This window comes from Apodemus sylvaticus, chromosome 19, assembly GCF_947179515.1.
Source record: "Apodemus sylvaticus chromosome 19, mApoSyl1.1, whole genome shotgun sequence".
In the NCBI taxonomy this organism is placed as follows: Eukaryota; Metazoa; Chordata; class Mammalia; order Rodentia; family Muridae; genus Apodemus; species Apodemus sylvaticus.
This window is the reverse complement of record NC_067490.1, coordinates 60,404,276-60,476,364: the sequence shown is the minus strand read 5'-3', so window position 1 is coordinate 60,476,364 and position 72,089 is coordinate 60,404,276. Positions and strand designations below refer to the sequence as shown.

General features: G+C 37.4%; 4 protein-coding genes and 2 pseudogenes across 4 annotated transcripts; 5 read left to right on the top strand and 1 right to left on the bottom strand.

Moving 5' to 3' along the window:
- The first annotated feature begins 20,204 nt into the window (after positions 1-20,204).
- Positions 20,205-20,944, top strand: LOC127669331 (frataxin, mitochondrial-like; annotated as a pseudogene).
- An 11,005-nt stretch (positions 20,945-31,949) lies between these two features.
- LOC127669330 (olfactory receptor 2G3-like) lies at positions 31,950-32,918 on the top strand. The gene has a single exon (XM_052163149.1). It carries the CDS (start codon positions 31,950-31,952, stop codon positions 32,916-32,918), a length of 969 nt encoding a protein of 322 aa, XP_052019109.1.
- A 3,483-nt stretch (positions 32,919-36,401) lies between these two features.
- Positions 36,402-37,042, bottom strand: LOC127669328 (high mobility group protein B1-like; annotated as a pseudogene).
- Positions 37,043-45,365: 8,323 nt separating this feature from the next.
- On the top strand, positions 45,366-46,313 carry LOC127669717 (olfactory receptor 2B2-like). The gene has a single exon (XM_052163902.1). It carries the CDS (start codon positions 45,366-45,368, stop codon positions 46,311-46,313), a length of 948 nt encoding a protein of 315 aa, XP_052019862.1.
- Positions 46,314-60,477: 14,164 nt separating this feature from the next.
- Positions 60,478-61,440, top strand: LOC127669119 (olfactory receptor 14J1-like). The gene has a single exon (XM_052162970.1). The coding sequence runs from the start codon at positions 60,478-60,480 to the stop codon at positions 61,438-61,440; it is 963 nt and encodes a 320-aa protein (XP_052018930.1).
- Positions 61,441-70,563: 9,123 nt separating this feature from the next.
- On the top strand, positions 70,564-71,523 carry LOC127669832 (olfactory receptor 14J1-like). Its single transcript, XM_052164049.1, has one exon. The coding sequence runs from the start codon at positions 70,576-70,578 to the stop codon at positions 71,521-71,523; it is 948 nt and encodes a 315-aa protein (XP_052020009.1). The 5' UTR covers positions 70,564-70,575.
- Positions 71,524-72,089: the final 566 nt, after the last annotated feature.

Genomic DNA, 72,089 nt, shown 5'->3' with positions numbered 1-72,089 from the left:
AGAATGAACTGTGAACTGCAATGTATGCAGAAAGTGGAATAATAAATGGTTTATAGGCTGTGATCCAACTAGTCTAACATGGCTTGCTACCAAGGGCAAATTGAAGAATTCAGTAGTTGTTCAAATCATGTGGCTGGATTCTCAGTTCATCTTCAGAATATACTAGAATTCCTATGAAGTAGGCTCTAATGCCAAGGGGAAAAGAAATTGCTACACAGAGGTAGAGAAAGATTCCATCTTCAATGACTTTTATATATCTAGGCTGACAAAAGAAGCCATGGTCTAGATTAAGGGTGGATCTCATCACCACAAAATATCCATTAAAGAAGAATTTTTTTCCACTTCAAAAGCTATAATTAAGAAAAATTCTCCACAGTACCCAAACTCTTTTGGTTTTAGTTAATTCCACATATAGTTAGTTTAATTAGTAAAAATAGCCATCATATCATCCAAGGCATTGGAAGTAAGGAAGAATTTTTTTCCTTATGGTAGGCAAGGAGAACATAGGAGTGATTTCCAAAGCAATGATTTCCTTCAAGAAAGGAAGCATTGGAATTTTACTGAGGGAATCTGAATATGTTCACATATAGGTTTGCTTGTTCCTATGCAAGCCTATACAAATCCTCTGTTGAATGTGGTCACAATGTAAAAGCAGAGCTATTTAAGGGCTTTCTTAGCTCAAAGTGTGCAGAAACATATGTAAAATATACAAATTATGGATAAAAATGTCTCTGGAATGTTCGACTTTTACTACATGGTCTTAGCTGAAAATCCTCTAAGTGACACAGAGAAAGTACATTGCTAAAGAGATATCGCTCCCGTTGATTATGATGTATGATCTAACAGTTGTATCAAGGCCATGGTTCTCACATGTAAAAAGAACAGACAACATAAATTCAGAAAACATCAAGGAAAAATCAGCTATCATTAACTCTGGACAATTTTCTTAGAGGAACATCTCTGCTGAGCTATTCTAACCTCACCATGACTCTCTCTGCTTTAGCCTCTGAGATGGCTGGCTCAAAGGAAGACCACAGCTGCAGCCATGAAGGACTTGAAAGAGTTCATCATAACTAGCTCTGACTGCTGTCTGTCTCTGGGCTGTGACATCACCATATACAATTCTATATTTTAAGCTTCCGTTTTATTTTTATGTACATACAGGTGTTTTCCTGCATGTGTCTGTGTGCAGCAACAACAGAGGCCAGAAGAATGCAGGAGATGCCTGGGAATGGAGTACCAACATTAGCTATAATGTGTTTTCTAGGATGGAACCTGGGTCCTCATTAACAGCACACAATTGTTCTTAAATGTTAAGCTATCTCTCTAGTCACTTTTCATTTAAAAATTGTTTCTAAACATTTTAATTGAAATATATTACATCAATTTCACATTTTCAGATCTCTCTCACTTTTCCCAAAATCTTTCCAGTCAATTTCTTTTTTTTTAATACATTTTTTCCTTTTTTTGTTGTTTTGTTTTGTTTTTCGAGACAGGGTTTTTCTGTATAGCCCTGGCTGTCCTGGAACTTACTCTGTAGACCAGGCTGGCCTTGAACTCAGAGATCCACCTGCATCTGCCTCCCAAGTGCTGGGATTAAAGGCATGTGCCACTACTACCTGGCTTCCTGTCAATTTCTTCATTGTCAAGTATGAGTGAATAAGTATCCTAAAACTATGAAGAAAACTTGCTGAGCACATTTCTGTTACTTGTGTGTATATGGTTTCAGGAATGACAAAGATGCTTTGGATAGCTAAAAGCAGAGCTCCTATTTGCCTGAGGCTAAATAATGCAGGAGATAATCCCCTCTTTAAGGATAATGCAGGCTAAATTTGCAGGCGATAATCACCTCTTTAAGGAACAACAGGTTGTTGGGAGTCATAAAAGTCCCTGTATCCACAGATCACTAAGAAGACCAAGAATGTCAAATAAACAAGGCCCTATTCTTCTTGAGAGAGATAAAATATCTGCATTCTATCCAAAAGTGTCTGGGTGGATTTTGTTGATGAACTGGTGATCCTTTTGCTGTCTGTGGAGGCAGACCTTTTTATATAGAGACAAATTCCAAAGAATGATTATCCCAGTTTCATTCTTCCCTAGACTGTTACCCTTCCTTAGGGGCTATGTCACTTGTTCGTTAGGACCTGTCCTTTGCATATATGAGAATTGTGATAACCTTCAGTAGAGGATTTGACTCAGCATTTATAGGAGTAAGAAAACCTATATGTGAATATACACAGACTCCCTCAGTAAAATCCCTGTGAGTCTTTTCTTAGAGGAAATCATTGGTTTGGAAGTGACTCATGATCTCATTGCTTGCTACAGGGAAGCTGTGCCAGCAAACAATAGTGTGCCACAGTGTTTGCCATCATTTCCTGCTTTTCTCCCAGGCTTGTCTCATGCCTGCCAAGTGTTCAGTAGCCGCAGTTTCCCTGAACCCAACATGAAGCCACGAAAAAAACAAAGAAAACAAAACAACAGTAACAAAGAAATGGACAAACCAAAAAACCCAGAAGCATAAAAAAACAAAAACAAACAAACAAACAAAAACCCACTACTTGTTTCCTAAGATCTCTCTTTAATTATATGCATTCTGAGCACCCTTTCACTTGTAGGACAGATTAATAACTCCACTAGAATTTGGTAATGGGCTATCCATGCTATCTACCTTAATTCCTAAATGAAGAAGGGGAATGCCTACGGAGTACTGTGAGGGGAGCTCAGGCAATCTTTGAAGTCAGGACCTGGTGAGCATAGTCTGAATGCCCATGAAAAGGAGGAGATGGCTGCTGAGCAGTGCAAGCCGGAGTGGTGGGTCCATCCAGGGCCGTGTAAGGAAGATAGATGTGTAAGTTATCGGAGGACAGGTAAAAGTGCTACTGAAATGCAAATTCCTAAAGATTCAAGAAAGGCCAGCCTCTTGACTGGTAGTCAGGAAACACTAAACTGTGGACCTCCAGTAAGCTTGACCACTATGGGTGGTGCTCATGTCACTCAATACACCCTGGCCAATCAAACCTTTAAGACAGACCTGCCACTCAAAGAGGAGGAAGGTTCTTCCGGGTGCCAGGTTGGTTTAGTTGTTGAGCCTCCTAGCGTGGTTTGGCATTCTGTGCTCTGATCCCGGCTGCTGGTTGCTATGAGGTGTATTCAGGCGAGCTCCAAAGTTTCAACATGGTGAGCACAGGGTCACTGTTAACAGTGTGGAAGAGCAGGGGGCTGAGCGATGAGAGCTGGTTTGGTGAGTCTTTTCCTGGTGTAGGGAGGAACAGTATGCCTTCAATAGGTTCCCTTGTGATTCTAACCACTCCTTGGACTCAGCACTAGCTCTGAATAACTGAATAAATTCACTGTGGGAGCTGCATCTGCATCTGCATAATGGCTTTTGTGTAGAAACACCCATCACAGGATGCCAAACTAGTTTCTTCATATTCAGCTCTTAGGAATTCGCATTAAGGTGTAAGCTCTGCTTGGAGTAAATTTTGTGAAAGTTGCATTTCATGTTTTAGGTAGCAATCCAGTACAAAACTCTGCTGTAAAAGAATAGAATTGGAGATGTAAAGGATTTACTCTAGTGCTTAGGAAATACTAAGTCACACCAAGTAGAATTTAGCTGAGGGAGGACTGCTTGTAAAACACACCACAGATAAATAGTATGATAACCAAGCCTGTTAGAGATTAGAATGCTAGGATACATCATGTTTGTTCACCAGGATTTTGCAAAAACATGGCTCCAAACCAATAAGAAAGGAAACAACCATGATTTATAGCCAGCTACTTGGTCCATTCCCATATCAGAGATCTCTAAAAAGCTGCTCAATGTGGCATTACAGGATCACAATTAGCATTATGGCCTGGTGTACCACAAATGTTCAGTTTTCTCTTAGAGAAAAGCATGGTTCTAGGGAGATCCACACTTCCCCCTTATAGGCCTCCTTTTTCCCTATATCCTCTCTGGGTCTGTGGATTATACTAGAATATCATGTATCTTATGGAGAGCTTTTTGGGACCCGCTTGCTTCTAGACACTTGGCGGGAATTTGAGGTCCGCAAGAACAAAAGAAGTAAACTCAAGGCTGGAATCTGGAAACAGGCCCAGATTAAGAACATTTACATTTGAGTTAATGCAAACCTCAGAGAGGGCTCCGCTGGGGCATGTGTGGCATTCCTTTTGTCTTAGTCCTGATGACTAGTCTGTAGAAAGGTGTTTTCCAAGATTTTGTATATTGCCTTACTTGTTCCTTCAAGAAAGTCGACTGGAAAAGGATACCTCTGGCACATTTAGTCTCTGCAGGACTAGATTCATCATGTCCCACTGTGTCCTGAAAATGCAGTCTAGGTAGGGGAACAGAATCCTCAGACAGGCAACAGGTTAGGAAACAAGCATGATGACCAAGCTGCACCTCTGCTGTGTATGCAGGGGAGCTCAGTGTAAAAGAACATAGTGCAGTGTTCTTTTGTTGGTGAGGCAGTCTCTGAGAGGCCACAAGGGTCCAGGATATTTGATTTTGCTGATGTTCCTGTGGAGACCCTCTGGGTCTCTCAATCCCTCCCTTAACTCTTCAGTAATACTCACTGAGCTCCATCCAATATTTGGCTGTCAGTCTGCATCTGTTTCAGTCAGCTGCTTGATAGAGCCTTGCATGGGACAATCATGTTAGCCTCTTGTCTGCAAGCATAATAGAGTATTATTAATAGCATCAGGGTTTGGTGCTTGTCCATAGGATAAGACTCACGTTGGGCCAGTTATTGCTTGGCTATTCCCTCATTTTCTGTCCCAGCATTTCTTTTTTTTTTTTTTCTCCCCCTGCTTTTTCAAGACAGGGTTTTCTCTGTGTAGCCCTGGCTGTCCTGAAACACACTCTGTAGACCAGGCTAACCTCAAATTCAGAAATCTGCCTGCCTCTGCCTCCCAAGTGCTGGGATTAAAGGCATATGCCACCATTGCCCGGCTCTTTTAAATATCCATGCTTAAGTGAATACATACCCTACATGTTCTTTTGCATCTCAGTTACCTCGTTCAGAATATTTTCTATTTCTATTTAGTTGATGGTAATATTCACAATATATTTTTTTTTTTTTGTATTTGGATTTTTCGAGACAGGGTTTCTCTGTATGGCCCTGGCTGTCCTGGAACTCACTCTGTGGACCAGGCTGGCCTCGAACTCAGAAATCCACCTGCCTCTGCTTCCCAGAGTGTTGGGATTACAGATGTGCGCCACCACCACCCAGCTTGTCCTTATTTTTATTTTTTTTTAAATTTTTTTTGGTTTTTTGCTTTTTTTGAGACAGGGTTTCTCTGTATAGCCCTGGCTGTCCTGGAACTCGCTCTGTAGACCAGGCTGGCCTCGAACTCAGAAATCTGCCTGCCTCTGCCTCCCAGAGTGCTGGGATTACAGGTGTGCGCCACCACTGCCCGGCTCTGTCCTTATTTTTAATAGCTAAATAAATTGAGTAAATGAGCCACATTTTCTGTATATATTCTTTGGTTGAGAGGCATCTGGATTGTTTCCATTTTCTGCCTATTATGTACAAAGCTGCTATGAACATATTGGAGCACATGTCCTTGTGGTAGGGTGGAAAACGTTATAAGTAAATGACCATGAGTAGTATAGCTGGGTCTTCGGGAAGAACTATTACCAATTTTCTTAGACTCTACTAGATAGATTTGCAGTTATTATACCGGTTTGCTCTCCCACCAGTAATGGAGAATCATTCCCCTTTCTCCACATCCTCACCCGTATGTGCTGTGACTTGAATTTTTTAACTTACCCATTTTGATGGTGGAATCTCAAGGGTTGTTTTGATTTGTATTTCTTTGATGACTAGGGTACTTGAACATTTTTTTTTACATGGTTCTTAAGCATTAGAGATTACTCTGTTGAGATTTGTTTGTTTAGCTTTATACCCTATTTTCTAATTGGCTTATTTGGGTAACTGGTGTTTAACTTCATGAGTTCTTTGTATATTTTGGATATGAGCCCTCTGTAGAATGTGGGGGTGTAGAAGATCTTTTCCCAGTCTGTGGCCTGCTGTTTTGACATATTGACAGTGTCCTTTGCCTTACAGAAGCTCTTCAATTTCATGAGTTCCCATTTATCAGCTGTTGATCTTAGTACTGTATCTATTGGTTTTTCTGTTTAGGAAGCTGTGGCCTAATTGATAAGTTATATCTTCACGAGTAAAATTATCTAATTTCAACTACATTAGATTATATTAAAGGAAGCTGCTCTCAGATAAGTTCACTGGTCCAAAGGACCAAATCCAGCAAGTCACCATGGGAAGGAAGAGAGATGAGAGAGGAAGAGGAAATACATGTGAAGAGAGAGAGAAGAGAATAGGAGAGTGGGAAACCAAAATGTCTAGACTATGTAGGGAAGAGCCTCTGGGGGTAAGAGCAGCCCAGCCCTGTGTTAGAATGTTCAGTTTAGTGAATAGGTTTTCCCTTGTTGGGACTGGGGCATGCTGGATAACCTGGAGGTTAGGTCTGCTTTGGTATGCAAAATATACACCTCAAAATATACACCTCATTCCCTTGCTCCAGGCTCTGAAATCAAACATCAAAGCATCTAATGCTATTTCTCTCTTTATATTCTATTAGATTTAGTGTATCTGGATATATGTTGAAATCTTTGATACACTTGAAATTGAGTTTTGTGTGCAGTGATAAATATGTGTCTATTTGCATTATTCTAAATGTAGAACTATAGTTAGACCAGAAACATTTGTTGAAAATGTTTTCTTTTTTTTCCCATTGTATGATTTTGCCTTTTTTTTTTGTGAAAAATCAAGTGTCCATAGTTGTGTGGGTTTATTTCAGGGTCTTTAATTCAATTCCATTGATCAACCTGATTGTTTCTATACCCATACCATGGAGTTTTTATTACTATTGTTCTATAGTACAGATTGAAATCAGGGATGGTGATACCTCTCAAAGTTCTGTTATTATACAGGACTGTTTTTAGGTATCCTAAAACAGTAGTTTGTTTTGTTTTGTTTTGTTTTGTTTTTCCATATTGAAGGTAAGACTTGTTCTTTCAAGGTCTGAAAAGAATTGTGTTGGAATTCTGATGCAATTGCATTGAATGTGTAGATTGATTTGATAAGATGCCACAGACCAACCTCAGTTATTTTGGGGTTCTTGAGAATGAGAGGATTGGATAGATGTAAAACCACAGTCTCAGGCAATGAAGGGAACTCATTGCTGTTCTGAAACTGCTCTTGGAGACAGCTTGTGGTCTCTATCTCTCTCAGGCTTTTCTTCTCTCTGAGTTCACTTCTTTGTGAGTACATGGTCAATTTAGGATAAGATTCATGAGGTACTGAAAAGAAATATTCTTTTGCATTTGGGCAAAATATTCTGTAGATATCTGTTAGGTCAGTTTGATTACATCCTTCCTTCCTTCATTTCTTTCTTTCTTTCTTTTGTTTTTTGTTTTGGTTTTATTTTTGGATTTGGTTTTTTCGAGACAGGGTTTCTCTGTATAGCCCTAGCTATCCTGGAACTCATTCTGTAGACCAGACTGGCCTTGAAAATCCACCTGCCTCTGCCTCCCAGAGTGCTGGGATTACAGGCATGCACCACCACCACCTGGTTTGTTTCTGTCTTAATGACCTGTCCTTGGTGCAAGTGGGGTGTTGATGTCTCCCACAATTTGTATATGGGGTTCAATGTGATATTTAAGCTTCAAAAATGTTTCTCTTACAAATGTATCTGCTTTTGTCTTTGGAGCATAGATGTTTAGAATTAAGATGCCATTTTGGTAGATTTTCCTCTGATGCTTATGAAGTATCCTTCCCATCTCTTTTGATTACTTTTGGTTGAAAGTCTATTTGATTAGAAGTTCGAATGGCTATGCCAGCTTGTTTCTTGAGTCTGTTTGCTTGGAAAACCCTTTTGAGCCCTTTATTCTGAGGTCCTCTATATCGTTGTTGCTGAAGTGTGTTTCTTGCATGCCGCAGAATGATGGACCCTGTTTTCACATTCATTCTGTTAACCTGTGTCCTTTTATTGTTGAATAGAGTCCATTGATGTTTAAACGTATTAGTGAGCAATGATTTTTAGTTCATGATATATATATATATATATATATATATATATATATATATATATTTTTTTTTTTTTTTTTTAATTTGGTTTTTTCAAGACAGGGTTTCTCTGTATAGCACTGGATGTCCTGGAACTCACTCTGTAGACCATGCTGGCCTCGTACTCAGAAATCTGCCAGCCTCAGCCTCCCAGAGTGCTGGGATTACAGGCGTGCGCCACCACTGCCCAGCTTAGTTCATGATATTTTGTTGTTGGAGGTGGTGGGTTTTTTTTGTCTGGTTGGTTGGTTGGTTGCTGTTTTGTTTTGTTCTGTTTTTTTGAGTGTGTATATTTGTATAAGATCTTTTCTTATAGTTTTGTTGTGTAATTAATTTCTTTTTTAAAAAAGATTTATTTATTTTTATTTATATTAGTACACTGCAGCTGTCTTCAGACACACACTAGAAGAGTGCATCAAATCCCATTACAGATGGTCATGAGCCACCGTGTGGTTGCTGGGAATTGAACTCAGGATCTCTGCAAAAGCAGTTAGTGTTCTTAAACACTGAGCCATCTCTGCAGCCCCCTAATTATTAATTTTTGTGGGATGCAAGAATGGATCAATATCTAAAAATCCATCAATATAATCCAATATATAGTGAAACTTAAAAAAAAATCACATGAGAATCTCATTAAATGCTGAAAATTTTTTTTGACGGAATCCAACACCCCTTCATGTTAAAAGTGTGAGAGAGATCAGGGATACAAGACACATACACAAAAATAAGAGATCAGGAATACAAGACACATACACAAATATAATCAAAATTATATACAGCAAGCCAGCAGACAAAATCAAGTAAATGGAGAGAAAGTTAAAGCAAATTCACTAAAATCAACGATAAGACAAGGCCTCCCGCTTTCTCCCTATCTATTCAAAATGCTGTTTGGAGTTCTATCCAAGGTAATGATATTGTTTAAATTAATTTTGTCATGGAATATTTCTAAGGGGTATGAAGGAATTCCTGGAATGTAGCACATTTTGTTGCAGAGCCATGATGCTTGTACCTTGGTGAGGCATGAGCTGATGGACCATGTGTACTGAGAACTTCATGCTGTTACAGTGTTTTACTCTGCTTGTTGTCCTCATATCTCTCTTAATCTAAGAAGTGTATGAAAATTCTCAGGGGGACTTCTTTTTGTTTTGGTTTGGTTTTTGAGACAGGGTTTCTCTGTATAGCCCTTTTCATCATGGAACTCAGTCTGTAACCAGACTGGCCTTGAACCCAGAAATCCACCAGCCTCTGCCTCCCAAGTGCTGAAATTAAAGGCATGCACCACCACTGCTCAGCTTCCGGAGGACTTTTTGTCAAAGGCTTTTTTGGTGTCTAATGTGATCCTGTAATTTTTTTTTCTGTAATTTTTTTTTTTGAGACAGGGTTTCTCTGTGTAGCCCTGGCTGTCCTGGAACTCACTCTGTAGACCAGGCTGCCCTTGAACTCAGAAATCCACCTGCCTCTGCCTCCCAAGTGCTGGGATTAAAGGCGTGTGCCACCACCACCAGGCTTTCTGTAACTTTTTTATGGATTATATTTCCTTATATTCATGTTGAACAATTCCTGCATCTTGAACATTGTGGGTGATCTTCTTGATCAGCTCTTTCTTTGATTCTATTTGCAAGTATTTTATTGAGTAATTTTGCATCTATGCTTATGAGGGAAATTTGCCTGTTACACTCTGTTTTGAATCTTTATATGCTTGGGTATCAGGGTAATTGTGGCTTCATGAAATGAATTGGGTAATGTTCTATTTTTGTTTTGTAGAATAAATTGAGCTGTGTTGGCATTCAGTCTCCTTTGAAAGTTTGAATTATGCACTAAAACCAACCAGCCCTTGGTTTCTATAGTTGGGAGTCTTGTCATGAATTCGTCTTTGTCTTTTACAGTTACAGAGCTCCCTAAATTGTTTATCTGATTTTGATTTAACTTTGGTAAGTGGTGCCTATCAACAAAATTATCAATTTCTTTTAGATTTTCTAAATTGGTAGTATATAAATTTTTGAAGTATGTTCTTATAATTCTGGGGATTTCCTCATTGTTTTTTGTTCTGTCATTCTTTTTGTTTCTGATTTTAAAATTTGAATATTCTTTGTCTTTTAGTTAGTATGGATAAGGGTTTATTTTGTTTTTGTTTTGTTTTTTTCTTTTCAAAGAATCAACTTTGCTTCATTGATTTGTATGTGTGTGTGTGTGTGTGTGTGTGTGTGTGTGTGTGTCCTCCATTGCTGGATTGCAAGCTGGTACAACCACTCTGGAAATCAGCTTGGCGATTCCTTAGAACATTAGACCTAGTACTACCTGAGTACCCAAGTTATACCACTCCTGGGCATATACCCAGAAGATGCTCCAACATACGATAAGGACACATGCTCCACTATGTTCATAGCAGCCTTATTTATAATAGCCAGATGCTGGAAAGAACCCAGATGTCCTTCAACAGATGAATGGATACAGAAAAATGTGGTATATTTACCACATTAATTAATGGAATACTACTCAGCTATTATAAACGATGAATTAATGAAATACTTAGGCAAATGGATGGAGTTAGAGAGTGCCATCCTGAGTGAGGTAACTCAGTCACAAAGGAACACACACGGTATGCACTCACTGTTAAGTGGATATTAGCCCAAAAGCTCTGAATACCCAAGATACAATTCATAGATTACATGAAGCTCAGGAAGGAAGACTAAAGTGTGGGTGCTTTGCTTTTTCTGAGAAAGGTAACAAAATACTCACAGGAGCAAATATGGAGATAAAGTGAGATAAAGACCCGAGGAAAGGCCATCCAGAGACTCCAGCCTGGGGATTCATCTCATATATAGTCACTAAACACCAATACTATTGTGGATGCCAAAAAATGCTTGTTGAAAGGAACCTGATGTGGCTGTCTCCTAAGAGACCCTGCCAGAGCCTTTCACATACAGAGGCAGATGTTCGCAACCAACCATTGGACTGGGCACAGGGTCCCCAGTGGAGGAGTTAAGAGAAAGGAATAAAGGAGCTGAAGGGGTTTGCAACCTCATAGGAAGAACAATAATAGCAACCAACTAGACCTTCCCAGAACTCCCAGGGACTAAGCCATCAACCAAGGAGTACACATAGCTCCAGCTGCATATGTAGCAGAGGATTTCCTTGTCCGGCATCAATGGGAGGAGAGGTCTTTGGTCCTATGAAGGCTTGATAGAATCCCTACTGTAGGGGAATAGAGGGTGGGGAGGTGGGAGTGGGTTAGGTAGAGTAACACCCTCGTAAAAGCAGGGGGAGAGAAGATGGAATAGGGGTTTTCTGGGATGGGGGAAACTGGGATAGGAGATAACCTTTGAAATGTAAATAAAGAATATATCCAGTAAAAAAATGCGGTACAGAGCAAAACATAATTCTCAACTGAGGAATCATAAATGGCTGAGCAGCACTTAAAGAAATGTTCAACATCCTTAGTCATCAGGGAAGTGCAAATTAAAATGACCCTGAGACTCTACCTCACACCATCACAATGGCTAAAATAAAAAATTCAGGTTACAGGAGATGCTGGTGAGGATGTAAAGAAAGAGTAACACTGCTCCATTGCTACTTCAACTGGAAGCTGGTACAACTACTTTGGAAATCAATCTGACAGTTTTCAAAAAATTGGAAATAGTTTACCTGAAGACCCAGCTATACCATTACTGAGCATAAATCCAAAATATACTCCAACATATAATAAGGACACATGTACCATTATGCTTATAGCACCCTTATTTGTAATAGCCAGAAGCCGGAAACAACCAAGGTATCCCTCAAAAGAAGAAGGAATACAGAAAATGTGGTACATTTACATAGTAACAACCAAGATATCCCTCAAAAGAAGGAGTACAGAAAATGTGGTACATTTACACAGTAACAACCAAGATATCCCTCAAAAGAAGAAGGAATACAGTAAATGTGGTACATTTACACAATAGAGTACTACTCAGCTATTAAAACAATGACTTCATGAAATTCTTAGGCAAATGGGTGGAACTAGAAAATATGTGTGAGGTAACACAGCATTATTGGATGTATTATGCCAGAAGACTTTTAGATTTAACTTTTTTTTTAAAGATTTATTTATTATATGTAAGTACACTATAGTTGTCTTCAGACACTGCAGAAGAGGACAGCAGATCTAATTACGGGTGGTTGTGAGCCACCATGTGGTTGCTGGGATTTGAACTCAGGACGTTCTGAAGAGCAGTCAGTGCTCTTAACCGCTGAGCCATCTCTCCAGCACCCCCCCCACATTTTTTTTTTTTTTGACTGATGGATCCATTTCTTCTGTGTTGTCCTTGTCTTAGTCAGAGTTTCTATTCCTGCACAAACATTACCAAGAAGCAAGTTGGGGAGAAAAGGGTTTTTCAGCTTACATTTCCACATTGATGTTCATCACTCAAGGAAATCAGGACAGGAACTCAAGCAGGCCAGGAAGCAGGACCTGATGCAGAAGCCATGGAGGGATGTTCCTTACTGGCTTGCTTCCCCTGGCTTGCTCAGCCTGCTTTCTTATAGAACCTAAACTATCAGCCCAGAGATGGCACCACCTACAAGGGGCCCTCCTGTCTTGAGCACTAATTGAAAATATGCCCCACAGCTGGATCTCATGGAGGCACTGCCCCAACTGAAGCTCCTTTCTCTGTGATAATGCCAACCTATGCCAAGTTGACACACAAAACCAGCCAGTACAATGACCCCTTGTCAACTTGACACAAAAACACATCACTATTAAGCCTGAACCTTTACTTTCTTATTCATCCCCAAGATCTAAATTACTTTAAAAGTCTCAGTCTTTACATATTAAAAATTTAATCCCTTTAAAATGTCCAATATCTTTTAAAATTCAAAGTCTTTTAAAAATTCAAAGACTGTGGGCTCCACTAAAATATTTTCTTCCTTTAAGAGGAAAAAGTATCAAAAACAAACAAACAAACAAACAAACAAAAGCCAAGCTGTGGTGGCGCTTGCCTGTAATCCCAGCACTCTGGGAGGCAGAGGCAGGTGGATTTCTGAGTCTGAGGCCAGCTTGGGCTACAGAGTGAGTTCCAGGCTATACAGAGAAACCCTGTCTCAAAAAAAAACCAAATCAAAAAGGTGCTAGGATCCACTGTGAAAATTGGGTCTGGAATAACAGTAGTGGGATAGGTCTTTGGACTGGCTACTTAGTCTGCAGGTAAGCATGCCTGAGAAGGGGCTGTTTGCCTGTAGTTGAGGAGGATTCAGACACAGATGAGTCTGAAAGAACAGATAGGATGGTCTGTGGTATCTACAGGAGGCATGGACAGAGTGAGGAAGGTAGCTGCTCACAAAGAGCAACCCTGAATACTGGGTCTCAAGTAACAGAGTATGGGTAAGGACTGGAAGCATCCTATCTAGTCCCATACCCAGCATCTTAATACTTAGACCTCAGGATCCCAAGGGTTATTTATTTAATTCTATATACATTTAGGTTTTTGTTATTAATCTGTGAAAGACATTTTGTTTATTAGGAAAAAATTGATATATGGGCTGGGCAGGTCACTCAGCAAATGTTCTTTTTGTGGTTTGGCCTTAGCTCGGATACCAACACCCTACACAAGCTGAAGGGCTCATAATCACCTGCTACTACAGATTCATGGAATCTGAAGTCCTTTTCTCTGTTGTATCACCTGTACTCATATGGAAAAACCTCTCTGTCATGACCACAAACCTATGCTTTAAAACAGGGATAGACTTGTTTTCAAAAGTGCTTATGACTTATAAACCAATTAGTAAAAAACAAGCTCTTTAGGTGTGCAATACAAATACGCTGTTTCTTTAAAAATCTGCTTTGTTCCATTTGGTTTGTAAATGTTTGCATTCCTTATACTGCCTTAGAATTGTATCTAATCATCTGTCATTGGAATTAAAATGTTTTGCTAAGTGTTCCTAGTAGAAATTCTTTTCTTTATCATAGAGAATGAGATACTCTTGCTAGACCAAATCATTTCTTTAATGTTGAATCATTTGTATGCTTTATGCAAACTCTCCAACTGGAATAGCCCTCGATTCTCAATCCATTTTTTGCTACTAGCAAAAGAGAAAACCAGAGTGCACAGTATGAGTACTGGCCAGTGATTTCTTTGATTTTGATTTTGAATATAATCCTTTAATTCTTGTTTTAAGAACTACGTTATAGGGGCTCAGCGGTTAAGAGCACTGACTGCTCTTCCGAAGGTCCTGAGTTCAAATCCCAGCAACCACATGGTAGCTCACAAGCATCCATAATGAGATCTGATGCCCTCTTCTGGGGTGTCTGAAGACAGCTACAGTGTACTTACATATAACAATAAATAAATCTTTAAAAAAAAAACCAGAACCACGTTATATTCATAAGCCAGTCTCTGTGTCTTCATTTAACAGTGGTATAATCTATATTGTGTGGTTTTTATTAATTGAACACATATTTTATTGTTGTTTCTCTAAAACATTATAGACCACCTATTTTTGTCTTCTGAAAATTTACTCTATTAACTTATGAATTCCTTGAGATTTTGTTAGTTTGGGGACTTTTTGTGGAGAAACATATTAATTTTTTCTCCTTAAGTCTTGCCTCACCCGGGTGGTGGTGGCACACGCCTGTAATCCCAGCACTCTGGGAGGCAGTGGCAGGCGGATTTCTGAGTTCAAGGCCAGCCTGGTCTACAGAGTGAGTTCCAGGACAGCCAGGGCTATACAGAGAAACCCAGTCTCGAAAAGACCAAATCCAAAAACAAAAACAAAAACAAAAACAAAAAAACAAAAACAAAACAAAAACAAAAACAAACAAACAAAAAAAAGGTCTTGCCTCTCCTCTTTTCTTGGCAAATCTGTGTTTTCCAGTTTTATCAATCACCACTGTTTATGTTGCTACTTAAGTGACTGATATGGTTAACATATTGATTTGGTGTTTTAAAAACGTTTGTTGCAGCTGGACAGTGGTGGCGCACGCCTTTAACCCCAGCACTCAGGAGGCAGAGGCATGCAGATTTCTGAGTTCCAGGCCAGTCTGGTCTACAGAGTAAGTTCCAGGACAGCCAGGACTATACAGAGAAACCCTGTCTCAAAAAAAAAAAAAAAAAAGTTTGTTGTATTATTGTTTCTGTGTCCTAATTTGCTTCAGTTCTTAATGTTTCTGAGGCTTCAGTTATCTGAGGAAGCCTCAATTGAGGGAGTGTCTCCATCAGTATGGATGGTTACTATGTCTGAGAGACTGTGTTGACTGATGATTGATGTGGGAAGGCTCTTCCACTGATGATGGCAATATCACTAAGCAACTAAGCCTGGACTAGATAAGAGAGTTAGCTGAGCCTGAGACAGTAACCGTGTTTTTCCATTCTTTTTGTCTTCATTTTCTACCTTGAGTTTCTGTTCTAAGTTCCCAAAATGATGGAATGTTATCTGATATAACCATCAAAAAAAAAAAAGTCCATAACCCGAGATACTTTTGGTTAGAAGATTTAATGACATATAATATCAGAGAATCAAGTTATAACAACAAAATAAAAGGTACAAAAAAAAAAAAGGGATTGTGCTATTAGCCAGAACCTGGAAATGTTCTCTTTTGGAGGAATGTGGAAAGTATCAGGACTTAAGAGGCAAAGGGCATAGAGAGTTGTACAGAGTTTAATTATTTTAAACTTGTAAGATGGGAGTGTTGAATATAATGCAAACAGAAGAAGTTGAGGTTAGAAGATGTCAGTGGATACTGGACTTCATCATACATTTAGCTAGAGGTCTCAGATGGCAAACTGAAATGACCTACAAACTCTCCTATGAGTAACACTTCTTCCTGCTATGCTTTACATTAATAGAATAAATAAGCAAAGTGAATCCTTGTTCCAGAAAGAACTTCATATAAAACCTACTGCAACTGTGGTCAAAGAATGGTACAGTTCATTTAAATTTAGAAGCTGAGCTTTGAAAGATTATCCATGTTTACTGGCTCTGGGAACAAGAAATATGCAAAATTTAAAGTCGTGTTCTTTCTCTATGGTTTTAGTTCAGTACTGTTCTGGTCATTTATGTTCATCAGAGTCAGAGCCCCAGTGAAAAATCTATGAGTTCATTGAATGCTCAGTACTGTTTCCTTCTCTCTCTGTCTCTCTGTCTCTGTCTCTGTCTCTGTCTCTCTCTCTCTCTCTCTTAATTGACATTTCTCTTGCAAAGCCATATCCTATTGAAAATTCACAGAAATGACAGAATTGAACCTCATTATTCAATTTCTTTCTCAAATAATTGATTACATTAGTATTTCAGGATGAAGAAATCAGTGGGGGAAGCACCAGAATTATACAAATATATTGTCAGTGAGGAATACATTTAAAATTATGTTGGCATCATGTTCTGTGTTATACACCTGTATGGGATATTTTTTTAAAGATATATTTATTTATTATATGTAAGTACACTGTAGCTGTTTTCAGACACGGGAAGAGGGCCTCAGATCTCTTTTCGGGTGGTTGTGAGCCACCATGTGGTTGCTGGGATTTGAACTCATGACCTTTGGAAGAGCAGTCGGTGCTCTTACCCACTGAGCCATCTCTCCAGCCCCTGTATGGGATATCTTAGAATGCAGTGACCTATGATGATGTGTATGTGAACTTCACTTGGGATGAATGGGCTTTACTGGATCCTTCACAGAAGAGTCTCTACAGAGATGTGATGCTGGAGACCTACAGGAATCTCAAGGCTATAGGTAAGATAGTGAATTTCCTGTCACTTTTCAAAATAAAGGGACAGTTGTTCCTTTGTTATTAAAGTTGTTCTGTAATTTCAATTGAGAAAAGGAAGAATGAGGTAAATGAATCAGGCATGGTTATATGGTTCACAGAAGATAGTAAGTTAAATTAGGCCTAATTTCCAATAATTTGCCATAAATTTTCCATTTCTATATTGTAGGCTACAATTGGGAAGATGACAATATTGAAGAACATTTACCAAATTTTAGAAGACATAGAAGGTAATTTTCATGTGCAAGTTGGTTTGAATGTACCTCTGAAGAAATTATAATGTTCCCTGTAAATTTTTAAAGAAAGTGACTGTATAATAAAGGACTAATTTACACATATCATAATTAATAAATTCTTGAGAAACAGTGTCTTATTGATAACAGCATTTGTATAATAGCATCATTAGATTATGTGTTAGAAATGGCAATCTGTTTAATCTCATACTACTTAGATATTGCAAAATGTATACACAGCAAAAAGGTGATAAATAAGTGGGCAAACTTTCTAATAGGCAAATGGTCCATAGTAGAGCTGGAGATACTCTTTTTTTTTCTTTCTTTTTAGTTTTTTTGGATCTTGGATTTTTCGAGACAGGGTTTCTCTATATAGCCCTGGCTGTCCTGGAACTCACTCCAGGCTGGCCTCGAACTCAGAAATCTGCCTGCCTCTGCCTCCCAGAGTGCTGAGTTTACAGGTGTGTGCCACCACCGCCCGGCTGGAGATACTCTTATAGTTATAGTAACTTTGCTAAGAGAGAAGGGCAGTTTATGAGCGTCAAGAATGTTGTTTTGAAGAAATCTTAATCCTATACCACATGTCTATGAGGAACAAAATGTCAAATTGTGTGAAATGCAGTATGGAACCTTTCACTTGTTATTCTTCTTTTAATAGGTATATCATATATAACAATTGATACAAGCCACGTAAGCATACAGATGTGAAAGAACCAATCTCTCTCTCTCTCTCTTCCAGAACAATTAGAATATATATAGTAGTCCCCACATTGAATAGACTTTCTGAGTAATACACGTTTACAGTTAACTGGTTTTTCAATTTCATAGGGATCATCCTGAAACTCACACTGCAGAAAATACTTATTGTACTAGGAATGTGGAAATTCTTCATTGTTTATCCTGGTTCACATTGTAAATGCAGTATACAAAGGTAGTGTATTTCGTAGTAAAGGGAAATTTATGAATGCACTCAGTGTAGTAAAGCTCTGACCTTTCCTAGTTCTCCTCAGTATGTGAAAATACTCATAGAAAAAGGATGCTATAAATGTGAGCCATGTAAGAAATGTCCTTACCATCACAGGTATCTTCAAAGATGCAAAACAACCCATAATGTCGAGGAAAACTGAATGTCAACAAAGTGATAAGTCCTTAAGATCTGATTCTTCTTAACCATTAGACCAAATTATAAAATTAATTACTATAGACACAAAGATTCATCAGCGTAAGCAATGTGGGAAAGCTTTTACATGTGCCAATTATCTTTGCAGGCATGAAAGAAGTCGTAGAGGAGAGAAATCCTATGAAAGTAATCAATGTGGTGAAGCATTTGCATATCACAATCATCTCTGAAAATGCAGTAAAATACTTAATGGAAAGAGACCCTCTGAGTGTAGTCAGTGTGGTAAAGAATTTGTCTATCACAGTCAACTCAGAATGCATCAAAGAACACACACTGGAGAGAAGCCATATGAATGTAACTAATGTGGTAAAGCCTTTGCATATCACAGTTGTCTCCAAGGACATAAAAGAACACATACTGGAGAGAAACCCTATGAATGTAAACAATGTGGTAAAGCCTTTGCATATCATAGTAACCTTCAGGTGCATGAAAGAATACATACTGAACAGACACCCTATGCGTGCAACCAATGTGGTAAAGTCTTTGCACGTCATTATACTCTGAACACATAAAAGGAAACATACTGGAGAGAAACCCTATGAATGCAACCAATGTGGTAAATCATTTGCACGTTCCCAGAATCTCCAAGTACATAAAAGAACACACACTGGAGAGAAACCCTATGAGTGCGAACAATGTGGTAAAACCTTTCCATATCATACTAGTCTCCAAGTGCATAAAAGGACACATAGTGAAGAATAACTGTGGATGTAATCAATGCTGTAAAGACATTATAAGTCAGAATCATTTCCTAGAACATAAAAGAGTACATAATGGAAAGAAACTCTATGGATATAATTAATGCTGTAAAGACTTTGCAAGTCAGAATCATTTCTGGAACATAAAAGAACACAGAGTGGAGAGAAACCATATGGAAGTAATCAATGAGGTAAAGACTTCCTAAGTCAGAGTTGTCTCCTAGAACATAAAAGAATACATACTGGAGAGAAGTCCTATGAATGTAATTAAGTGTGGTAAATCCTTTGCATGTCATTATCATCTTTGGAGTCACAAATGAATTCATGCTAGAGAGAAACCCTATGAATATATTTAGAAAACATTTGCACATTCATATAGTCTCAATCATCATGAAAGAATTCATACTGGAGAGAAATTGTATGAATCTAAGCAATATCATAGCATCTTTGTCATGGGGAGTCCACTGAGATTCAACACTACTCAAATGCCAGTTCAATAAAAATCATAAGAATTTATTTTAATCAGTCTGCTACTGACTGATCAGGGCCAAAGATCTAACTCAGGAGCTGAACTGCCACACAAACCCTCTGAACCCTAAACAAGAATCTTATAAATGTTTTGTTTGAAAATCAGAAACACCTGTGCCAAGGCACATCTACATATTTTTGACCAATCAGGATTCATGAATAGGGACTTTCTTTATGCAGCTGATCTATGTCAACTGATGCAGATTATAGATATTACAGTCTAAGCAATCATATCTACTAGTTCTTTTATATTTTGGATCATGTTTTGAGAAACAAAGATGAATAACATAAGCTGTGGTTTGGAAGTCATTGTGTTTTGGTGAACAGAAGCTGATCTGCTTTGGAAAAGTCCCTATCTCCCCTAGAGCCTGGCAAATTGAACTTAGTTTTACCCTATGATGAAATGGAGACTGATAACAAAAAGGTAGTACTTAGGACATGTTTCTTTTGCTTCTTCCTAATGTTTCCATGTTATAATCATCTTCAATAACATAAAAGTATATATTTTGGAGAGAAAAAACCTACAAATGTAATCAATGTTATAAACCCATTTCACCACACAGTTACCTACTAATACATAAACAAAACACACTGGAGAGAAATCCTATGAATGTAAGCAATGTGGTAAAGTCTTTTCACAACAGTCATTTCCTAAAACATAAAAAAATTAAAAAAAAAATACACACAGAGCGAGTGCTGAGTAGGAGCAACATGTGAGTACTTGCTAGCTTGCCCTGATGGAGTACTGCCTCTCTCAAGCAGGAGGGAACAGATTGGAGATAGTGGTCACAATCAAAGCAGCCAGTGTCATCCGCCATGCCCATTTGAGCCTCTACTACTTGACTTTGGTACTGAACATCAAAAATCAGTGTCTGAGTGGTACATTTAAGGAATTTAGGGACTTTGGACAACCCAATCTCTTTAGACAAGACAGCTTATGAAAGACTCACACAGAAGAGATGCTAGATCCTCTGACAGCGGGTTTTTTTTTTTTTGTTGTTGTTGTTTGTTTTGTTTTGTTTTTTTCAAGACAGGGTTTCTCTGTGTAGCCCTGGCTGTCCTGGAACTCACTTTGTAGACCAGGCTAGCCTTGAACTCAGAAATCCACCTGCTTCTGCCTCCCACATGCTGGGATTAAAGGCGTGCCCCACCACCGCCCAGCTGACAGTGTACTTTGAAGACCTTACACACAAGCCCTATACCCTGAAGGAATATGTTGTCTCCTTTATGGGTGGTATGCTCACCATTAAACTGGCCAGAATCTAGGGACTTAACATGATCAAGAAACAGACCCCCAAACAAGCAAATCTATCCATCTTCTTCCTCTAGTGGCCTCAAGGCTATGCCTGTACAGGGAAGATTGGGTGTACACCTATGAGAGTGTATCTCTGCATGAGTTACTGGCCAGGGAGCTGGCTGAAGCTTAAACACCAAACTGGACTTGTCTTCATTGGCCTATTCTAGAAAAGGCTTTTGACTACCTGCCAAATTCCAAGAGACTAAAAAATAACAGAAGACCCAGCCTCCTCCTGTAGCTGATTTCCCATGTCTGCTACTGATGAGAGTCATACTTTGTATGACAGCTCTGTGAAAAATGTGTGTTACCTTTCCCCCCCACATATGTCCCCTCTGTACCCCCCAAAAAGACATAAGGAAGAGAAAACATAGAAATGTGACCAGTATGGTAAAGACTGTGTATTACGTTGTGGTCTGTAGATATATAAAGGAACACATACTGGTTACAAACAATACAAATGTAATCAATGTGATAAAGCTTTTTGACAACACAAGTATATATGAATACATAACAGAACACATACTGAAGATGTGTGACTACTGAGAAGCAATGTGGGAAAGCCTCTGCATGAAGCAGTAGTCACTGAAATTATGAGAAAAAGCCATGCAGAGAAACATCATGAATGTAGTCAATGTGGTAAAGTTTTACACTCCATAGTATCTTTATACAAGGGTGAATCCATTAGTGTGTAATGAATCTGTTAAAGACTTTATATGTCACAATAGTCTTTGAGGACTCATACTGTATATGATCTATAACTATAAAGCATTTGGTAAGATCTTTAGTCAATGCACTTACATTCAGTTACAGAAGATTATTCTGGGGAAAACTGACAAGTGTTAACAATCTTATCAAGCATGATGATGTCACTCCTTATTTTGTTTGTACTTGCAAGCTCATATGGGCCTAAGTCCTGTAATTTAAACAATAAGGTAAGGCTTTTAGGTTTCTCTTAAATTTCATGAAAAAATTTGTCTAGGTGCAAAGCGTTGGATGTGGATTAGTGTCTTTTCTTTTGCTGTGGTAAAATACAACATCTAAGGCAACTTCTAAAGCAGTTTAATCTGGCTTATGCTTCCAGAGGGATATGGGATCAGGGTGAAAGTGGTAATGCAGCAAGTGTCACATGGCAGCTAAAGCAGGAAGGTCAGAGCTGATATCTGCAAGCTGAAGCATGAAGCAGAGAGTGCAAACTAGAAATGATGTGTTGGTGTAAACTCTCAGGCCCACTAGCCCCAGTGATATTTCCACCAACATGGCAGTATTTCTTAAATCTCTCCGTATGAGAGCACAAGCTGAGAAACACTGATTTCTCTGACTTGAAGTCTACATGCTTCCTGTCTGGTGATTTTGAGAAAGCTGTCTCAAGTAGAACACATGGCTTCCAGCTCCTACCCATGATTGGCTTTCATTTTGAAGCACTGCATTCTAAGGGAAATACCTAGAAAAGCTAGACAATATGGCGGCAGTGAGGTTTATTTAGGGGAAAAATCTGTTGTATGTATGTGTGTAACTTGATTGTGGGTATTTAGTGCCATGACAGATAGCTGCAGACCAGAAGACATCTTTGTAGAGTCACACAACTTTATATGATGATGAGTGTTAGGCTTAGGCCTCCAGCTTTGTACACCATAGCCAGTTCCCACGAGCTATCCTATTCATGCTTAAATAAGACTAGTTTAATCATTACATCATTAAAATATTGTTCTTTTCAGATTGTAAACATTGTCATCTAAGGATGGAGAAAATAAGACCATTTGAATAATAGATCCTATTTGCTAATAAAAAGGATATATTGTTATCTTTGGAGGGAAATGTGTTTGCTTATTGTTATGAGTAAATGCTTGTTCATAACAATACATCAGAACCACAGATGAAGACCAACTAATTGTCTCAGTGGATAAAATGGGTTGCTGCTAAAACTGATGACCTGAGTTTAGTATCTGGGAGACACATATTACTCCTACAGATTTCTCTCTTCTTTTCAGATTTCAACACTTGGCCTATGGCATATGTACAATAACAAAATAGAGCATAAAAATGATTTTTTAAAATCCAAATAAGGGTCAATGAGGTCACCTGAACCCAATGACTTCCTGGTATTCATGTCAAGAACTCACATAGGGGAAGAATATACTATACAGCAATAAGTTGTCCTCTCTATGGCACATGCACACCATGGAACAGCTGTATATACACAAACACAGTTCAAACCTTTTTCATGGATGAAATTAACAAAAGTATTGAACATATGTGAATGGAATTGCCAGTTTGAATTATTATTGTAGCATTTCAAGAAGTACTACTTTCCACCAAAACAATGGAGGTGCGCCTAATGTAGGAATCTTATTTATCCCTTCATTCTCTGATTGGAAGATAGATAATTTTAAAAGTGCATCTCAGCTGGCCTTAGAGTTGTAATCCCAGCACCTGGAAGACAGTGGCAGACCAATCTGTCTTAATTTGAGGCCAGTTTGGTCCAAGACAGTGAGTTCTGAGACTGTACTGACTGTAGAGATATCCTATCTCTAAAGGATTCCATCCAGGAAGAGTATATTTCAAATTATGGAAATTTTTCTAATTTAATCTGATTGGGCTCTGACTGGATTCAACAAAATATACCTTTACTCATACTAAGAGAACCATGTTAACAATAAAAATAAGCAATGTGGGGAATCTATTAACAGAGGATTAGAAAACTATTGAATCCTTCACCAAACATCTAACATGGACTTTAGAACCTTCAGGTGATAGGAAACAGAGTAATAATGGAATATCTTTATCTAGTGCATTACAAGGATATATATATATATATGAGAGCTGGAGTGTTACTAGTATTGCTCCCACTGCATACCCAAGTTTGCTTCCTAGAAGCCACATCTGATGTTGCAGAATTGCCTATATTCTCAAGTCCAGGACATCTCATCCTAGAGCACCAATTATGCAAATGGTGGAAAGGCACTTGCATATTTGATTCCCTATTGTACAAAGGGTATTCTTCATGCATAAGCCATATTTAATAAATGAAATTTGTTTAATTTAGGTGTGTAGGTTTTCCACTGTATATACCAAGGCCTTAACTGGGGTTAGAGTAGGCAAAAAGAGTGCCTGATCCTCCATGATTTGATTACAGTTTTTTTGTTTTATTTTTGTTTGTTTGGGGTTTTTGTTTGTTTTTGGTTTTTGGTTCTTTTTTGTTTTGGTTTGGTTTGGTTTTTTTTTGAGATAGGGCTTCTCTGTGTAGCCCTGGCTGTCCTGGAACTCACTCTGTAGACCAGGCTGGCCTCGAACTCAGAAATCTGCCTGTCTCTGCCTCCCAAGTGCTGGGATTAAAGGCATGTGCCACCACAGCCTGGATGATTACAGTTTTGAGCTGTTTCTTGAGTGCTAGAAATCAGAGATAGGCCCTGGATGAGAAGCCAATGCTCTTAGGGGCTGACCCTCTATTCAGTCCCATGCACATGTCATTAATAGCAGTAAGGTTTAAATGGTTGCTCCTATCTTTACCTCAGCCCTGATAACCTAGAAGTATAAGATTAATAGCCTCATGAAGTAACTTAGACTTGGTCCAAATCTCCACTAAATTAGGGTTAAGTAAAAAAAAAAAAAAATAGAGAGCCGGGCGGTAGTGGCACACGCCTGTAATCCCAGCACACTGGGAGGCAGAGGCAGGCGGATTTCTGAGTTCGAGGCCAGCCTGGTATACAGAGTGAGTTCCAGGACAGCCAGGGTTACACAGAGAAACCCTGTCTCGAAAAAAAAAATAGAGGAACTGACAAATAATTAAATGAAAAGGGGTTGACCATTCAACAAAGCCATGAGACCAGAGTTTATCTCATATTGTAAATAGGGAGCAACCTATTCAGCTCACAAGGATACATGTGATGTGTACCTCTGCTGGAGTTTATGCCTACTTTAAGAAGAAAAAAGGAACTTTCAGGCATGAAGACCAACTTGTCTGAATGGGACTGTATTCTGCTTTCAAGATTCCTGGAAAATATTCAGTTGGGAGCCCTGATGCTGATGACTCCAGATGACATCTTGTTTGTTGTCAGGAGAATTTGAGACTCAAACAGAAGTCATTCTAAGGTTAGCAAAATCAGGCATTTAGAAATAGTCACAGAGCTGGACAGAGGTGGCACACGACTTTAATCTGAGCACTTGGGAGACAGAAGCGGCGCATGCCTTTAATCCCAGCACTTGGGAGGCAAAGGCAGGTGGATTTCTGAGTTCGAGGCCAGCCTGGTCTACAGAGTAAGTTGTAAGACAGCACTTGGGAGGCAGAGGCAGGCAGATTTCTGAATTCGAGGCCAGCCTGGTCTACAGAGTGAGTTCCAGGACAGCCAGGGCTACACAGAGAAACCCTGTCTCGAAAAACAAAAAACAAAAAAAGAAAGGAAGAAATAGTCACAGAATATGGATGACCTATTAGAAGGGGGGGTGCTTTGACTGTGAAAGAAAAGTATTAAAAGGACAGAGAACAATCTTTGGGGTGTACCAGAGGATAATCTGGCTTCTACTGTATTTTTTTTTAATCTACTCAGCTCCCTCCAGGTCTTCCAGTTTTTCCTCTTCTTTGCAACTACCTCCATACTGGCCCATGATAAGCAACAGGAAAAACAAGGCCTAACAACAGAGCTTCTACAGGCTGTCCATCAGTTTCCACTCCTTGCGAAGATGTGTGGTATCCAGAGAATGCAAAGGACATGGTTTGGGTTAGGTTGTTGGAAAGTAGAGGAAACAATGGAAGACCTAGAGGGGGCTGATGGGATAAAAATATATTCAGAGCAGAAGCCAGATTGTCATCTCATATACCCCGAAGATTGCTCTCTATCCTTTTAATCCTTTTTTCACAACCAAAGCTCCCTCTCTTATGGGTCATCCATACTCTGCAGCTCTTTGTGAATGGCTAATTTCTCCAACTTTAGAGTGACTTCTGTTTTGAGTCTCAAGTTCTCCTGACAACAAACAAACTAGACATCATCTGCAGTCGTCAACATTCAGTGCTCCCAGCTGAATGTTTTGCAGGCATTATAGAATCAAAATACAATCCCTACTTGATCATGGTGGATGATCGTTTTGATGTGTTCTTGAATTCGGTTGGCCCTAGGTGCATTAAATCAAGAGGGCTGTCCATGCCCCTCACCTGCTGCAGCACTTAGGAAAACAGGCCCTACACCTAACTGGGGCAGCATAGTACAGCTGGGTTTTAGATAAGCTGGCTCCAAAGGCAGGAGTGTGGGAGAGCCAGCACTACTTCATATCTGATAAGTGGTCAGTGGCATCTGCAAGGGAGAGATTCCCCCCTCCCTTTACCTTTGTCACCTACAGTGGATAAAAGAACTGACCACAACAGGGTCAGGAGACCAGGAGAGCTATCTTTGTCACTCAACTGCTGCAGCACTCAGACAGTAGGCCCTACACCTTGCCTGGACAGCATGATAAAGCTGACCCTGGTTGTAGGGTCTGCTGGTGAGCTGACTCCAAGAGTGTGAGAGGAGGAGAGCCAGTGAGCTAACAAGCTCAGATACCTCTCAAACACAGATCTAGGACTTTGAATTAGCTCACCCCAAAATCTATCCGATTGATGAACAGCTGGGGTTATGAAGGGGCCAGTCCTATGTATCCAAACTACAGGACCTCCATGACGCAGGGCAACAATAGGATATCCAAGAGGCATCCCAGTGACATTCTAATATTGATAGAATAACTGAAGTCACAAGACTCCTACCAGACCAATGAGTCATTGCAATGAATATTTGCAAGAAGTGTGGACAAAAGGCATTGAAGTGAAAATTTTTAGTTTCTTTGGAAAGTTAGTTATGTCAAATGATGTTTTGCTGGGACACACAGGTAAAAGGATGTCTTGCTAAAGCAAACACTTGAAAAGAATGTTTTCCTGAAACTGACACAGGTGAAAGGATGTTTTGAAATACCAAACACATGTAGGGACGTGTGATAGAGTATTAATATGACCCAATAGACAGTAGGCGATGAACATTGGGCATTGGTTTGGTTTGCTCTGCCTAGCTATTCTTTGCTAATGACACATATGTGTTGGTTGGCTTACATAGCATTGTTGAACTTGTGGTAACAATGATACTACCCAAGAATCTCACCCAAGAACTGCTTGTGAGGTTCCTGCTTCAATGACCTTACCTCAGGTTCATTGGTGAGCTTTGCAGTTCCTTCAGACAAGAATATCAGATTCCCTAGAAATGGAGTTGTGGATAGTCATGGGCCACAATATGGATTCTGGGAATTAAATCCAGGTCTTCTGCAAGTGCAACAAGTACTCTTAACCACTGAGCCATCTTTCCAGTCCTAGAATGCTCTTTAAAAAATACATATAACCAAGTCTGATTAGTGCTGCTTGCATACACACAATTCATATGCAGAGTTCTCTATCCAGGGACCCCATCACTGAGAAAAATGATAGGCAACTTCATTGGTTCACTGGTAGGCAACTCAATGAAATTTAAAAAGCCTATATTGTTTTGGGAAGCCTATTAACAAACATTTCAAGGGTTGGGATACCCCATACCTGTGATTACAGGTTTTTGTTTGTTTGTTTGTTGTTTGTTTGACATTCTCTGGAAGGAGCAGTATACCTCTGATTGTTTGTTAGATATTTTTATTAATATCCAAAAAAACAATGCTTAAATAAAAATTAATAAATTTGTAAGTTGAATTTAGATAACATTAAAATAACTTGGTATACTAATATTGAGTTTTCCTTTATTCCTTTGAATTATGACTTGAGAAATACCCAGAATTGAGTATACTGACTTTTCTTTTGAACCAAGAACAAAAAATAAATTACTAATTTATAAAAAGTCATAAGTTATTCTAAAATCCTATTATGCAATTTATAACCTGATATCAGTAAATTTCATAAATGTATTTGAGAAAAAACTGACAAATATTTTTACCTGAACTTTCAGTATTGCACAAAATAATTGTGAACCCAAAACTTCATTTTTCTGGCACTACGATCAAACTACATGAAAAAGAACTTTTCTTGTAAAATATTCAGTATTATAGCTCAGAACCACATATTACAGAACTCAATTTAATCCTTGTCTTTCAGTTAAATATTTTCCTCTTTCTTAATTATTTACTTTCAACCATAATAACCATCATAAATATGTTTGCAAGTAAAAACACAAGGCATATAAATTCATCTGACTTCATCCTCCCATATTAGTTTGTATATCTACTAATTGCACTTTATCCTACATTGCATTAAGGGATACCTGGCAAGTCTTTGTCACTTAAAAAATTAAGAAAAGCATCATCACCAGGTATCACTCTTCTACATTCTCCTTCTATTTTTTCAAACCTATTTTAATTTCTTAAAAATAAAGTGCTCACAAAAAGGGACCTAGCATGACAGCACTCTTGAAGACCCAACAAGCAGCTGAAAGAGACAGATGCAGATATTTGCACCCAACTAATGGACAGAAGCTGCTGGCTGACCCCAGTGGTTGAATTAGGGAAAAGCGGGAGGAGGAGGGTGACCCTATAGGAGGACCAGTAGCCTCAATTAATCTGGAACCCCAGGATCTTGTAAAGAGTGGACCACCAAACAGGCAGCATACACCAGCTGATATGAGGCCCCCAACACACATACAGTAAAGGACTGCCAGGTCTGTGTCCATTCAGAGATGATGCACCTAACCCTCAAGAGACTGCTGGCCTCAGGGAGTTTAGAGCTCAGGTAGGCTGGAGGATGGGGACATCCATGTGGAGACAGTGGGAGGGGAAGAAGTATGGGATGTGGAACAGTCGGAGGGTGGATGGGTTTGGCAGAGTGGGGAATAAAATACAGAGTGTATAAAAATAATTAATTTTGGGGCTGGAGAGATGGCTCAGCGGTTACGAATACTGACTGCTCTTCTGAAGGTCCTGAGTTCAAATCCCAGCAACCACATGGTGAGACACAACCATCTGTAATGAGATATGATGCCCTCCTCTGGGGTGTGTGAAGACAGCTACAGTGTACTTACACATAATAAATAAATAAATAAATAAATAAATAAATAAATACATTTTTAAATAGGGGGAAAAAGAAAAAATTCAGAAAAAAGACTAGAGACTTGAACAGGCACTATGTATAAGCTCTCTCCATGATCCATTAAAAAAAGTAAGCTAGTCAACTACTGTAGGCATCAGGTGTATGTGAATGAAGATTATATAGCACGATGCCCTTTGCATACTACCAAAATGCCTGAAATTAAAGGACAGAAAATACTGAGTATGACCTAGATGCATCTGCCTGCAGAGTGTCTATATGGAGTACAATGGATCCATCAACTCTGAAAGCATGCCTAATTTCTGACTAAAATATCCATTCTAAGAGCTCCTGTCAAAATACTTACGTTTTTATTTACGCAAGTATACATGCAAAAATATCTAGAGAAGCATTTTTTATTAAAGACACAACTGAGAAACACAAAAATCGTCATTAACACAATAGTAAATAAATGGTTTATGGCATATTAAAACAACAAAATCCAGTGTGGGATAGAGGTTATACTCTGCTGTTAACATGGGCCACAATAAATGATTCTCAGAAAGATGTTGTTGAATTAATGGTGGTAGAGACAAAAAACTGCAACACAATTTTTCTTGCACCTTGTTAAATTCACAGTAATAGTTACACAGGGCTCAGTAAAACATATTCAATTGGGCCAATATAGTTATGAAGAAAGGATGAAGAAATAGAAAATTTAGTTATGGTTAAAGAAGTAAAATTATCTGAACTGCACACATGTACACACCTATATGTTAAACAAATTATTGATGGAAATTTAACATGGAAACTGTTGAGATTCCTTAAACATTCTATATAGGCAGGTTATGAAGGTAACAGTTATTAGCTTTGTTTTTTTTTTTTATATTGAAATAACTGAAATATCAGAGATCACATAATCTCCTTCCAAATGGCCTTCTGGGAAGGTTCAGCTTTGGAAACAATACAGCATGAAATTAATTGCCATAATGGGAGACCTGTGCCCCTGTGATATTTCCATTACAGTGGTCTGTATCCTTGCACAATCTCTCCTGATTTGCTACTCTTCAGAGAATTGCATTCTCAAATAGTAGCACCTACACACAACACAGTGCTGAGACACTGATTGTCATTCAAGGTAATAACACTATGAGCTCCCTGGCTCAGATTTCAATATTGTTTCAATGCTATTTTCCATATGAAAGAGTGAAGGAAATTATCTTCTGCACTAGTTTTCTACCAGTTATGTCCTGATTTACGTCTATGCATGTGTGGGATTCTTAACAAGATTCAGGTTTCAAGTGATGTTCGCTCACCTGGGTGAAAAGAGACAGCAAGGACCTCAGATGTGATCAGGAGTATATCAGGGAGAAAAATAACTCTTCTAGAAACCCAATGAGCATATTCTAGTAGAGAGGTGGTCCACAGTCATGAATTTGTCTTATAAAATTCTTTGGAGGTTGCCCAAGTTTTTAAGTGTTTAAGAGGTAATATAGAATGTTTCATTTTATCAAGATGGGTTAGATGCCCACAAACAGGAGTCAGACAGAACTGGTATGTCTACCATCATTTCATTTCTTTGATGACTTCAAAGTGAGAAAATGATAGCCATGTATTTGTGTTTGTATGCATGCATAGTTATATAACTATGTGCACATATTAGAATTGGAACTATATATTCAATATATGTTACAGTTACTCTAAGCTAATGCAATATGGGTACATATTATGCATATGCACATATAATAACAATGTGTATGTGTCTAGACTTATACATATTATCAGTATATATGTGAGTGTACATACACACAAAATGGTTTGCTCCTCAGGAATTCCTTTTTATCTTTTTATCACTGTGTAGCCCTCTTCCTAATTTCAGTCATCACTCAGATACTTCACATTGTTTTTGGCTGTTAGGTGCTGGATCCCTTACTCAGCCCTCCCTGACTTAATTTTCACTGACTTCTGTAACAGATTTACATAATAAATGAAATTTGTTAATAGTTAAGAAAAATTCATATGTTAAATCCACAATTAATTTTCCTAATAATAAGAAAATTATAGTATATGAAATGTAAGGAAGAATTTTAAGGTGTGAGTGGCTGTATGTCAAGTACCAACTGAATTACACATCGGTGTAGTGGTCACAGTTTGAGGCACAAAAGAAAGCAGTGAGTTCACCTTAGATGTTTGTATTTGTAAATATTGCAAGTTTCTAAAAGTTATTCCTTTTATCTTGTTGAGCAATTAATGATTGTTAGGTACACATAGAAGCATCCTTTTGCATGAGGATCCCTAATTATACTGGCAAATATACTCAATATATGTTACAGTCACTATAAGCTAATGAAATATGTATATATATATATTATGTATGTGCACATATAATAACAATGTGTATGGGTCTAGATTTATGCAAACTAGGATCCCTAATTATACTGGCAGATATACCCTAAATTCAGATTCATCCACCTTCTCATTCAATATATAAATCCAGAAAGCCAATAATGCTACCCACCACCATATAGCTATGGAACAGAGCTGTGTAAATGCAATCTAATCCCTATTTGCCGCAAGTTGGTAGCTGGTAGACTGGACAAGCTAATGATTCTTACAAGAAACATGTTTCTGAACACATGTATGCATAAAATTTAAAATCCTGACATACATTTTAATGCAGTTTCATCAATACAAATATGTTTGATCTTTTACATCAAAAGTGGCCTTTATAATATCCAGAACCTGTTAATTTTTTTAAAAACTTTTTTTAAAAACTGCCTAATTTAAGGATTGTAGTTGAGGGAAGTAATTTTTTAAATAATTAACTAAGCATTAAAGACACTAAACTATTTTATTTAATTTGAATGAATTGTTATCAGCTATAAATGGCTGATACATATATTCCTTTGATGTACTTTCTTCTGTGAGAAACTCTGTCTCAGCTTCACACAGTTAATACTTAAGCAAAGACTTTAATTCCACAGTGTCTTTGTACTTCTCTAAAGATTCATATCCTTTCTGTGACAAAATCTACTTCGATTTCCATAAGACCCTGCATAATAAATCAATGTGTTTGTTCAGTGTCAGTATTTTTAATTATTTTATAGACAATGATTTTATGACTTTCTATTAATCTAATATTTTCCTTCTTGTCTACACCAGGTGATAGGGATGATTAACAGTAGTGTCAACAGTGACTTCATTCTGGTGGGTTTCTCAGATCAGCCTCAGCTGGAAAGAAGACTCTTCATAGTAGTTTTAATTTCCTATCTTCTCACTCTGGTGGGAAATACAATCATTATTCTGATCTCTTCAATAGATTCTAAACTCAAAACCCCTATGTACTTTTTCCTCACTCACCTATCCTTCGTTGACATCTCTTTCACTACCAGCATTGTCCCCCAGCTGCTATGGAACCTAAAAGGACCAGCAAAGACTATCACAGTTATGGGCTGTGCAGTGCAGCTTTATGTCTCTCTGACTCTGGGCTCTACTGAGTGTATTCTCCTGGCAGTAATGGCTTTTGATCGTTATGCTGCTGTCTGCAAACCTCTCCACTATGTAGCTGTGATGAATTCACAGCTCTGCCGGGCTCTAGCAGGAATCTCGTGGCTCAGTGGAATTGGAAATGCTCTCATTCAAGGAACAATCACTCTTTGGCTCCCACGTTGTGGCCATCTGTGGCTCCACCATTTCTTCTGTGAAGTCCCCTCCATGATCAAGCTTGCCTGTGTGGACATTCATGCCAATGAGGTCCAACTCTTTGTAGCCTCATTGGTCTTGCTGCTCTTACCCTTAGCACTGATACTGACATCCTATGGACATATAGCCAAGGCAGTTATAAGAATCAAGTCATCCCAAGCTTGGCGTAGAGCCCTGGGCACATGTGGATCCCACTTGATGGTTGTGTCTCTCTTTTATGGGAGTATCACAGCCATCTACATCCAGCCGAACAGTTCATATGCCCACACCCACGGGAAGTTCATCTCTCTCTTTTACACTGTTATGACCCCAACCCTTAATCCCCTCATCTACACACTGAGGAATAAGGAGGTGAAAGGGGCTCTGGGACGACTCTTCAATAGAGCCTCTGGAGCATGCAAACGAAGTAGAGCACGTGGTGACAAGATCCTGAACTGATCCTCTAGTGTATGATCTTGCACTGCAGTCATCTTGGCCTCTGAAGCTCACTATATAGTTTGCCATTGTTGTAATGCACTTCGCCTTGAGCCTGCTGTCTTCTCAGTCTCTTCCCAGGATGTTTTGGGACTTAGGTGAGGCAATATTTCCTTACATCCCTAGAAGTTCATGACTCTTTTGTTACTCATACTCTCCAATTTGTCCCATCCCTACTTTTTTTCTCCTTGGCATATGAACTCACAAACATTATCATAGTGTTCCATATCATGTCCCTCCCGAGGAATATTCTAATAATCCAAGAAAGCAACTATTCCCACTTTTACAGCAAACATCACCATTAATATTGCAGAAAACATTGGGGGAAATTAAACTACATACTTGGCATTTTAACTCTACCATTTCTTTTCTGAGCTTGTGCAGATTTTAGTAAAATCTTCATTTTCATATTGAGTATTAATTTAAAAGTAATGTTCATTGTGATAACCAACTTATTTCATACTAAATCATAAATAGCATGTTTTCAAACTTCTATTTTTATGATTATAATATTGATATATTCAGGTTTATCAAGTTTGATTATATGAAGTAATAGTCCTTACCCAATTTGTATTTATGTATTTACTTGCATCCATATATGAATGAAAAAATAACCTACTTGAAAATGTGACCAAAATGAGGTAAACATTATTTCATATTACTTTGTAACATATACTTTTTAAATGTGATTTTTCAGGCTAGAGAGATGGCTGAGAATTTAAGAGCACTGGCTACGCCTCCAGGAGTCCTGAGTTCAGTTCCCAGCTACTACCTAGTGGCCCATAGCCATCTATAATGGGATCTGGTGATGTCTTCTGGCCTGAAGGCATACATGCAAGCAGAATGCTGTATACATAATAAATAAATAAACAAATCTTTAAAAATGTTATTCTTATATCATTCAGTTTTATTAAATTATTTTTTATTTTATGGAGATTATAATTACAACTTTTCCCACTCTAAACCCTCCCATATGCCCCTCCTTGTTCAGTGTTGTGGTCTGAACCCTTCACCATATGCTTGGTGAAGGGAGTGGCACTATTAGGAAGCTACAGTAGGTGTGGCTTTGTTGGAGGAAGTTTGTCACTGTTGGGTTGGGTTTTAAGATCCTCTTTCTAGCTCCCTGGAAGACAGTCCTCTCCTGGTTGCCTTCAGATCAAGGTGCAAAACTCTTAGCTCCTTTTCTGGCACCGTGACTGCCTGGATGTTGCCATGCTTCCTGCTATGATGATAATAAACTAAACCTCTAAATTTGTAAGCCAACCCTAAGTAAATGTTTGCCTTTATAAGAGTTGTCTTGTTAGTGTCTCGTCACAGAAATGACAACCCTAACTAAGACCCTAATTACTTGATTTTAATGATGGCAATGGAATCAAAGGCATCCTCCCAAGACAGATGCTCTCTGTGTGGCAATAAATAGCAGCACCTGGAATAGGAAAAACTAACAGAGTTAAACTTCATGCTGTATTGGAATAGCTAGAAAACACTGAACAAGAAGTTAGTAAGTAACATGTATCATTAATAAACTGTTTCTCATCCTAACAAAACTCATACTGTCAAGAAGAGGATATGGCCTTAATGGACATATAAATGTTTTCCAGAGATAAAATATCCAAGCAGTTACTAGTCATTACCAATACCTTACTCAATCCATTTGTAATAATTAAATAAATTAGGCTTTATTCATCTTAAATAGTTGTTTTATGTAAATGTGTACTTTTAGGAAACAGTTTACTATGATAGGGTTACTCAGCTGCAGTCTAATGGTGGTGACTTATTTGTAGCTTTAGGTTTGATTTCTATGAATTTTGCTTTACAGAGTGTTGGGAAGATATATTCCTCACACTGACATGAACTCAAACTCTAAAAGACATTCTCACCAAACATTATAGATTATCCCCTATGGTTAATCACCTAATTTACCTCCTCCATCCAGGATACAAGGTGTTCACATAGTACAGCTATAACACGTGGCACTTAAAGCTATTATTGAAAAGATATACTAGCACAATCCAGCTTTCACCTTATAGTTACTTACTTTATGCTTTTTGTTATAATTAGTTTAATAATAATGAGTTACAGCCGGGCGGTGATGGCTCACACTTGTAATCCCAGCACTCTGGGAGGCAGAGGCAGGCAGATTTCTGAGTTCGAAGCCAGCCTGGTCTACAAAGTGAGTTCCAGAACAGCCAGGGCTATACAGAGAAACCCTGTCTCGAAAAAACCAAATCCAAAAAACAAAACAAAAAAAAACCAAACAAAAAAATTAATGAGTTACAAATTTCCCTACTATCTTTTGTTACCTGTTTTCAATTTTCTGGCATCCTTGTGTAGTCCCTCATATTAAAACTTAATCAATAATAAGTTAATATAAAATAAAATAAACCTGTAACCTTTCCCCATTTAAAAATTGTGTTCTAGGAAAAAAACATGAAGGTAAAAATGGTTAATCAAAATATCACCCATTTATCATTCAAACAATATTTCAAGAACCACTGTAAGTACATCACTATAAGCAATTAGATGATAAATGTATTGCCCATATTAATACATAATACTCCATGGAAGGGAATATAAACAAGAAAAAAACCTTAAATACATATACAGTTAACATTACTGATTCTTGGGGTGTTTAAGAAATTAGTAGTAAATGATTTATTTTCCATTGACTGCTATTACTTTGCAGATGATATAACTGCAAATATATGCAAACAAAAGAAACTTTTGCTTTAGTTAAGAATATTTTGAATATGCTGAAGAATAGAGGGCATATTTCTGAAGAATGGATGTCAAGTCCTTGACTTCTAATGATAAAGGTCAAAAATTGACCCCACATGGCAACTCACAATTTTTTAAATAAAAATAATTGAAGCATCCAGAATGTCAACAAAACAGTCACAGTTTTTTTCTTTCTTTCTTTCTTTTTTTATTTTTCGAGACAGGGTTTCTCTGTGTAGCTCCGGCTGTCCTGGAACTCACTGTGTAGAACAGGCAGGCCTCGAACTCAGAAATCCTCCTGCCTCTGCCTCCCAAGTGCTGGGATTAAAGACGTGTGCCACCACTGCCTGGCAATTTTTTTTTTTTGCAATTACAGAGTGGTATTCAATTAACAGAACAATAATTGTCTTTGTATAAGCTGCATCAGAAACAACTGAAGATAAAAAAAAAGAAAACCAAAAGAAAATGATTAAATAAGTAAATAAACCAAAAACCAAACTATTATTCCCATATATAATTTATGTTGGACACCAACAAAAACTTGCTTTAAATTTCTATGCCAATTTACAACCCCCAGACTGTACCAGGCAAGGTTAGTGGCTATTGAAAATACCACCAGGACAGGACAATCTAAATTCACATTCAGCAGTGTGCTAACTATCCAAAAAAAAAAAAAAAAAGACACTGTACAGTTAAAAACAAATCTTACACTGCCTTACATTTCTTTCTCTATAAGGGGGTTAAATACTTTATAGACAAGAGAAAAAATGTGTTAGAACCAACGTATTCATCATCATCTTCTTCCTCTTCTTCCTCCTCCTCTTTATCTTCCTCTTCTTCTTTTTCTTGCTCTTTTCAGCCTTGACCATTGTCCTTTTCGCTGCATCAGGGCTTCCTTTAGCTCTGTAGGCAACAATATCCTTTTCATTCTCCTTCAGCTTGGCAACCGCCTTCTCATAGGGCTGCTTGTCATCTGCTACAGTGTTATTCCACATCTCTCCTAGTTTCTTTGCAACAGCACCAATGGATAAGCCAGGACGTTTGCCTTTGATTTTGGAGCAGTACTCAGAACAAGAAGAAGGCCAAAGGAGGCCTCTTGGGTGCATTGGGGCCCTTGAACTTCTTTTTGGTCTCCCCTTTGAGGGAGATGCAGGTTTCATTTCTCTTTCATAACAAACCTTGTCATCCTTTGCCGTATCTTCAAATTTCTCCTTTTCTTTAACAGACATGGCCTTCAAGCTCTCTGAGCACTTCCTGAAGAACTCTGAGAAGTTTATAGAAGCATCTGGGTGCTCCTTCCAGCATGTTTGCACAAGGAATGCATATGAGGACATTTTGCTTCTTGGCTTCTAAGGATCTCCTTTGCCCATGTTTTTAGTTGATTTTCCTCCGTGAGGTACAGAGTCGTCTCAAAGAACCTGTCTAGCTTTCCCTTGACCTGGCTCTGTCTCTATGGAGCTCTAAGTACTGCAATGGCTGTGAGAGCCAGAGCCATATGCCCAACTCACACTTTTATAACTATTCAAACGTCCTTTAAATATTTCTATCAATTCATCCTCATTGTTATCCACATGAGTGTCTAAAAATGAGATCTGATCAAATATGATCTATTAAAACAGAAGTGATAATTGTCATTCTCTTAAAAGAATATAAATGTTCCAATGAATAGTACCATGTGATCTTAAAAACAGGAGAAAAAGATAAAATCCATATTAGAAGGCAGAGTGTGTTGTGAAACTAAATTCATAATTTAAAACCTTATCTAAAACATGGATAGTCTCCAGGTCCACACATCCAGGTAAGGGTTCTATGATGTCACAACATTTGAAAGTAAAACTTGCCCTTCAAAGCCTCAGGGTCTGAAGCCTGTAGAACTTCTATACCCACCCTGCTAGGTCTGATTGACATACTGTCAGTCAAGACTCTCCTAGATAAAGCATGCAGCTTTTACTTGAGAGTTTCCTCATTCTGCTCCGAGAACCCAAGCCCTGTAAAACTGTTTAAAAATCTACAACAAAGAGCTAAAATGATGTTGACACATGCCTCACGTGGTTCCCTGAGCATCAACAGGAGTTCAGAAAGTGTCATAGTCTGGTTCATTTAGTGAATACATCATCTCACTTTTGAGTAGCACCTAAGACACAGGCTCTGGCATTAGTAGGCAGAACAAGAAAAAACTTTCATGGGCTTTGACTGCTGTTGACAACACACTTAACCATTGATTTGATATGGTTATTCAGTACTGGTTTGTTTAGGCTTCCTACTTTGCCATTCTATCTTAAGGTGGGATTGTGTGTGTGTGTGGTGTGTGTGTGTGTGTGTGTGTGTGTGCATGCATTTGTGTATGACTATGTACATACCTTGGAGACCATTTTAATTTTCTATCCATAAGCTTGTTTTATTATGTTTAATTAATAAATGCATTACAGTGTAGATATGTAAGGAATAATCACAAGATTAGTGAGCATTTAACATGCATTATTCTGTGCTTATGTAAATAACGAATTGAAGATGTTCATGCCTCTGCATGAACCGATGGCAATCTGTGTCAGATGTAATGTACATTCCTATGATATTTGCAGATGGCATAAAGTCCAAAGCTGCTTTCCAAGATTTGTACAGATGACATTATATAACCAATTTGATACAAAATGAAAATCTTTGTTCTTTTCAATTTAAGTAAAAATTGTATCCAACTATGACTTTAATTATATTTTTAGATATAAGAATAAATATTTTATTATTCATTTAAGTGTTAAACAAGATTGTTTGCCTTAGTAATTATCTATTGTTTTTTGTTTGTTCTCCTTCCTTCATGGTAATCATCTCTTCATCTTTGCAGAAATTTAACTTTTACCAAAACATATGTCTTTTAGGGACTCAGAGTTTTTAGTGATATCAGAACTAAGTGATATCTTTCTCCATTATTTCATTGCTATATTAACATTTTTATTGTTTTGAGATATGTTAAATGTGAGATCTTAATTCTGAATTTTTCCAGAGATTTTTAAATGATATCCCTTCCAACCACATTCTATGGAAGGGATTTTTCTCCTTTATGATGTGAGATGCACATTTGATACAATGAATTTTCACATGAACTTCAGTTCATAAAATGAGAGAGGAAAAAAAAACTAAATCAAGTCCAGTACATAAGTAGAGAGTAAAAATATGGAGCAGGAGCCAGACTAGGAGACCTATGTGGGTTATAAGAGGCAACAATTCAAAACTTTGCTTAAAAGAAGAACAGTCTCCAGGTCCTCACAAACCTATAAATAATCAAATATCACTTTATAATAGTCATACTTAGAAACATTTTACAACTGTATGAATTTGCACTACTTTTCTCAAAACAGTAAGCACAATAGTTCCAATCTAGAAATTCCCTTGTTTGACCAGGTCTTATTTGAGTGGTTTGATTTCTTCTTACTGACTCTAAAGTTTATGTTTTGTTTTAATTTTTTAAATTTTTTTAGAGATTTATTCTGTTTATTTTATGTGAATACACACACCAGAAGAGGCTGTCGGATCCCATTACAGATGTCTGTGAGCCACCATGTGGTTGCTGGGAATTGAACTCAGGACCTCTGGAAGAGCAGTCAGTGCTCTTAACCACTGAGCCATCTCTCCAGCCCTTGTTTTAATTTTTTCTTGTTTGTTTCTGGGGTTTTCTTTCTGTCTGGTCCCTCTGGTTCTTTTCTTCTGGACATGCTGGCAACAATGGTGATAATTATGCTGAACCTCAGAGGTTTAAAACAGGATGCAACTAAGGAAATGGGGGAAACCTCCCTGTTGGTTTGTGGGGCCAGAAAACAGCCATAAATGGGAGTTGGATACTTAAATTTGGCCTTTTCATAGGTCAGAAAGAAGAGATTCAGATAGAAACTTGTCCGCACCCTCTATCTGAGACACAAGTCAGTTTTTTTTCCATTCCTGATCATTATGCACAAACTCTATAGACCCAATACCAGGAAAACACAGGAGGGATCTGGAAATGGAAGGTGAGTCAAACCAATCATTTATTTAATTTTGCTGTAGCTCTCAGGAATGGAATGGAAAAATATATAAAACAATAATTTTAAACTGAAAGGTTAATTCTCTCTAGTCATCCACATTTTCATTTTAAAAACTTTGAAAACTGGATTTGAAACCTAACATTATTCGATCTTTGATTTTGAATTTACATGCACAAACTTGAGCAAGGGCTGGATATATTCTCTTTATACTTGTTTCTTCTCTTCAATTGAAAAACCGATGATAATACTTATTTAGAGGCTTATTGTAAGAACCAATCAGGTATGGACATGAAAAGTATAATATATATGTGAAGATTATATATATATAATATACATATATGTATACACATAATACATATATATTATATATATACATTATGTGTGTGTGTGTGTGCATTATAGTATCCACAGATCCTTCTCATACAGTTTTATTAGGAGGCTATGAAAATATACATCACTGCTAATGCTATTTACATTCAGTACCTTGTATCTTCATTTAATATCTGTAGATAAACTTTTCAGCACTTTCCAGATCGACTTTTCTGCATTTCCGTGTTTGTGGGTGTTAAAATAGAGAATTATATGTACAAATCTACCTAGTACTGAAAGCCCAAACATATCAATAACTTCAAAGCTGTTTAAATTTGACAATTAAAAATAAGGGCATCTAATAACCAAGTCAGGAAGTTAAAAACATAGCAATATCTAAGTAAATTTAGCTTGTTAGCATATATCTGAGCCAGTGTAGAAAGTGAGGAGCACAGAACAATTTAAACATCTGAGATGGTTAGCTACCTGCCTTAAGACCTAACATCAGATTCCAACCTCAGGACCTTCCATTCCTTTTCACACTTTTTTTATGATACCAATTAGATACATCTTGCATATTTAATTCCTCCTTTCACAGGAACCACAGCATATTTTTATTTCTAAATTAAGTTTCCCTAAACACCGTAATTATCTTATATATCAATAAGGCAACCACTCCCCTTCCCCATAGTCCTTTCAAGGCAAATCAACTGGATTACCTTAGTTAGTCTTAACTGTCTCCCTCATTATAATTTTGTTCTACCTTCTGTGCTTCTGCCTGACAAATACTGACTTAAGCATCTTCTGTGAGTCAGTGCAACAGCAGTACAGTCCTCATATGATTCTTTCCCTCCCACTCTCTGTTCCTTCTTCTCCATTTTCTTCTCTCAATTCTACCTTATGATTTAAGAATTGGTCTTTTATCATTATTCATTTTTCTTCCATATTCCTATAACTATTTAATATTTAGGAGTGTATCAAGTACTTAAAACTGTAGAAATGTACTGTAATCCATATATAAAAACTATACTGCTGACTACTGTTATTAATTTATTACACTTATAATAAATTTTATTTTTATACAGTATATAATTATGTAATATTATATATGCCGTATATTACATATAATGTGTCATATATTAAATATTTATATTAAATGCTTTATTATTATATTAAATATATGTGGATCTCACATTGGCAAGGAGAAAATCTCTCCCACAAAATGTGGTTGTATGTATTTTACTTAAAATCTCTGAAAAAATACATTAATTATGATCCTAGATTCCAACATATTTCAAAAAAATAAACAGTATATTTTACTAAAAATAAAATATTATATAATATATGATTATATATTATATAAGTAACATTTTATGTTTATAATATACATATATTATGCAGAATATATAATATGTATAATATATCATGTATTACATAAATTATATATTTATATAATTATAAAATATATATGTATATTTTTATTTTATAATGTATATATATATTATAAAATATATGTGTATATTATATAATTATAAAATATATATGTATATTGTATAATTATATATAATATATAGGATTATATATTACATGTGTATTTTATATATATTATACAATTTTAAAATCACAGTTATTATGAGTTATAATTATATAATTTGAAATTATTGGAAACAGCTCATGCTTATCTCAGAAACTCAATAGCATTTATAAACAGAAATAATAGCCTGTACTTATTTGGAGAGAAATGGTGGGAAAATAATGTAATAATCACTGTGAAACACAGTGAAAGAATCTTGGCTTTTACAGTTTAGAAAAATAGTATGAAATTTTCAGAAACCCAGAAATGATATTGTGAATGCAGACTTCTTCACAAAACACTCATCCACACTGGACAAAGGTAATACTCTACAGTTGGCATTTTAGAGATTATAATCATACAGAAGTTATGTGAATGCTGAGTACCATCCATGACCGAATCTGCAACCCAAGAGAAAACTTCATTTGTTCCCAAGGCAAAATTTGGGTCATGAATACAAAGAAAAATAAAGGTTTTTCTTCATGCCAAATAAATCTCTATTCTTAAAATAATCTTCTGCTCTACAGGAAATGCTGCCTGTCCCATCTCCTTGGGAATATAATACAAGAAATTAAGATGTTTCTGAAACACTATTTCTAAAACACAGTCCCTGAGTGAGAAGTGGAAAAAGAGTGGAATTATATGGACCAAATTTGAAGTGAGGACTTGAATTAGTGTGGTGAAAGTGAACAAACTCTATAAGGTAGAAGTCTCAGTAATCAACTTAATTTTCCATAGATGGTCATAGGCATCTGGAAATTTCTGGAGCAATTTCACTATGTAAGGTATTAATATTGTTGCTATCGCTTACATTCCAACTTACATCATATACAAATGGTACAGCTGTTTGTCTTTAATTACAAAATAAATGAATTTCAATTTTCAATGGTTGTAAAAGCAATACAGAGTTTATATCCAAGTACTTTGATTTGTTTTAACTAATGGAATCCCTAAAAGTTATGAAGTAATACACTCAAAGCCCACTGATTCTTACCAAGTAAAATAAATATATTTATTGGTTAATGACAGGAATTTTATAATTAGAGGTAGAAGGATTCATACATAATATTTTTTATTATGCCTCAGGCATGGAATGAAAAAGTAAAAGTTTTTTTCTGGAAACAGATGAGATAAAATGTCAAAGGAACTCATTAAGATTAAAGACAAGAGCCGGGCGGTGATGGCACATGCCTGTAATCCCAGCACTCTGGGAGGCAGAGGCAGGCGGATTTCTGGGTTCAAGGCCAGCCTGGTCTACAGAGTGAGTTCCAGGACAGCCAGGGCTATACAGAGAAACCCTGTTTCGAAAAAACCAAATCAAAAAAAAAAAAAAAATGGTAGTGAATATGCCCACTACCCTGTAGGGAAATGCTACTATGTATAGGGATATTTTTTTAGACCTGATTATGCAATAGAGAGGCCAGGCAGGCTTCAAGCTTGCAATTCTTCTGCTTCTGCCTCCAAAAGGATGAGATTACAGGGGTATGCTATCACACTTGATTTATAGGTAGAGATAGAGGTCTGGCTGTAGAAATACTCTCTCCCTATCATTCATCACTGTCATTCATTCTACCACCAGAGCAATAGCACAGACTTAGAAAATAGGCCCGGCTAAAGAAAGCCTTTAAGATTTTCATTGTCTCATTGTAATAATAGGGTGGGACAAAAAGGTGTCAGAATAATAGTCAATGAATCTGAATCTGATTTATCAGTCATATCAGTTTTACTACATCCTAATAGATATCTGTTAATTTCTATAATACAGTGTATGTAGGTACAAAATAAAGCAAACACAATATTTTTAACTTCTACCATGTAAATAAAGAATCCATAGTTAATTGACATAGAACTGAAACTGGGGTAGGTTTACAAGTTACATTATATTGCTTAATATACTTACCTATATAAGTGCTTCTATGCTTGTTTTAAAGAAGAATATTGAAGCATGAAACTGACACTCAAAATCACAGTTAGTAAGCAGAAAGCCTGGGATTTGAACAAAGGGCAAACTTATACAAATATTAGGATTTAAACAAAAATGAATTTAAGCATGTGTATATTGTGTGTATATATATTTGTATATGAATGTGGGTATTCGCAGGTGAAAGCTTATGAGAGGAGAAGAATAAAGGATTTCAGGAATCATTTCTTGACCCGTCCAGCAGGTCCAGTTATTCCAGGGTCTCGAAGAGGCACTACCTGAGGGTCAAAAATGGGGGGAAGAGAGAAAGGAAGCCAAGCACGCTAACAAAGTCAGAGTCAGTCTGGGTTGTGTCATGGCTTTATTCAATGTCGGGGAGGTAAGTGGGTTTTAAGGTTTACAGAGAGGGAAATAACCTTCACACCAGACAAAGGAGGGAAGGGCAGAGACACCCCTAGGGGTCGAAGCAGGAAGCAAGCGAGGAGGTCATCTGGTCATCTGGAGAGGACACCCGGAGTTAACACCGGCAGGTACATTCCGTGGCTAGGGCAGGAACATCTTGTGGTATTCTTGGGAATCTTCTCACACCCGACAGTTCATGGGGAAGTCTCTAGTTAATTGTTCTCATACTTTAGCAGCCACCACCTTAGGGCCATGAGTAAGCATAAGTCCGAATAGCTCAGGATGGCTTCCCACAATTTCTTTTCTTCAAGTTTGTTTTAAAGCAAGGTATCTTATTTTTCTGTTTCTGTGATGAACATATAAACTTCTGGCAAATCCTCCTGTCTCCCATCTTATTGGAAGAGTATTGGAATTACAGATGTGGCCCACTGTCCCCACTTGTGACCTTATTGCTTTTTTAATTATGTAGGCTCCAATGATGAGCCTTGGGTTATATGGCTTGGGCTGCAAGTCTTTTATTAACTGAGTTGTTTCCCGGCCCAACAAAAACAAATTCAAGACAAGAATTAGAATAATTGGCCATTGAGGTTACTTTTCATAAGTGATAATATAAAGGAATTTCAATGGGGCAGCTGAGGTAGTAGACATAGTAGAACTAGTGAGTCATATTTCAGAATAAAGAAGGCTGAAGGGAAATGTGTACATTTGTGTGTGCTGATAACACTGAGCAATTACAAGTAAATACAGAATTGTACAAGGATTTAAAAATTTGAAACTCTGGTGTTTCTCTAAGATGAAAAGTCGTTTATAGAGATATTTTTAAACAGCATGTTCACAATCTACAAATATCTTAGGCCTGAAATTTTAAGAAGGTTCTTAAACGTTCTGCTTTGTTCTATGATGCTTTTTATCTCACCATAGGATGGGCCGGAGAACTTGGAAAGAACAAAAGAAGTCCTGGCATGACATCTTCTTATCACCCAGGTTTTATGAAATGTTCCAGGTCTCATGAGATTCTTGGTCTTATTCTCATTGTGAGAAAGATGGATGTGTCGCCCTAAAACAGAGACACAGACCCACTGCACTCTGCCTTTGCTACATTGTTCAAGTGGTTTGGAGGAACTCTGTCTTCTCCAAATTTGTGTTAATCTATTCTATGCTGTCGCTACTAAATGCCCACATCATGTTGAGCCAATGGTATTACTGAGGATGCATTTTAAAAGAAAATATAACAAAATCCAGAAAATAGCTAACCTGAATTAACCAGCCATTAATTAAGCAACATTCCCCAGGTATACTGCTGTTCTTTCAATACTATAACCACGCCAAGGCAATATTATACAGAGAGAAAACGGACATCTTATCTCTGAATTACTTCTAATTTTCCATTGATTCCTCTTAGCTGAGTGGTGACCATCTCTGAAATTAGGTATTTACAGGTTAAAGCTAGAATTTTACTTGTTAATAGTAATATGTGGATCAACAATCAGAGCTCAGTAGATGACTTCATCTTATTGGGATTTTCTGACCGGCCTTGGCTGGAGACACCTCTCTTTGTGATTTTTCTGGTGGCCTACATCTTTGCCTTATTTGGTAATATCTCCATTATCCTAGTTTCTCGCCTAGACCCCCAGCTTGACAGCCCCATGTACTTTTTTGTCTCTAACCTTTCTCTTCTGGACCTCTGCTATACTACAAGCACTGTCCCTCAGATGTTGGTCAATCTTAGAGGGCCTGAAAAGACCATTAGCTATGGTGGCTGTGTGGCCCAGCTTTATATTTTCTTGGCCTTGGGCTCAACTGAATGCATCCTTCTGGCCATCATGGCCTTTGACCGCTTTGCTGCCATTTGCAAGCCCCTTCACTATCCTATCATCATGAACCAGAAACGGTGCATCCATATGGCCACAGGGACCTGGATTAGTGGATTTGCAAACTCTCTTCTGCAGTCCACCCTCACTGTGGTAGCCCCAAGGTGTGGACAGAGAGTAATAGACCATTTCTTCTGTGAAGTTCCAGCCCTTTTGAAGCTAGCTTGCATTGACACAACTGTGAATGAAGCTGAGCTTAACGTTCTTGGAGCTTTACTGCTCTTGGTGCCTCTCAGCCTCATCCTGGGCACCTATGTGTTCATTGCTCAGGCAGTGCTGAAACTCCGTTCTGCTGAGAGTCGCTGGAAGGCCTTTAATACCTGTGCTTCACATTTGGTAGTGGTCTTCCTCTTCTACTTTACAGCTATCAGTATGTATGTTCAGCCTCCCTCAAGCTATTCTCATGACAGGGGCAAGATCATGGCTCTGTTCTACGGCATTGTCACACCTACCCTCAACCCATTCATCTATACTTTGAGGAACAAGGATGTGAAGGCCGCCCTGAGGAGGGCACTAACAAAGGAGTTTTGGGTCAAGACAAGGCAATAGCTAAAGAAAGGCCAAAGCAGCAAAAATAAACAGATTTGCTTCTCAAAGAAAATTCTGGACTTGGAATTCATGCGGAAACCATCTAACAAATGCCACAGAGATCTTAAGAGTGACTGGGCCAAGAAGGAAACAGTCAACTATTGGTGAAACATATACTGCACTATAAAAGTGCAATAGATCTCTCATTGTGGGAATAACCTTAAGGGATGCTTGAACTGCAGGCAGGACTGAGCACTGTGACTGAAGAGTTCATACAACACCAGATGGCCATAACATTTGTTATTCTGAGTCACAGTAAAGACACTCATTTTAAAGCACATAAGAAAAATCTGTAAGAAAATTTGTACATCAAAATTTTAAATATAAAATATTTTGAAATAAAGCTTGTCTAATAATTCATAACACACCCAACACAATTTGGGGTTGTTACTCAATAAACAGGATGTGGTTTAAAAATGTCTAATCTGGAAGAAAAGGCAGAACAGTATGATGATTTGCACAAGAAACACTAATTAGAAAAACAAATGTTGAAAATGTTCTAACTGAAGAAAGTTAAGTCACATGAAATTTATACACATAAAAAAGCTATCTCATTCAAGGTATGTTCATTTTATTTCAATGTATGATTGTGAGAACAATATTAAATTACAACCTTTGGTGAATATATTAAATATTTTATTACTTTTTGCTTTTGACTGATTAACAAATATATATTGGGTAAAGCTGTAAGGGAGAATTGAGTTCATCAAATGCCAGCATTATTACCTTAATAGGAGTAAAATTCATATTGAATCATAACATGATTTCTTCAACAAGTATAAGTTGTGTGTATAAGACAATTTTTTTGTCATTCTTTTCACCAAATGTGTGCAGCAACACTTTCCTTAATTCAATGTGCATGAGGGGGAGAGAAAAGGGGACAGAGAAATGGGGTGAAAGCATACAGGTAATAATTGAAAGTGCTTTGAATTTTTCTAAAAGGACATTGAATTTAATACTTAAAATTGAAGTTGTAAAAGAAATCATAGATGTGTTGCTAATACTGAGATTAAGAAAAAAAACAAGTTCCATAATTTGGAGCCAATCTTGAAGCAAACTTTAATTAAATACTGACCATGATAGACTCTGGTCAGATCTGCTCCATGGAATCCAAGCAAGTAGCAATGAACACAAGTCACAGGAGTTTTTTTTTTTTTTTTAAATAAGTCTTTGTGTATGTGTGTGTGTGTGTGTGTGTGTGTGTGTGTGTGTATGTGTGTGTTTATAAAACCTCAGTACACTGTATCTGCCTTCAGACACACCAGAAGAGGGCATCTGGCATCTGATCCCATTACAGATGGTTGTGAGCCACCATGTAGTTGCCGGGAATTGAACTAGAACTCAGGACCTTCGGAAGAGCAGTCAGTGCTCTTAACCACTGAGCCATCTCTCCAGCCCCATCAAAGGGGCTTTTAAAGACAAAACCATACAGTCACCATACTTCCCATATGACTTTGCTATTTTCCAAGAACTATAATACCCAGCGTTCTAAGACGTTACCTGGTCCTTGGGCACGTGGGAATTACAAGTTGAATATGGCTCTTACTGTGTCTAAGTGAAAAATGAGTTATTTCTCATTTCATTAATCTACACAAATTTCTCTGTGATAATTTATAAAATCATGAACATATATGCTCATTATGAATAATGTGACATTTTCATACTGTGAGTATACATCCATAGGTTTTCTTTACACAAATAATATACTATAAAGTATACGGTGTGAATGTCTAAACATTCACCTAATAAATATTACTTCTTTGTTTTCTGTCACTATTTCTTTTTTTAAAATGTAACTGTCACTTTTTAAATTTATGAGTATACTCTAGCTGCTTTCTGACAGACCAGAAGAGGACATCAGATCCTATTACAGATGGTTGTGAGCCACCACATGGTTGCTGGGAATTGAACTCAGGACCTCTGAAAGAACAGTCAGTTCTCTTAACCACTGAACCATCTCTCCAGTCCCCTGTCACTATTTCTAAGTTTAAGATTAAGGTCTTGACAAAATTTTTAAAAATGTTCTGAAAAATCCTTTTTTTTTTTTTTTTTTGGTTTTACTGTTTTTTGTTTATTTGTTTTTGTTATTGTTTTAAGTTGTGCAGCAAATATTCTAGGGTATAGAATCTGAAATTTAAATTAAATGGGCTTGTGATTAGCAGCATTAATGGTTTATATTTCCAAAATTATGGAAATTTGGAAATTAAGACCATGAAGATGTCATCTAATACAGAATATGTGCAAAAATCATATCCATTAAAGTACTCCAGTAAATTGAGATGCTACAATCCATGAGACTTTTCTTTTTGTGTATGAATTCTATTTGTTTACCAGACAACTTATTTAAAAATACATTACAGTTGTTTCTTTCAGCAACACTGATGAACCCAAACTTTCTTTAGATGGGCAGATTAGTCCTATTTGAATCTTTTACTTACTCTGTCATTTGTTAACTCACAGAGCACACACATAGCCTTCTGCTTCTCAGTATCATGCTGTAGACATTAGTGCTCAGTAAATAAAACAAGGATGATTGAGCTACACTACAAGGGCTGCGGCAATATTTCCATCTCCCTCTAAAACAAACAACAAAATGCTGCATTTCCTATCACTGACACCAAGGTAGCTTCTCCTTTTCCTGCGTTTCCAATTGATGAGGAAAAGGAATCTGGAGCATTAGAAAAGGCTTTTGTAAAACCTTGATGACCCATTGTTATACAAGAGGAGAGTCCATTTCCTTAGCTAAGTATAATCTGAAAAGGAATCCCAAGTTTACAAAGTTTTTTATCTCAGTATTTCTCACAAACTATTGCCTTTTATTAGGTGCGATTCACAATAATATAATAAAATATAAGCTAACTTGTATTAACAAACGTGCATAGTATTAATGTCCATTGTTCAAGCAATGTTAATTCTCAGAGACCATGTGATGTTGAGAGTAGATGAAAAAATTACACCTTAGTTTCTTAGGTTTTCCTTAAAGTCTAGATAAAACTCAAGCATTAAATATTAAAACTTTTGTTTTGTATTGAAATACACATAATCATTTACTTATGACAGTAGTATGAATTTCTAAACAAAATCACCAAAGAAATGTTTTGCTGTTTGTGAGATATTCTTATAATTCTCCAAGCCCACTGAGTTAGGATGACGCAGCAAAAAGTACCTTGGTGGGTCTGTGCCACGTTATGCTGCATGGACTACACCATGTAACAGATCTAACAGGAGAGGTTTACTGAGGAAGGGGAAACAGAAGCTGGAGTGGGGACATAAAAGAGAAGTGAACACTGGCAAGCAGAGAAAAAGGGAGATAGAGAAAATGAGAGAGGCGTGACATCTAGAGGGACCTTGTAAAGATGTGTCTATTACACAGGAAAAGATGGAGCTCACAATGACAGTGAAAATGAGCCACATCTTACAACAACAGGTGTGTAAGCTACTGGTGCTAAGTCACTGAAAGGTAGGCTGATGGAGTGCCTGATTTACAACATTCCTCCCTTTTGTTTGCTAAAAAAAGGTGAGAAAATAGAAAGGGAGGTAGGAATGAGGCTGCTGTGCTCTTTACAATGCTTCCTGTTGTCTGAGGTTGAAAGCATCTTTGGAGATGCAAGTCCTAGGAATGCTGGCTAATTCCCTGATTGTCTAGGCTCTGTGTGATGATCTGGAGCTTAAAAAAGTACAGGCCTTGTCAAAGCAATCTGTGAGACTGGACCATCTATCTGGGTTTAGCACTTTAAAGCTGCCTGGAATGCAGATTTGGAGGAAACATCCGGACCTGGCAGGATGCTGGAACAGATTAGGGGCAAAAGATAAAGTTAAGGAGTTTACATATTTTTTTTTCCTCAGGTCCATGGTCCTGGTAGTTGGTGGAGGGGAGTCCTAAGACCAGAAAAAGGGGAAAGGATCCTATCCATAAGAATAAACAGATGGCAGAAACAGACTGTTGATTGACAGAAATACTTATCTGGAGTCCATTTGACTCATGAGAGGTGGATTCAAGAAAATTCCCTTACTATTACAAGAATTTTTTATGCTTATAAAAAGATCAGTTTTAGAAATAAAGATCAGTTTTATGTTTATAAAGAGATCAGTGGTGATAGCATCACCACTGTTTGTAATATGCACAGAAATTCATACCGTAGAGATGTTGTAGACATGGTACCAAGAGCATTGTTTGTAATTTATACTGAAATCCGCATTGTAGAAAAGATAGTAAAATTACATTTTTTGTGTCATGGTAGAATCTTGTGTTAAAGGCATGAACTCTCTTTAAGGGGAGCTTAGGATGGACAAAACGTCCCATGAAGCAAAAGGGCAAAAGCTTGTGATCTTGATTTTCAGTATGACTACAAACTGTGAAAGAGGGGCTATTCCCCTCTATCTAGAAGACTGGAGGTATATACAGAAAGGTATCTCTAGAAAGAGGGTTTTTAGCACAAGGAGAAGAACTTCTAAATCTATACTTAGAAGACAACCAAATAAATAAATAAATAAATAAATAAACAAACAAATACAATCTTAAGCTTGTAACAATGATAGTAGTTGTGGTAGTAGTAGTAGTAGTAGTAGTAGTAGTAGTAGCAGTAGTAGTAGTAGTAGTAGTAGTAGTAGTAGTTTACCAGAGCTAGGTTAATAGCTTATCAGAACTCCACTGAATAATGTTAAAAGTCTGAACTTTTGTAGTCTTAATAGTTTATTAGCGAGAAAAATAAATCTGAAGCATTTTGCATTCTTTTTATATACCATAAGTCACTTTCTTATCACTTCAGCTTTCCTGTCCTCTAACTTTCAAAATTTGCATTTACACCCTCTTAGACCCTAAAACATTTTCTTAGGTTCCCACAATGTAAGCCCTTGTATTTTCAGATTTAAAATAACCCTTATACATTTTTTATCATGATATTTACCACAGGGCACATGTGGTTAAATACTGAGAGCAATCATTGTAAAAAGAGTTCCTTTAAATAAAGGAATAGTGAAGCATTACATTGAAATCTGTTTTGTGAGGTTATCTCTTTTCTCAGTCTGGTAACAAGGTATATTGTATATAGGCCTAGTAGTAACTCTAGGAGAATATGGCCTGATTGTATTCATGAAGAGGCAGGTCCTGAATCTACTAAAAATGGTCAGAGGGCAGGCATCCAGAAGACAGTCAGAGGACTACCCACCACCTGGGTTGGGAGCCACTTTAATGAATAAGTATTTGGTGGAGAGATGGAAAAGAAAGAGAAGCAGAGCAGTTTTTATACCATGAAGTGAAACAGAACTGTAGACTTGAAGGTCTTGAGGAACATCTTGATGTAAGAGGCTTATGTTGCTACCAGAGGTTATCGTGATTTCTGGGCCCATGCTGCCACCAAGGGCCGTGCCTGGGTCTATGGTTCCATTTCACCAGGGATCTGTGTGATGTCTTTGGCCCATGTTGCCACTAAAGGCCATGCAGACATTCTGATCTGCTGTCTGAAGCCACATTGATGTCTATACGTTATCTGAGCAGATCTCATCCCTCACTGGCTGTGACAGTATAGATAGCTGTCCACAGACCCCATCCTGGGAAGCACTGAAGATCTGTCCTGGGTAGCAAGGGTGTGGGAGAGCTGTCCTCATCCCTCAATGGCTATGGTACTACAAAGAGCTGACCCCACCCTTCACATGATCAGTTAGGGAAAGCTAGCCCTAGTGATGTGGGTGTGGGAAAGCTGACATGATGACCAACTCAGCTACTAAACTGGTCCAAATCCAGGGCTTTGAGATGGCCCATCCCAACATCTAAATCATTTATGAGCTGCTGGAGTGTATGAAGGAACTGTTCCTGCAGAATCTCCATGACTTAGAACAACATCAGGAAATCTGAGAGGATTCTTGGTGAGGGTCTAGTATTCATGGGTTAGCAGAAGCCAGAGGCCCCAAACCAGACCACTGACGACTCATTGCCAATGAACATTTGCAAGTAAAGCTGTTTGGGCAAAAGGGTATACTGTGTAACACACCAACACACACTGCAGCTTCCACAGAAAGATGGAATTTTTTGGTTTTTGTTTGGTTGTTTTTTTTATTATATTTTTTTTATTTTCTTTTTTGGGGGCTGGTTACATGGGTGGAGGACAGATGTGGAAGGACTGGGCAATGGGTGGAATAAGGGTATATGATGTGAAATTCACAAAGATTCAAAAGAAATATATTAAATTTTTAAAATGACAGAGACTTGGCCGACTACCTGGATAGAAACCCTAGGTTTCTCCATGGTCATTTGGACAGAAGTCCCAGGGTAGTATCAGTCTTTGGCTGCCAGGCCCAGAAATCTGGTAGACTTTCCTGTAGGGTAGGACCTTGGGGCAACTGCAAAGTGGTAGGGCAGTTCACAGTTTGAGAGCATTCTGGCTGCAGTCAAGGTGAAGGGCAGGTTTTCACCCATAGCTGGCCTTGACACATTAAAAACAAACTCCAGGTGGACTTTCTTCTGTGCCTATCTTCTTTGGAGGAGAACAGGAGTACTGCCAGGAAATAGCATATCTCTCTCTCATGAAAAACTTTTTTATTGAACATTATAAATGTCATTTTCTGAAGATCTCTGAAGAGTTTGAGGGCCATCTATCTATTAAGTATACCTGATGTAATTACTTGCTCTAGTTACTTAACTTTGAAAACTGAATAAGACTTATTCCTGTAAGTAATTATATTAGCACGACTACAAGTATAGTTCTTAACATATTACAGAATTTGTTCATTTGTAAGATGACTGACAATATTAACTTGTATTTCTTAATTATGCTTCACAGTTTACAATAATTTAGTAAGTCTAGGACTTAATAAGACTAGGACTTTATATTCCATATCTATTATGTTTACACTTAAAAATAACATTTTTTTTTTGAGACAGGGTTTCTCTGTGCAGCCCCGGCTGTCCTGGAACTTCCTTTGTAGTCCAGGCTGGCCTCGAATTCAGAAATCCACCTACCTCTGCCTCCCAAGTGCTGGGATTACAGGCATGTGCCACCACGCCCTGCTAAAAAATAACAATTTTTAATTGAAGCTCTTCTAGTATCAAAATAAAACTTTTAATCATAGACACAGTCCATAGAGAGAGTGGCAACTCCTTTGATCCTTTTATAGTGCACAATTATATACCATTGAATTTTTTGTATGGCTTAATTTATCCAAATAGCTAAAACTTAAAAAAACAAAAAAAGCTAGACAATTATTACTGTGAACATGAGTAGACCTCAGAAACTTATAAATCTTGATTATCAAACATATGTTGTTACTTTTCTAAATTTTCTAGCAGCTTGGTGTTAAGCAGTTACCAAAGACATGCCATTAGTCCTACATCTTAAATTAACTTTTATTAATCTGAATAGACCTTTAGAACCTCATTATTTTATCATCTTAAACAGTATATCTGAAAAACAATTGAATGGCATATACAATATGTTGTAGCATATATAACCTTAATTTTCCAGCATCATAGTTAAGTTTGTACCAATTCAAAGAATTTGAGCCTTGTTGCTTCCTTAATATAAAAGGAGATACAATGAGAAATAGAAAGCTCATTAGGACTAAGACGTTTTACAATTGTTGCTTTATTCCATGTGGTCATCTTAAGATGGTGAAGTTACATACCATGCACTCTTTAACCTGAGTAAAGATAGTTGCCAGCCCATGTGGCTGCTTACATCCTGATGAGATCACTAGCAGAGATGTGAGAGAGCTACATGGTTGCTATTTAAAAACAACTATTTCCTACCTATACATATATTAAGATATATTATTTAAAAGACTTATGGCTAAAATAAATATAATTTATATAAATAATAATTTAAAATGTTTATATATATACATATATATATATGTCTAGATATAGATATATATCTACAATAATTTACAAATCCTGAGATAAGAATTTACAGCATAATCTTAGGATATTGTTTTTGGATCTAAGGCCAGAGGTCACATGAGGACAAGCTGTAGCTTAAGAATCTGACTCCAGAATTTGAAATCAAATTCACAAACAAATGATCTTCATACCTTAAGAGATTATTTCCAGCAGGCTCTGCAGGGGGGAGTAGGTACAAGCTGAGCACACCACAGCTAGCCTACTTTGCTTTTTCCCCCTGCTACCACCTTAACACACTGTGGGGGACAAGGAGATCAGACAGAAACAAAAAGGGCTCAGAGAGAAGAAAAAAGAAATAGGGAATGAGGAATTTTTATGTTCCCCTGATCATTTGGTTAGAAGCATTAGGATTCATTATTTAAGGTGTATGGAAGCCAAATTTGACTGAAAGGGGAAGATAAGTTTAGAGGCTCTTAAGTCTGGCACTAGGTATAGTCCTGATAGGTCTATGGTATTTTTTCTTTTTTAAAATTAGTTATTTTATTTATTTACATCCCGTCCCAGTCCCACCTCACAGAGTTCTTACCCCCATCCACCCACCTGACCAACTCTGAGAAGATGCCACCACACCCCCATATCCCCTCACCTTGGAGAACCCTCTGACCTGAGAGGTTCTCCAAGAAAAATCCCAAAGTGGAACAAGGAGGTGGATGAAGCAGTTCCCATAGGTGAGGTAGAGAGGGCAGTCCAAAGCCTGAAGTCCAAGGCGTCTCAAGGATTTAGGGAAGACCAGGTAAAAAAGGCACAAGTTGGACAGCAGGTTGTCACTTCACAGTCCAAGGGCCAGGGCTAAAAGCCCAAGGAGATGTGGATGACTGGTACCAGGACTTTCCAATGAAGCCAGAAGGTGAAAACCACTGAAAACTCACCAAAGAGTCCCAAGTGGGCAATTCCACCAGAGACTCAGGGAAGTATTTACACTTTCTGAGATGGATCAGTCACCAATTCATGGATAGAGTGTCATTGTAGGCAGACTGGGGATAAAAGATAGGGTCCTAGTGTAGCTCAGGCCCACAAGAGGGGAGCACACAGGCACCAGGATATCCTACCAAGTCTTTAGTACTGACTTTAGGATCAGGCAGCACCTGGAGCTTGGCTGAACCAGGCCAAGGTATGCTACATTGATCATGTGATATAACAGATCTAACACAAGAAGATTATTGGGGGCAGAGGGAGCAGACAGTCACCTTGGAGTTGGGACATGGGAAAAAAGAGATACCAACAGAGACAGATAAACAGGGAAACAGAGAAACAGTTGAGATGTTGAGAGGGACCTTTTATAAAGGGTATGCATGTCACATAGAAAAATATGCAACTCATAGTCATAGTGGAAATGTACCACACCTGGTACTGACAGGTGATGGTGTAAGTTCCCACAGGTGAGGTAGAAAGGGAACTTCTGGTGCTGAGATGCTGAAACTTAGGCTGGTGGATCACTGATTTACAACACAAAATATCTATTTGATTCTGTCCACATCACAGACTTGCCAGAAGTATTTCAGGGATTGGATGTAGAAAACCCAACTTTGAATTTTTAACCATAAAAATATGGTTCACATTTCTACATGCATGCTTCCTAGTGATATACCATTAGAAACCATGGGAAAGACCAAAGACTTAGACTTGACTCTAATGTAGATTGAATGAATTTATTCTTACTGCTAGCAAAAGAACAGCAGTCTTAGAGCCAAACATACAATGCAGTAAGAAGCTAAAAGAATAATTTATAAAGGTGAGCATCAAAAGTTTACATTACAATGTTTTTAAATATTTATTCATTATTTTATTTAAGTACACTGTAGCTGTCTTCAGATACCAGAAGAGGGCATCAGATCTCTTTACAGATGGTTGTGATCCACCATGTCGTTGCTGGGATTTGAACTCAGGACCTTCGGAAGAGCAGTCAGTGCTTTTAACCATTGAACCATCTCTCCAGCACTACATTACAATTATCAATGGAATTCATAGCTGGGCAGGAAATTGTTTTACACCCCTCAGATCCTTCTCTTTCTCACTATATAGTAATAAAAAGACTATTTTTTATTTACAGCAATAAGCAAAGATTACAAAAGAGAAAGCAGGAACAGCATTATCTTATTATCTCACAAGCAAGACACTAAAATCTCTTAGGCATTCCAGAGCAAAGGTCAATGGCTCTTAAAGCATGCCTAATAGCATTTGAAATTTCCTTAGGGACCCCATGGAAGTTATGTGTAAGTGTTACACAGGGTAATCACTGTGGGGGAAGTGTCACTGATTGACTGGGATAGAGCAGGCAATAGCATAGTGACATCAGGTTAGGACTGACTATGACATCCCCACACTAGAAAGAATTTAATGCATCTAAACACAAGGCTAAGTCCACTAAAGAATATGTAACATCAGGCAAGCAAATCAAATTAGTTCAACAGTAAAAACAATAAAAAAATCTTTATCTTTGAAATTAATTTAAGCTATTAGTAAATTGACTAAACATATTGGCAATTTTTGCAAATAGACAGTGGCCATCAAATAGAAAGAAAAGTATAAACCCATATTTCATAAGCTAAAAAATATTCATATTGTTAGGTTTCAAACCCAGCACAAACAGCTGAAATGCTAGTTAACATATCAAGTCAGATACTGGCTGCCAGTTCACCCTCTATCCCTCAGGGCCCTGCTACAGTGCCCTCCTAACCATTTTGGTTACTGGATCTTTTCATCTATTCTCTTTGAGGCATCTCTTTCCCCTCTCTCTTCCTCTCCCTTCTCCTCACATGGCTCAGGGTCATGTCTACTCTGAACTCTCTCAGATATCCTTGACCCTGGCTATACTCTCCCACATGTCTATAATAAATTTTCTTCTTCACCATACCTAGAAGCAGTTATGACCTTTCCTTTTTCTTTCAATTTTTCATATCAGAACATTGTTGCCATGTTTATTAGACATAAATGGACAATTTCCAATGATGCTATGAGCAAATAATAGTTTTACATTTTGAATATAAGTATTTATTATCATCTTACCAACATACTAGACTTAGCATTCACTGACCACATGTGTAAATTCTTTTTTGGAAGGGGGGGTTGGTTTTTTGTTTGTTTGTTTGTTTGTTTGTTTTGTTTTGTTTTTTGAGACAGGGTTTCTCTGTGTAGCCTTGGCTTTCCTGGAACTCACTCTGTAGACAAGGCTGGCCTTAGAAATCTGCCTGTCTCTGCTTCCCAAGTGCTGGGATTAAAGAAAGGCATGCACCTCCACTGCCCAGCATGTGAATTCTTAAGAATAAAGAAAAAATAGAAAAATAAAATAAAGGATTGGAAAATGAAAAGCAAATTTTAAAAGAGAAAGAACTTCATGATGGGTTGGTAAGTATAACTAAATAATACACAAATAAGTAAAAGGCAATCTTGCAAAAACAACCATTGAAGATGTATTGAACCCAAATGAATGCCCAGTGAGTTGAACTGTAACTGTAAGTTTTTTGATTATCTAACCCTCATAGTTCCTACTTTGCCTATAGGACCACATACTTTTGAAGAGCTTACCACTTTCTCTATTAGCTATTTCATAGTTGGGATCAAATGACTGGTAAGAAGAAACTTTTGGAATCAAGAATTTATGTTGGCTTAAAGTTTGAGAAGGTACTTCCATCACTGGGGAAGACATGGTAGCATGAGCATGAGGTCATGTTGCATCAATAGGGAAGAAGCAGAGAGCACAGAAGAAGTGGAACCCAGGTTAGAAAACCTCAATGCCTAGTCCAAATGTGCAACATAACCCAAAGAAACACAATCTCCCTAAAATCCAACCACTTTCTGAACAATGCCACCTATAAGGCCCCAAGCATTCTGACACATGAACCTGTGAGAGATATGTCACATGAAAAACCCATTAACTGTTAAAATGGAGACTTGAAATGAATCACCTATACAATGATGTTAGAAAAGACACGGTGTTTGGAGGAAGCTTAGACTTCATGTAATGCTAACATAGTTTAATGCTAAGAATTCTTGTAATTGAGAATTCACATATATAAACATCTACTAAACATTTATCTATTTATATGAAGCTTATACAAATGTGCATGAGTTTATCAATGACAAATTAAATTGAAATAAAAAATAAAGGGAAAAAGGTTCTTTTCACATATAAATCTATAAACAAACTTTAGAAATCAGATTTAAAAACCTATTTATTTCCCTTACCTGGAGCACTTGGATTATAACATTCAGTTATATCAAGACAATAATTAAGTAGTCTCCACTGGGTGAGTCCCTGAGGAAGAATTCCTCGAAATTCCACACTCTGAACTCACAGTGTTTATCTGAGAGCCAGCTTAGAGGAACAGCATGTCCCTTGGTGCCTGGGCAGCTTCAGGTACCATGAACCTAATGAGAGGTTAAAGCATCTTTTGCTTCACATCACTTTTGTGTGAAAGCTCCTTAGTTTTCTCCTTGGAAGAAAATCCCACAGCTTGATTCTTGAACAAAGATGTTCTGTCTCAGGGATTCAATGATATTTGTTCCTACCAACTAAGATCAGCATCGGTGAGTGAAACTTCTTCAAATTCTATAAGATGCACCTGAGATTTAAGCAGCATGGGCAAGCATCCATGTCAGGTATCAGGGGTATGACTTCTAATAAAACTTACTAAAATCTCCTTCCTCAAAGAATAGTTTGAATAGCCTGGAAAATACATGCAGAAAGTGAATTTATGAAAATCACATGAATTATAGCCACCTCAGTGTGCATGATCTGGGCTACCTTGAGTAAACACTGCTTGGCCTGCCTATTGTGCTCAGAAGAATTCAAAACCAGGGAAATAACATGAGTGTCTTAAAATTATCAAATATTTTTTCAGACAAAGTAGATGGGGTCTTAGAGGAAGAATTTCAAATTCCAACCATCAAAATTAATTTTGAAATTGAAATTTCAAGTATCAAAGCATAATCCAGGAAAAACAAAACAGCATAGACTTGCAATATGACTGTTTCTTTGTGAATAACCTAAGAAATCATCATTATTAGACACAGGGAAAGGATTTGATAAGTAATAATGAGTAAAGAGAAGGTCAGTCAGAAGACATCTTGGGGAAGATAATGTTTGGCATGCCAAAATTTTTGGGTATCACTTGTAATAATGAAATTGTCAGAAAATAAAGTATGAAATTAAGAAAGTCATGGCGATTTCCTTCACAACTCTGCCCAGCACAAAATGGAAGCATGATTGGAACTGCATAAAGTTAAAGAATGAAACTGCCAAAGATGAAAGAGTCATTTACAACAACATAACAAGAGGTAATAACTAAAGAAACAGTTGCTTGAATGTGAAGATGAAAGAGATGTGACAGACAGAGGTGGAGTTGACCCAGTGGGAGATAGCTAACCATGAATATGAGGATCTGAAACAGGAGCAAAGAAGCAAGAGAAAATAGACTGTAAGAGAATGCTGAGAATGGAACATGGGCTTTTGTCTAAAATGGATGAGATGTGATATATATATATATAATACAGAGATGTACAGAGAGAGAGAAAGAGAGAGGGGGAGGGAGGAATAGGAAGAGAGAGAGAGAGAGAGAGAAAGAGAGAGGGGGGTGGAAGGAATAGGAAGAGAGAAAGAGAGAGAGAGAGAGAGATGGAGAGAGAGAGAGAGAGAGAGAGAGAGAGAGAGAGAGAGAGAGAGAGAGAGAGAGAGAGAGGAAATCACACTGTAACAAAGCAGTCACTGAGATTGAATACAAATGGCCAAAGAGCACACACAGGCTTGGAAAAGGCAGAAAGAACTTTATTCCTGTGCAGATAGGAAAATGAAGAACGTAGTACAAAGTTGCCTTCATGTTCTCACTGAAGTGACTAATAGGTTTCTTGTCATTGTTGTTCCTAATCATTTATAGAGTGTACCAGTAACTGAATTTTCTATAGTCATCAGAGGAGGCTGCAATATATTAGCTTGATGCTAAGGTACCATGTATAATGGATGATGTTACTATATGACCTCATTCCCACTGGCTTTATTGAAGTAAACAATTTTAGTCATTCAGTTATTCTAATAGTGACAAGTCAGGCTCTAGCCCAGAAAATTCTTATGACTTGTTGATTACACTTAATGTTTCTAGTTCCAGAAAATTGCTAAATATTTGTTAGAACTGAATGTTAACTAATCCCAGGGATAACAAGTTCTTCTTGCTATCACTAGTTTTCTTTTAGCTTTTCTTAAATAGAATTAAACTTTGAGTCTCAAGAGTGACCATAATGAATGTGAGCTTCAAGACTGGATTCCTCCTCATGGGGTTCTCTGATGAGCGTAACCTTCAGATTTTACATGCAGTGCTCTTTTTGATCACATACCTGTTGGCCATCATGGGCAATCTCCTCATTATCACCATCATCACCTTGGACCAACGTCTTCATTCTCCCATGTACTACTTCTTGAAGCACCTCTCTCTTTTGGACCTCTGCTTCATCTCTGTTACTGTTCCTCAGTCCATTGCAAACTCACTCATGGACAATGGTTTTATTTCTTTTGGTCAGTGTGTGCTTCAGGTTTTCTTCTTCATAGCTCTGGCTTCATCAGAAGTAGGTATTCTCACGGTGATGTCTTATGACCGGTATGTTGCCATCTGTCAGCCACTGCAGTATGAGACAATTATGGATCCCCATGCTTGCAAGTGTGCAGTGATAGCTGTATGGATGGCTGGAGGAATATCTGGGCTCATACACACAGGTGTTAATTTCTCAATTCCTCTTTGTGGGAAGAGAATTATTCACCAGTTCTTCTGTGACATTCCCCAAATGCTAAAACTAGCCTGTTCTTATGAATTCATTAATGAGATTGCAGTGGCTGCATTTACAACATCTACAGCCTTTGTCTGTTTGATTGCCATAGTATTCTCCTACATTCAAATCTTCTCAACTGTGATGAGAATTCCATCAGCTGATAGTCGGACTAAGGTGTTCTCCACCTGTCTTCCACATTTGTTTGTAGTCATGTTCTTCCTCTCAGCTGCAGGCTTTGAATTTCTAAGACTTCCTTCAGATTCCCTGTCAGCAATGGACCTCATATTCTCCATATTCTACACTGTGATACCTCCAACACTCAATCCACTTATCTACAGCTTGAGAAATGAGTCCATGAAAGCAGCTCTGAAGAAAGTGTTGTCAAGAGAAGAATTTTCTCGGAGAATGGTATATGCAAAAGCTATATTCAATCTCTAAAGAGACAACAAACTAAGAGATATTGCTACTATGTCCTAGATTAGAGGAGTGATGAATTAGATTTCTTCTAAGACTCTGTTTCAGTGTTTCTCTTAGTTATGTCCTTCTCAAGAGAGTTTTCTTTTGGTTTTTCGAGACAGGGTTTCTCTGTGTAACCCTGGCTGTCCTGGAACTCACTCTGTAGACCAGGCTGGCCTCGAACTCAGAAATCCGCCTGCCTCTGCCTCCCAGAGTGCTGGGATTACAGGCGTGCGCCACCACTGCCCGGCTCTCAAGAGTGTTTTATCAAATGAAAGATAATTGACCAGTAAGGATATGCATGGGCTCCCTTGTTCCTCTAATTCCAATATTATTTCAGATCATTTCTTAAGGATGTACAGGAATTAAGAGTGAAAAAAGAGTTAGTTTTGACAAGACCCAATACCAATTTAAAGTTAATTTTAATAAATACATTTTAAACTGCCATTAGGTAAACTGATTTTGTCTGTGTGATACTAGATCCCTTATTGCTGTACATAATTCCTCTAGGTTACCAAGTTACCTGCTATGCTTACATAGCTACAAGGTTTTCTTGCTCATAAAAAGTACAGTAACTATGTCCATAAGTTATTCAGTCCCTACCGAAATTCACGTTTCCTATATATTCCTTTCCTAATCCAAGTGAACCAATTTATAGTTTTACTATATTTTCCATTTTTACTAATAATGCAACAAGAATATTTTTTCAAATAAAAATAGGTAAAATTATAACTCATGTTAATGTTCTTATAGTGTACATTTATCTATATGTCTCACAAAATAAATGCTTTGTTCCCAAGAATAATTTGTATGTGTGCATCTGATTATAAAAATAGGGACACGTGATTATACCTCACTAATGAAGTAGATCCCAAGGATCCTCTTTTCCATTACTGAAAATGCTCAAGTTAAATCTTACCCTATCTGATAGAAAAAGAGACTCCAGCAAGATCCTTACAGTCAAAAGCACATCTGTGATGAGTCCTGTGTGCTGAGCAGAAATCTGTGAGTGCATTAGCTGAAGTGTTGAGAAGCTAATGGTGTTGCTCACTTGGGTTAATAAACTGCTTTTTTCCCAAAGACTCATTATTTACAAAGTTAAAATATAAAGGACCCTTCATCTTGAGTGTTCAAAAGAATCAAAGTACACAATTTAATGATACGGGGAATGAGTAGTGGTGGAACAATAGATTTTTAGATTGTTCTATTGACTATATGCAATATTTACTTTACTTTTTATTTCGAATATTTAACATTATTTTAAACATGATTTAATTATCATCTAGACCTACAAATGCATTTATCCATGTATGTAAGTAATTCCTGGCTTTTATGCCTCATCCTCTCTCCTACATGAATTCAATTCTTGGCTGCATCTTCCTGAGTATTGTTTACCCACTATATTCCTTGAATACAGGATATCATCTATGAATTATATTAGCATTGATAAATTTTAAAAATGTAAGTGTTTTATTTTCTCACAGAAATAATTTTAAAATTCCAACAAGAAAGAAAACAGACACAAAATAGCGATAAATAACATTGTAGGTTTATCTGTGTGTGCCTCTTTGATTCTTGTCATCTTTGCATATCATTAGATTGTACTGTTGTTGAAGGGTAAGCCCACTGAACTCTAATCAGAAACTATTTGTCATTTCATGGAAGGAAAATATGTAATACTAATTGACTAACTAACTTCCAGAGAATCAGCCATAATCGGGCATTAATAACTTCCACATTTCAATCTTTTCTCAGTTTCCAACTCACATTTTTTTTTGTATCAGTTTTTTTTTCTCACCACAGTTAATGATTCCTCTGGCCACTTAATTGTTTATGTACTTGAATGCTATCTTCTCCCAACGCCCAACCAACCAGTCAGTAATTAGTTCTGATTGTATCTTCACTGGCATTCTGGCTTTAGATAAACATTTTCTCAGATTGGTACACTGGATAAACAATCCCTAGCAACTTTCTGTTTTGAATGCAGTATAGATTTCTTTAATTTGCATTTTGACATCTTAATTGTAATGAGATTTGTATACATTAAAAATAAATAGCAAAAAAAAACCAAAAAAAAAAAAATTAAAAAAAAATAAATGGCATTCATGTCAAGTGTACACATACTGAGCATTAAAGTCAACCATTTAAATAAGCAGCTTCAATCAACACACTCACAGAACCAAATTGGTATTCACATGTATCTGGCAATCTTTTCTGTCCCAGCCTTCTAACCCTAGGGACCACCAAACGACTTTTATTATTACACAGTTGTTTCCCTTTCTGGATTTATACCATTCACTCTTGAGCAGGAAATGTTGCTGAGTGTGCTATTCTGAGGCTGAACTACATAGTTCACTTCTTTCTATCTGAATTGTGTTCCATTACATAGACATAGGACTCTTACTTTGCAGTAGTATGATTTGTTATGTCTTTTACTGGGGGAATATCTTGTTCATTATGTTGTTGGCTGGTAAACAACTACATTGACTACAATATGGGATCATTCTAAATAAAGTTTTTATGAATGTTAATACAGCATTCTAAGGTCATGTTTTTGTTTTGATTAAATGTGTACGATGAAATATTTTACATGTATTTGGTGTATTGTTCCCCCCCCCATGCCCTCTCATCTGACTCTTACACTTGCTATTCTTCTTTCTCCCCTCTTCTCTACAGATCCCTTTCCTACATTTCCACATAATGTTACTTTTTCCTTTGTAGCTTTCTGGTTTTGACCAGAATGTGTGGCCAGAGATTTGGAACTACCCATAGAATAGTGGTGAGTTCACCATTTGGTTCACAACTGAAGGCAATGGCCATACATTCCCTAGAATTCATCAGTCTGAAATAGTTGAACAAGGAGGAATAGGGGACCTGTGAGCCTCTACCCAGTACATGAGTGTATGTTGGCAGGCTCAGTTTTATTTAAGCCCAATTCAGTTTTCTATTTGCAGTAGACTGTAAGAGATGTGGAAGGTCATGAATCGTTTCTAGCTCCATAGTGACTAGCTTAAGCTTATGTAGGTATTGTGGAGTCAATTATAGCCCCTTTGAATTTATTAGTACAATGGTTCTGAAGACACTATTTTTCTGGTTCTCCAAGGCTCTTACAGTCTTTCCATACCGTCTTCAGTGATGGTCCCTGAGTCATAGAGTTCAATGATATAACAATATGGATGGCTCAGTCTTTGTACTTTGACAAGTTGTGAGTTTATATGTTAACTACTATCTACTGCATATAGAAACATCCCACATAAGGCCTGACTTCATAGTTTAATATCTCAACTTGACACATATGCTTTCTGTTGTCACTATAAATCCCAGAAACACAAAGCAACCCGGGGAGGAAATGCTTTATTTCATCTTATAGTCCACAATCCATAATTGAGGGAAATTAGTGAAGGAGCTTAAGGCAGGAACCTGGAAGCAGAAACTGAGTCATGAAGAAGCGATGCTTACTGGCTTGCTTTCCAGGAGTTTTTCACCTTTCTTTCTTTCTTTTTTTCTTTCTCTCTTTCTTTCTTTCTTTCTTTCTTTCTTTCTTTCTTTCTTTCTTTCTTTCTTTCTTTCTTTCTTTTGTTCTGTCTCTCTCTCTCTCTCTCTCTCTCTCTCTCTCTCTCTCTCTTTCTTTCATTGAATATCATCTTAATTTACATTGCCAATGGTAAAATCTTTCCCAATATCCCCCCTCCCCTTTCAGCTTGCTTTCTTATACAACCCAAAAACACTTGTCCAGGAGTGGCTCCACCCACAGAGGACTGTGCAATTCCACATCAATCATTAATCAAGAACATGCATCCACAGATTTGCTTACAGGCCAACAAAATTGAAGCATTTTCTCAATTGTGTTTTCCTCTTTACAGATGATCATAGCTTGTCTTAAACTGACAAAATTTAACCAGCACAGCACTCAGGAGAAAGAAATATCTATTATCTTTTTTCAGAGTTCATCTACAGTGATGTCTAAAATTATACAGTATACCACAAGTGAATGGTAGATTCTTTCCATTATTGTGTTTACAGAGTCCTCTCTGATCATGGAACAACATGGAATGAAAATGAGAATGCTCAGTAGAATCTCGTTTTATTTAATTTTTATAATTATTCTAGAGTCTCAGAAGTTGCAAATTAGAACAGATCTGTACCATGCCTCCTTTATCTATCTTCCATTACTCCAATGTAATATCAAATCATAGATTTATAGTCTTTTCTTACATGTATGAAGCAATATAGCTGCTACCTCAGTTGAGACATAACTATTTTATCACCACACGGATGTCTATGGTCTTACCCTTTACATAGTTACATTCACCTTCCTTCCCTACCACATTCCAGTCCTTAACAATCAAAGGTATTTTCCCTATCTTCAAAACATTGTTATTTCAGGAGTTGTACAAAAATACATAGAATCATACATCATGTGAACTTCTGATGTTGACTTTTTGACACTTATCACTGTTCTCATCCATATACATAAACCTTTCCCTTTCTGTTCTTGAGTGTTATGCTGTAATACAGATGCACTAAATAAACTTAACATTTTACCCATTAAATAATATTTAGATTGTTTCCAGATTGAGGATGTTAAAAACAAGTAGAACTAAATATTTGTGCACTACTGACTTTCATTTTCAAGGCCCAAATATATATGGAAGCAATCTTTTGATAAAACAATAGTTGCATGTTTGTGTTTGGTTTTTAAACAAAAATTACATAAGGTCTCTATGAGTCCTGCCTGGAAATAGATGTTTCACGTCTACCTACATTCGACTAGATGTAAATAAGGTGAATGCCCAACAATGTTGAAAGGTGGATTGGAACATGTACTCTGTTAATACAAAGAAGAGAGATAAGGGTTGATGAGTATACAGCAGTATTTGTTTTTATACTGAAAGTCATTTACTCACTTTCATAAAACTTGTTTTTTACTATAATTAACTATTAACAAGTTTATATTGATAGCCTCTGTAGTATGAAATATTTTATGCACCTACCACTTTAAATGATCCTATGCTTTACAGTGTCAGTTGGCTATTGGACTTCTGGGACGGGAGGATATAAAAAGACAACAGAGACTGTGAGAAAGAGAGAGAGTAGTAGAACTGAGGAGTAAGCAGGAGGATGGATGGTTCAGGAGTCAGAAGAATAGTGTCAGAGAAAACAGTTGATGCAGGAAGAAAGAAGATTGAGTAGGGTAGAGAAGAAAAGTGATTGAGCAGAGTGAAAATAGAAGCAGTTGTACATGAGTTGGGCTAGCAGACTGAGAAGAGAAGACAGATGGTGACAACTGAACCAGGGGAGTCTGAGCTGAGCCAGAGAAAATATTGACAGGAGAGAGATTAAACAAACAAATAAAAAGCAAAGCAAAACAAAACAAAAAAGAAACCCACAAAGTAGTCAAAAGAAAGATAAAAGGAACATAAGACTGCATACATAAAGTTACAAGCCTGAATAAAGATTTGGTTGGAAGCAGTGGAGAAATTATTTTAAGGTAATGTTTTCTGAACTAATGTTACTTTCTCTTACATGCCTATATTACTATCCCGCATTGCTCTGCGGTGTATGTGTTGCAGTAGGACACTGCAATGTTGCACACTTTTTCTTTTTGAGGTTAAGAGTACAGTCTAGACTGGAAAAAAAAAGATTAAATGAAAAAATTTTAAAAATGGAAAAAAAGGAGTATAGAATTAGTTGTAATATATGGTGGTTTTTTTGTTTGTTTTTTTAATTTGCATTTTTTATTCGATATATTTTTTATTTACATTTCAAATGATTTCCCCTTTCCTGTCTCCTCACTCCCCGAAAGTCCCATAAAGTCCTCTTCCCTCCCCTTGGTCCCCCATCCACCCCTTCCCACTTCCCTGTTCTGGCATTGCCCTATACTGCTGCACTGAGTCTTTCCAGAACCAGGGGCAACTCTTCTGTTCTTCTTGGACATCATTTGATATGTGGATTATGACTTGGGTAATCCAAGTTTCTAGGCTAATATCCACTTATCAGTGAGTGCATACCATAATTGATCTTTTGAGACTGGGTTACCTCACTTAGTATGATGTTCTCCAGCTCCATCCATTTGTCTAAGGATTTCAAGGTGTGTCTGTTGCTGTTGTTTTGTTTTTTGGATTTGTTTTTTTCGAGACAGGGTTTCTCTGTATAGCCCTGGCTGTCCTGGAACACATTCTGTAGACCAGGCTGGCCTCGAACTCAGAAATCCTCCTGCCTCTGCCCCCCAGAGTGCTAGGATTACAGGCATGCGCCACTACCACCCGGCTGTAATATATGTTTAAATTCAAACTGTTTTACACCAAAATATATGAATTTCCATGGTTTATTTATTAGGTAAGTAGCAAATGTTCAAAAGCAGTTCCCAGTGCCCGGAAATAAGATGACGCTTTAACCGAAAGTGGATTTCTATATGATGCTCTTACCAGCAGCAACACTAAGGATGGTGGTAAGTATACAGCCTTTTGGGTGTCACGTGACCTTATAAACCAAAATTGCTAAGTGTTGAGGCTCTGCTCTCTAGGTTGAAACTTTCTTCCCAGTAGATTCTCAGATCTGCTACTTTAGGAACCACTGAGCTGGCAATAAACCCCTCGTCTCACCAAATCCCCTGCACCATTTCAATGGATCCAAATGCCAAGTGACAAAGTGGTAGAGAAAATGAGGCACACTGTCATTCAGTTGGTTTTTATGTTAGCTCCACCCCTCAAAGAAAAAACAGTAAAAAAACAAACCTGTCTTCAACAGCACATTTTAAAACTCTATGGTTGTAGAAAAGTAATTTAATCACAGGTGATAATCAGTTTAGATAGATGCCTACACACCAAGAAATCCTAAGACGAGTTTTCCAATATAAAAGGATGAATGCAGGGAAGTTATTCTATAAATCCTTGCAGTACATTAAACTGCAGAATTTAAATGAAGGTTGAAATAGCAAAGTTATAATTCAATCAAGTAAGAAAGGAAGCTCACCTTACTGAAAATGAGTAAATTAATAAAAACCACATATGTGATCCGTGTAAAAGTTTTAAAATATTATGCAAGAGAACCATAAATAAGAAAGGTTGATATGTGATGTGCTTGTATAACTCAGGAATCAGGAAAACTATTTTTAAAATGCTACCTGAGGGAAGCAGTAGAGATAAACCTTTCAGTGTTACATGTTCTATAAAAACAGTGTTTCCCCCAAAGTCATTCATGACTCTTCTTGATAGTTATATTTTTGGGTGAAAAAAATTGATTTCAATCTAAAAGGCCACTGTTCAAATTTTGCATCTCATTACTGTTATAAAAAACATCTGAGATTTAAGTTCTTCCTGTAAAGTGGATCTTAAAATATTTAGCTTAACAAAAATGAAACTAAATGTGTAGAGCAGAAAAAATTTTAATTTTACTGAAAATTACCAGAATTTCTGTCTTATAAAACTCAGTGCTGAATGTAATTAATTGTTTAGATTCTCAGTCTCTTGTCAACTCCTTGTACAGTTTGAAAAAATGAAAACAAATATAATGAACAATAATTCTGTTAATATTTTACCAGTTACAACAGAGCAGAAATGAGAAATATAGAAAATGTTTGAGGCAACTTTATAGTGTTTAGTTTTTCCGACTTTATATTGTATCGTTTGTGGCTTCGATGAAAACTATTTAATCTGATGGTACCCAAGATAGATTAAAGTTCTGATCCTTTTTTATGGATTAAAGCCAAGAGCTTTTCCAGTGGGGCAGCTAAGTATATTTTAAAACTTTTAATTTACTGATGCTTTATTACAATCTTAAAACAGGCCTCTATCAGGGAAAACTGTAGAAATGGAATACTCAGAGGTTGAGTTTATTCTACAAAAGGAATGTGAGAAAGGCAGCCTGAGTCTGCACTATTTCGGGAAAGGCAGGCACTAGATGACTCTTCCTCTGAGTTTAAAACAAGGAGAACTGTTTTAATCTCAAGATTCAGAGTTCTCACAAAAACCAGTGTTACAAGATGATTTACTCAGAGAGAAGCATGCACATGTACCCCCATACACACGCACACATACAATTCAAAAGCAGGGGATTTTTTTTTATTGTTTTTTGTTTTTGTTTTGTTTTGTTTTGTTTTTAGATACCAACTATACTCCAGGCCATCAAGTTAGATACCAAATTGGAAAATGACACATATTTTCCTTTGCAAAAGTAAGCTCCATAAAAAGTCCATTTAAAAGTAGAAAAAAGGTTAAAGTGCTTGCTGAGAAAGTTCAAGGCTCTGGGCTTGCTACACTTAAAAAACAGAAAAACAGTAGGATACCTCATTTGATTAGGCTCTTAGTACCACTGCATGTAGTTTCTATGGTAATGAGCACATTGTTTGCTAGGAAGAAAGTGTCTATCACCTGTGCACAGCTAGACCATCTGTTACAATACAGCGGTATACAAAATATAATTCAGAAGTACATAAAATGTAAGTACAGAAAACTTTTCCAGGCACGGTGGTGGTGGCGCACACCTGTAATCCCAGCACTCTGGGAGGCAGAGACAGGCGGATTTCTGAGTTCGAGGCTAGCATGGTCTACAGAGTGAGTTCCAGGACAGCCAGGGTTAGAAACCCTGTCTCGAAAAAAAAAAAAAAAAAAAAAAGAAAGAAAGAAAAAAAGAAAAGAAAAAGAAAAAGAATAGAAAACTTTAACCAATATCTCAAAATGGTATTTCTACTGTGACTTAAAAGTCATAGGTTTCCCTAGTGGAAAATGAAAAGATTTTAGAGAAAGCAAAACAATATGGTGAGTTGTGACACTTGTACTCACCTCTAACTACTGCTTAAGTATCAAAAAGTCTAAACTTCATCACAGAAGAACTGCTTTATCCTGCAGATTCTCGCTAATAAAGGAATATTTATCAAGTCTGAAAACTTGATAAACTGCAATTCCTTAAACATTAGCTGAATAGAGAAAATAGAACATTTATGTATAATTTCTGTTATATATATATATAACAGAAATATATATATATATATATATATATATATATATATATATAAAACACACACACACACATATATATTGCATTTCAAAAACATTTTTATTGTCTAGCTGTTACCACAAATTGATTCTCAAAACGGCTTCAAGAAACATAACCACAATGAGTGGATTTCTCCTCATGGGGTTCTCTGACAACCATGAGCTGCAGCTCTTACAGGCTTTGCTCTTCTTGGTGACATACCTCTTCGGCTCAGCAGGTAACTTCATAATTATCACCATCACAACACTGGACCCACAGCTCCAGTCTCCGATGTATTACTTTCTGAAGCACCTTTCCATTCTGGACTTCTCATCCCTTTCTGTCACAGTTCCCCAGTATATTGAGAGTTCCCTAGCACAAAGTGGCTACATTTCATATGGCCAGTGCATGCTGCAAGTTTTTTTCTTCACAGCTTTGGCCTGGAGTGAGACAGCCATTCTCACAGTGATGTCTTATGACCGCTATGTGGCTATCTGCCTCCCCCTGCACTATGAGGTCATCATGAGTCCCAGAAAGTGCACTTGGGCTGTGGCAGCTGTGTGGCTAAGTGGAGGCATCTCTGGAACTTTATACACAGCAAGTACTCTGTCTATCAGATTCTGTGGTGACAAAATAATTCATCAGTTCTTCTGTGATATCCCCCAGTTGCTCAAGATCTCCTGCTCTAATGATTACTTCAGAGTACTGGGAGTGTCTACTTTCATGTCTGTAATGGCCTTCGTCTGCTTCATGGGGATTGCTTTCTCCTATGGCCAGATATTCTCCACAGTTCTCAGGATGCCCTCTGCTGAAGGCCGATCTAAGGTCTTCTCCACCTGCCTGCCCCACCTCTTCGTTGTGTCATTTTTTCTCTCAACAGGGATTTGTGCCTATCTAAAGCCAACCCCAGACTCACCAACTGCTTTAGACCTCATGCTCTCTATCTTTTACACAGTACTACCACCAACCCTCAACCCTGTCATCTATAGTCTGAGAAATGAGTCCTTGAAGGGAGCTATAAAGAAGTTACTGTTAAGTGAAGAATTCATTGGGGAAAATTATTTTTGTTCTGTTGTTAGTGTCTGTTAACACTGAACACAAAGAATGCTTTTATTATAATGAATATGTTACATATGTAATGCTAAAATAACGACATTTTCTAGAAAATATATATTATAAATCTATTTCATAGCAAGTTTTGATGTTATTCTTTGAACCTATTTCATTAAATTTACTTATAGATGTTTCAATTTAGTGAAAAATATATGACTATAATCTAGTAATACAAACCCAATTCTTCCTAACTCTTCTAGTCCATTGCCACACTGGTACACATATAAACTTACTAATAATCCTAACATGTTTATGGAAATATCATAATAATAATAAGCACAAAGGATAATTAGTTACTGGTTACTCAGTTCACCAAATGGATCGTAATTTTAATAATCTGAATAACTAAATATATATAGAAGTAAATAAATGATCATTGGGAACCTGATGCCTGAGTATTAAGATCTTGGTTATGGGGCTAGGTAGGATGCTTCTAAGACCTTCCCCATTCTCTGTTACTAGAGACCCAATATTCCAGGTTGTCCCTAGTGAACAGCTTCCTCTCCCCCTTCCATGCCTTCTGTAGATACCACACACCATCC

Excerpts from the sequence above, each read along its gene's own strand:
- LOC127669330 (XM_052163149.1), top strand. The coding sequence starts at position 31,950 with ATGATTAACAGTAGTGTCAACAGTGACTTCATTCTGGTGGGTTTCTCA.
- LOC127669717 (XM_052163902.1), top strand. The coding sequence starts at position 45,366 with ATGTGGATCAACAATCAGAGCTCAGTAGATGACTTCATCTTATTGGGA.
- LOC127669119 (XM_052162970.1), top strand. The coding sequence starts at position 60,478 with ATGAATGTGAGCTTCAAGACTGGATTCCTCCTCATGGGGTTCTCTGAT.
- LOC127669832 (XM_052164049.1), top strand. The coding sequence starts at position 70,576 with ATGAGTGGATTTCTCCTCATGGGGTTCTCTGACAACCATGAGCTGCAG.